The following is a 72089-nucleotide window of genomic DNA, read 5'->3' as shown; positions in this document are numbered from 1 at the left end:
AACCAAGGCTATTACGGTTACAGAAGTCATCAAAAGAGAGCACATGGGGAATAGGAGTGGAGCTAGGCACTGCAGGGCCTGGATTCACCTCTACATCACCAGAGGAACAGGGGAGGAGTAGGATAAGGGTACGGCTAAAAGCTATGAGAATTGGTCGTTTATGACGTCCCGAATAGAGAGTTAAAGGAGCAGGTTTCTGGGGGGCGATAAAATAGCTTCAAGGTATAATGTACAGACAAAGGTATGGTAGGATGTGAATACAGTGGAGGTAAACCTAGGCATTAAGTGATGATGAGAGAGATATTGACTCTAGAAACATCATTGAAACCAGAAGATGTCATAGCATGTGTGGGTGGTGGAACTGAAAGGTTGGATAAGGTATAATGAGCAGGGCTAGAGGCTCTACAGTGAAATAAGCCAATAAACACTAACCAGAAGAGCAATGGACAAGGCATATTGACATTAAGGAGAGGCATGCTTAGCCGAGTGATCATAAATGTCCAAGTGAGATTCAGACAGCTAGCCGGGCCATAGGTAGTAAGCTTGCAGAAGATGGAGGGATGTCTGTTTTTAGCTACCTCGTGCGTTTCCGTCTGTAGATTAGTGGGGTTCCGTGTGGTAGGGGGGACCAGTCCAATAGGCAAAATAGTTATAGTTATAGTGGCCCAAGAAAATTGTCCGATAGACCTATTAAGATAGCAGCCGAAAAGACAGCTAACGATTAGCGGGCCGCAGATGGGCGTTCAGGTTACGTCGCGATGGAGGGGCTAGTTGGATAACTCCCTCGGGCAGATAACATTGGTAGTCCAGTTATGAAGGCCCGATGGGGCTCCGCATCGGCAGTAAAATGGGTCCGGATAGGTGATTGTAGCCCAGGAGTGGCTGATGGAACTCTTCAGCTGGCTAGCTCTGGAATAATTGGTGTTAGCTCCGGGACCGATGTTAGCCAATAGTCACTCGGATAGCAGCTAGCTAGCTGTAAGATCCAGGTGTAAATGTCCAGAGCCTGCCGTAGAAATCCGGGGATATGGAGAGAAAAAAATAGGTCCGGTATGCTCTGGTCTGAGTCGCGCTGTACAAAACTGGCGATAGCTTTTCTAGCTAAGGGATAGCTGATGACCGCCAACCGTGGCTAGCTGAACTCCAACGTTAGCCAGTGAACTGGCCAGCCTCTGGCTAACCTCTGGCTAGCTTCTGTTGTGGATTTCAGATTTGAGGTAAATAATCCTTTTTTTTTTTATTGGTGAAGCGGGTTGCAGGAGAGTGTCTTGAGGTTGAGTTTTTAGAAAAAAAAAAAAAGATATGCGAAGAAAATATGTAAATATATATATACACGGGACACGACAAGAGGAGGACAACGGACGTCTGACTGCTATGCCATCTTGGGAAGAAAAAGTATATATAAACGTGTTAGTGTGGGTTTTCAATTAATTTATGTAAATCACAAAGCTCTCCTGCATTTCCTGCGGTGCAAGAATATTCTCATCAACAAAGGAGTGATTCAATTGAGATCCTACATCTGTAGTTATTATTTTTGACTCAACTCTTTTTATTGTTATTATTGATATTGAATAACGTACTGCATTGTTGAGGGAGCTAGCACACAAGCATTTCGCTGCACTTTTTATACCTGCTGTAAACTGTGACGAATAAAATTTGATTTGACCATGACCTCATTGAATCCCCTAACCATAAACAACAGGAAGATTGACCAGAGACAGCCAGCCACTCCCAAAATGTGTAAAGTTGTTCATCTCTTACTCAGAGGACTGAGTGAGATCAGTTGGATGAGCTCACCTGGGAATGTGCTGTTGTCTGTTTTCCTGGACTGCAGCAATCAGTCTCTCTCCCTCCCTCCCTCCCACTCACTCACGCAGGCACGCACGCACGCACGCACGCACACACACACACACACACACAGTACACACACACAGCTCAGTTCAGCTCAGTTCAGCTCAGTTCTCGGAATCCTCCAGTGGGGACAAGGGCCATAAGCCTCCATCAAAGAGCCCTAGATGAAAGCCCAAATCAAAGCACCTGGGTTGTGATTTGTGATTAGCACTTGGGTCAATTTTTGGATTTGATCAAAGCTAGATGCTGTTAGTGTGGAGGTCTCTGCTGGAGTAACTGTTTGGATTTGATCAAAGCTAGATGCTGTTAGTGTGGAGGTCTCTGCGGCCTGCTGGAGTAACTCTGTTTATTTTCTGTCTTACTGAATGGATTTTGGGGCCGTGGCAACTAACTCTGCCTAGCTGACTTTATCTAACTTATTCATGTTGTTTCCTTTTCATTACAAAGTCAAATTAATTTGCCTGTGGTTTGTTCATGTCTGGTCTAGGTACACAACTTTAATCATACATACCCCCTGTTATCAGAACAATACTCACATTGTCATAAAGCATTTGCACGGAAATTTAAAATATCCATCATACTGTATATCTTGTCATCAGTGCCCATAAATGTGCTGTTTTATGTTGATTTCCACTCTGTAAACATTTTCAGTTTTTCTACTCAATGTATAAAACTGTTCTCTTGATGTGATTTTAACCTTGTGCTCTCGGCTTATTCTCGTAGCCTGCACACACACTTCGGCAGAAAATATGAGGCTTTTTGATATTTATTTATTTATTCATTTATTTTTTCTGCAATATATTATTAGTATTATTGCTGCAATTCTGGAGCCTTTCCAATATTCGCTCCCCATATCCCCATTACAGGGTGCTATGTTCACATCTCATATATCGTTTTAATCTTAACACATGCTGATTATTACATGTCACAGGAGCAGGATGCAAATAAATTAAACAGTCTCTTTTTTTTATTACATGTCATAACACAATCTATCCATTCTATTAATGCTTCAGTAACATGCCTTTTTCAAAGTCCATAGGAGGGGAAAAAATACTTTTTTGGAACTTACAATTTCCATTAGAGAACAAAAGCTTAACAAAGAGCACATTAATATGATATATTCTTAAAGCTGGCAATCTATGATTAATCTCCAGCACCACCCAAATCCCAGCACCCAACCTGACGCACGCCATGCCCCCGCCCACCCATGCCTCATAGGGGAATAAGCTGGCTTTATGCAATTATTATTACATTCAATTATTTACAGTAACTTGGAAATATGGCACCAAATTCAATAGTAAAGCAAAAACTTGTGGGTTAAACGTTAAAATGTTCTGCGAGTAAATACTTCTGTTTCCTGTGTAATGGAGAAATAACGGCTGGTTGGAATCCCATTCATTCCTTTAGTGCTTCATATTGTAGTCAGTCTTATAAAAGAATGCATAATACAGCGACGGGGGGCAGGGGAGACGGGGGGATGGGGGGGATGGGGGGACGAGGGGCAGGGGGGACGGGGGGATGGGGGACGGGGGGGCAGGGGGGACGGGGTGGATGGGGGGGACGGGGGACGGGGGGATGGGGGACGGGGGGCAGGGGGGGACGGGGGACGGGGGGCAGGGGGGACGGGGACGGGGGGACGGGGGGGACGGGGGTGACGGGGGGTCAGGGGGGACGGGGGGAGCTATGGGAGGAATGCTAGTGCAGGGAGTGGGGACGGGACGTGGACAGGGGTTCCAGTTTGTGCTGAGGTATAGTTTTGGTGTTGATTTTTTTTTACATTTTAAAGCCTTCTTTTCTGGGTTTATAAGGGGATGATAAAAGATGCATCTCCTCTGCTTGGCTCCTCATAGTGGAGCTGCCGGGAGGGAAGGAAAATAACGGAAAGAAGGAATGTTTTCATTCCCTCAGCAACTCAACTTCACCCATCGTCTCTGCTCTGACTGCAGAACAAAGGACATACACACTGCCTTATCTCTTGCGCACACACACACATGCGCATGCATGCTCACACATACGTTCTTGCATATGCACACATACTTAAATAAATGAAGGGACAACGTTTGACCTCTCACAAAGGCAAAGATAATATATTTATGTGAGACTTATTTCTTAATTTGAATTATCCTTAATTCATATTCTTACAGTAATTAGTCCCATCTCCTCTTTATCCAGTGTGTTCTCTTGGAAGGCACAACTCCCCCAACAGTTTAAATCTAACTTTAGTTAGTACCTCAACTGCCATTTAGGTACTTTCTCTCTCTTGTAGAGTCCAAAAAGCTCTTCTCTCCAATAATCCTTCAGTATGGCCATGTGAAGTCCCTCTGCACCCCTGAATAATGTTGCAGTGTAAAGTTAGTGCCCCTCAGGGTGGGGGGAGCTGGGTTGAGTGTTCGTCCTCCCCAGAGAAATCTGTGCTCGGTCCAGAGGTCCAGGTCCCCCCATGTGGAGGAACCTCTGTCAGACATAGGCTGACTCACTGGACTGGGTCCTGCCCAGGTTGGGGGCCTGGGACACATGCGACACGTCCTTCTTACGCACCTCACAGATGGACTTCCTGCGGGCCTGAACACCCCTAACGGCCGTCTTGATCTTCCTCCAGCCCAGGTGGTTGAGCTCGGCCAGGTTGAGCAGCACACAGATGCCGCTCACCGCAAACATGAAGATCAGGAACACCGTCTTCTCTGTGGGGCGTGATACGTAGCACTCCACCTCCTTCACACAGGGGTAACGGTCACACTCAAACATCCCTGGCACATTGAAGCCATACAGGAAGTACTGGCCTGCCAGGAAGCCGATCTCCAGTACGTTACGAAACACCACCTGGATGACGTAGAAGCGGGAGATGCCCTCCTGCCGCCGCACCTTGGCGCTCTTGGCCTGTGTGAGCCCCCGGGCTACATTTGGGATCTCCTTGACCTCCAGGTCCTGCTCCTCCTTGCCGCTGTCGGGGTTCTGCACCAGGATACCGTTGATGTTGCGTAGCTTGCGGGCGTGGTGGTCGCCTCCACGACTGTGGTGACTTGCATGACCATGGTCTATGTAGGGGTGCAGCATGGAGTAACTGCGGTCACGCTGCTTGGCGGACTGGTGCACAGAGTAGGTGATGAAGCACAGGCTGGGCGTACACACCAAGATGATCTGGAAGACCCAGAAGCGGATGTGGGATATGGGGAAGGCCTTGTCATAGCAGGCCTGGTTGCAGCCCGGCTGCATAGTGTTGCAGATGAACATTATCTGCTCGTCCTCATAGACCTTTTCACCCACTATACCTACTATCAAAATACGGAAGATCACTACTACTGTCAGCAGGATCCTGGAGAGAGGGAGAGAGAGAGGGGTGGGGAAGACACAATGTCAGTTATGTGTTAAGAGGAGTGTTAAATGTAGCTTGGGTTGCACAATTCTGGGATCTTTCAATAAATGTTCTGGTTTTACAGTCATCCTGGTTGGAGGATTTCGGATTTCGTACTTATTTCCTCCTGATTCTGGGAATCCTTCAACCAGGGAATTTATTGAAAGTTTTGCAACCCTAGTCAGATGTGACACAGAGTATAACAAATAATCATTGTAAGTACTGTGATATTGACATGATTAATTAGACATGTTACCAGTCTGTTACCATTCATTGAAAGCCAAAGCTAACGTGTTTGCAGGTTGGCTTTGGCTTTTGTCATGTGTGAGAGTGACATCATTTGTCTTAAGCCAATAAAGGCTGTGTTTTATATGTACCTCTGCTCAACCACAGCAAATCAATGGAGACAAAAGCAGCTCTCACACCAAGGACAAGTTTAATCAGATGTGTGTAGTGGTCACTCTCGTGTGTGTGTGTGTGTGTGTGTGTGTGTGAATGTGTGTGTGCTTGCGTGTGTGCCCGTGAGTGCATGTGTATGCACGAATCCCTCAGCTGCTGCAGTGTGAAACGAAGAAAGGTAGGAGAGGAGAGATAGTCTCAGTCATTTCTGTGGATAATGAACATGTGGAACCCTGCATGAATATCCATCATGTTGCTGGCTGAGCGTAACCCTCCTGTCTCCTATCCAGCCAGCATCTCCATTCATTTTTCAACAGCAGACAGATAAGAGATGAGCTGTCTCTCTCCCTCTCAGCTCTGCCTGTGGAGACGTGCTGAGAGCTTAATCCCACTCCTCCTCAATCTACCCAGTACTACTACATCCACACACACACAGACGGTCTAAACCCCATTAAATAGGCTCCTATATTTTATCAATGCTTCCTCACCTAAACATGGTTTATGTACTGCAATATGCACCACTGGCATCAGTGAAAATGTCAACCAAATGACATCAGCGATGTTTAAAATTCACTGCTAGTGCTGTCCTAAAGCAATGCCCCGCCCCTCATGCTCTCTCCTTCCCTTCCTGTGTATTGATTATTTAGCCCATATTATTGGTTTGACTGATGGTGAAGTGTTCAATGGGACATTGATTGAGTGTGTGCACTTCATTTGGAGCAGCAGGCTGTAGAGTTCCTCAGAAGATACAGACCCTCATTTTACTGTTACTAAGCAGCTTAGATAGCCTCCATTTATGTGGAAGAGGCAGCTACCAGTGGCTGTTCAATTAACGTCTTTAGCACTGCTGAATACATATGCTGCCATTTTTAATCTCTCTCTCTCACTCCCTCTCTTTACGTCCCTCTCCTCCTCGCTCTCTTTACGTCTCTCTCTCTCTCTCTCTCTTTACGTCTCTCTCTCTCTCTCTCTCTCTCTCTCTCTCTCTCTCTCTCTCTCTCTCTCTCTCTCTCTCTCTCTCTCTCTCTCTCTCTCTCTCTCTCTCTCTCTCTCTCTCTCTCTCTCTCTCTCTCTCTCTCTCTCTCTCTCTCTCTCTCTCTCTCTCTCTCTCTCTCTCTCTCTCTCTCTCTCTCTCTCTCTCTCTCTCTCTCTCTCTCTCTCTCCCTCCCACCCTCCCACCCTCCCACTACATCTCTTTTGTTCTCTCCCTCTCTCTCTCTCCAAGTTTTTTCGTAGTGCAGTGTCAAAGGAGACCCTGGTGTGTCTTTAAAATTAGCCCCACCTCCCCCCACACCCACTCTCCATGGCCGGTTACCACAGCAACCCCCTACTGATCCAGTCAGAGCGGAGGCTCAGGGAGGGAGAGGAGAAGAGAGCAAGGGAAGGAGGGATGAAGGAGTGAGAGAAACAAGAACTGTGTGTGAGGCGTGAGAAGATACAGAAACCTTATGAATGTAGACAGATAGACAGGCAGATGTAAAGTGAGACAAACATGCTAAATCAGGGGGAAAGACAGGCAGATGTGATGGAACAGATTCCTAGCCGGGCAGCAGAGCAGGCAGAACATGTGGTACTATGGTACAGACTTTAAATAGAGTTGCATGCTGCTGCAGGACTGTTCTCACACCACCTGGGCCTCGCATGGGCATGTGTATGTGTTTGCATATGAGCATGCGTGTTTATTTTTATGTGTGTATGTGTATGCGAGTGTGCATGTACTGTGTGTGTGTGTGTGTGTGTGTGTGTGTGTGTGTGTGTGTGTGTGTGTGTGTGTGTGTGTGTGTGTGTGTGTATCCCTTGCTTGTGCGAGGTGGCATGTGTGTCTGGTCGTCTGTGTTTGGAGCAGCTGTGTGTACACTACACTGCCTCTCAGTGTGTTTGAAAATAAAACAGAAGAGATCTCTACACCATTGGTGTTTCAGAGGTTCAATGCCGTGTACATGAACATTTGCACACACTTCCACTCTTATAGAACACACATGTATGCAGGGAATCACACAAGCAAATACACAATTACACGCGCAGACACATAGCCATACAGACACACAGACACACACACAGCCATACAGACACACAGCCATACAGACACACAGCCATACAGCCACACACACAGCCATACAGCCACACACACAGCCATACAGCCACACAGACACACACACAGCCATACAGACACACAGCCACACAGACACACAGCCACACAGACACACACACAGCCATACAGCCACACACACAGCCATACAGCCACACAGACACACACAGCCATACAGCCACACACACACAGCCATACAGCCACACAGCCACAAGAGAAACACAGCCACAGAGCCATACATGCACCACACACACACACACACACACACACACACACACACACACACACACACACACACACACACACACACACACACACACACACACACACACACACACACACACACACACACACACACACACACACACACACACACACGTACAGTGCAAAGTATTCAGACCCCTTCACTTTTCCACATTTTGTTACGTTACAGCCTTATTCTTAAATTGATTAAATAGTTATTTTCCTAGTCAATGTACACACAATACCCTATAATGACAAAGCAAAAACAGGTTTTTAGAAATATTTGCAAATGTATAAAAACTCCCAAACTGAAATATCACATTTATGTAAGTATTCAGACCCTTTTCTCAGTACTTTGTACTCAGTACCTTTGGCAGCGATTACAGCCTCTAGTTTTCTTGGGTATGACGCTATAAGCTTGGCACACCTGTATTTAGGGACTTTCTCCCATTCTTCTCTGTAGATTCTCTCAATCTCTGTCAGGTTGGATGGGGAGCATCGCTGCACAGCTATTTTCAGGTCTCTCTAGAAATGTTCGATTGGGTTCATGTCTGGGCTCTGGCTGAGCCACTCAAGGACATATAGAGACTTGTTACGAAGCCACTCCTGCGTTGTCTTGGCTGTGTCCTTTGGGTGGTTGTCCCGTTGGAAGGTGAACTGTCGCCCCAGTCTGTGTCACGCCTGCTCCCGCTCTTCCTCCCTCTGGCGCTCGAGGGCGCCAGACTCCAACATTACGCACTCAAGCCACTTCCAGTACGCACACCTGCCTTTCCCCGTCATGCGCATCAGCGCTCATTGGACTCACGTGGACTCAATTACTTGTGTAATTTCCTTCCCTATATCTGTCTGTTTCCTAGCTCTGTTCCCTGCTTCGGGATTGTTCGTCATATGTCCTTGTTTACCCGTGTGCTGACGCTGTTCCTGTCGTGTTCCATGTTTGTCCCTGAATAAATGTTTGACTCCCCGTACTTGCTTCTCATCTCAGGTCCTTGCGTCAGGTCCTTGCAGTCTGAGGTCCTGAGCACTCTGGAGCAGGTTTTCCAAGGATCTCTCTGTTCCATTCATCTTTCCCTCAATCCTGACTAGTCTCCCAGTCCCTGCCACTGAAAAACATCCCCACAGCATGATGCTGCCACCAACATAATTCACCGTAGAGATGGTGCCAGGTTTCCTCCAGACGTGACGCTTGGCATTCAGACCAAAGAGTTCAATCTTGGTTTCATCAGACCAGAGAATCTTGTTTCTCATGGTCTGAGAGTCCTTTAGGTGCCCTTTGGCAAACTCCAAGCGGGCTGCCATGTACTGAGGAATGGCTTCCGTCTGGCCACTCTACCATAAAGGCCTGATTGGTGGAGTGCTGCAGAGATGGTTGTCCTTCTGAGAAGGTTCTCCCATCTCCACAGAGGACCTCTGGAGTTTTGTCAGAGTGACCATCGGGTTCTTGGTCACCTCCCTGACTAAGGCCCTTCTCCTCGGATTGCTCAGTTTGGCCTGAGCGGCCAGCTCTAGGTTGAGTCTTGGTGCTTCCAAACTTCTTTCATTTAAGAATGATGGAGGACACTGTGTTCTTGGTGACCTTCAATGCTGCAGAAAAAAATGGTACCCTTCCCCAAATCTGTGCCTCGACACAATCCTGTCTCGAAGCTCTACGGACAATTCCTTCAACCTCATGGCTTGGTTTTTTCTCTGACATGCACTGTCAACTTTGGGACCTATATAGACAGGTGTGTGCCTTTCAAAATCATGTCCAATCAATTGAATTTTGGACTCCAATCAAGTTGTAGAAACATCTCAAGGATGATCAATAGAAACAGGATGCACCTGAGCTCAATTTCGAGTCCCATAGCAAAGTGTCTGAATACTTATGTAAATAAGGTATTTCTGTTTTAAGAATTCACAAAATTGCTAACATTTCTAAGAACCTGTTTTCACTTTGTCATTATGGGGTACTGTGTGTAGATTGAGGAGGGAAAATAATAATTAAATCAGGGGTCTGAATACTTTCCGAATGCACTGTAAGTGTTTGTCTCCTTGATGGTTTGACAGAAAGTGAGGGTATTGATGTTTCTCAGCAAGGCATTTGACAGACACTGCTAGATGAAAAGCATATTATGTCCTGTTCCATAAAGCTAATGGCAAAGAACCTTATGATCCCTACTGTATCTCTGGGTTTTGAAATGTGAGAATGTACACAGCTGCAGCAGCTGATTACCCTGTCGATGTACTGAATGGATAATAGAACAAGATAAGCTTCTGTATGTATCTCAACAATGAAAGAGTCTGAGTGTGACAGAGCCTCTGTCAAGTCGTCACAGAGATGCTCTGAGTGAGTTTGTGTTGCAGCAGTTCCCTTGGTGCAGCCTGGTCCAGGTCCTGCTGTCACAACGAGTGACTGTCATCATCATTCAAACACCTGCTGTGTGCTGCATCAGAGGGGCGGGCCCTACACTGCACCTATGCTGCACTACACAAGCTGTCTGTTCACACGTCCACGGCATAGGACCGTATGGTTTCTAACTCCGTATGGTTTCTTACTAATCAACATTACAGATGTGTTCATTATGCCTCATGTTTTATGTATTCTTGTACTGAATAGTTGCAAATATTTTCATGTTCTGTATTTCCCGGGAAAGGCACAGGTCATTACGTTTCCCTCTCATCTATTAGGCTCTGCAGAATTCACAGGGTTGCTTTGCCTGCAATGTTTGACAGGGGTACGTGATGGTGTTGCACAGTGTGAGTTTTACTGCGGTCCTGAGCTGTTGGTTTATTCAGGTGTTGGACTGTTTGGGTGTAGGTATTACATGGTTTGGGATTGCCGTGTGTGTGTGTGTGTGTGTGTGTGTGTGTGTGTGTGTGTGTGTGTGTGTGTGTGTGTGTGTGTGTGTGTGTGTGTGTGTGTGTGTGTGTGTGTGCGCGTGTGCGTGCGTGGTATTCTGCTGTAGAACAGGATAATCAGCATGAAGTAGATTGCTGCATTAGCAGAAAGCAGTGGGAAAAGGTCATCTAGAAACATCAGTAAAACCCTGCCGAGAGAGGGCCCATACATTAGAGCAAATGAAGGCAGGAAGGCCCTTAGGCCCTCACCATCTGAATATCCCACATCAGATGATCAAAAAGATGTTCAACTACCATTAGAAGTTCGCCTTCTTGTTTTGGAAGCTCTTCAATCAAGCCAACGGCCACTGCTTGAACTGGTTGAACTGGTTGAACTGGTCCAGAAGATCCAGGATGGGGATCCAGGCACCACCTCTACACAGCTCTGTACAACACCATCAACGTTCCAGCCTCAGATCCTATACAGCAAGACTGGCTGGAACGTGTCTTACATCATGTCTTACATCAGTCAATCTCACACTGAGTGCCCTACACGGTGTCCTAGAAAACCAGACGATTCGCCCCACTGTGACCAAACCATACTTTCAAGGTCTATAAAATGCTATAGATTTTCTCATACCGAATGTGTTAAAATTCACCAATAATCATGGTGATGAATCATCCCTTAATGAAGATATTGCATCAAATGTGCACATATACACAGTTGTGAGTTACTATAGAAACAGCCTGTCCAGATGAATGTACCAGTGAGGAAGGCGTTCTTGGCTGGTATGGAATGTGATGTAAACCACCACAGCCAGGTCTCTGATTGGAGACCCAATCATCCAGCTAAAGAGCATGTCTGATTGCAACCCAAGTGGATAATTGAATCTCTAGCTATCTTTGGTCTAGGATGATGTCACAGTCATGAATCAGAGCAGGCTCTTAGAACTCCTACAGTAATGCTGAAAGGTATAGAAACAGCAAGTACACTGAGTGTAGAGCCAGTGTCTATTGAATGGTGGTTTATACAAGCAATGGTGTGTTGGTAATGCTGAATGGCCAGGAAGTCTTTACAGTATAGGCAATTCATTTTATGTGTAGCCTCTAAACGCTCTGCAGCTCTGCTGCATTGCTTCTACGGTATACTATAGATTAGCTGATGTGTAGGCTGTGTAATCTGATTTAGCAGCTCCAGTGTTAGGTCTATGGCAGCCTCGTCGTGAACCAGGCCGTGACAACGACGTGGTTTTGGAGGTCTGGCATGGTAGACTATGGTAGCTCCTGTAGTAGTTGGTGTGTTGGCTGGACATCCAGGCCCTGGCTCTTCTGAAGGCTCTCACACATTCATCCACACAGCAGCTGCTGCTGCCAGCCTCCAGAGGCTGCACCGGCCCAGAGCACTGACCCCAGATGCACAGGGAAAACACCCACACACCAGCTCATACACACAAACGTACACACACTGACACATATGCATACACATATACACACACACGCTGATGATGCTCACAGACTCATGTATACACTAGGTCATGATCTCACATGCTATGCATACATACTGTGTACCTCTCAAACACATACTAGCTCACCCCACGAGTACTCACACATAGGTCTGCATACAGCCAGAACTAGCAGAAACGCAAATACATTATTGACAGTGGACAAACACCAAGGGCACAAAAACAGAGAGCAGTCACATAATATTCAGCCACACATACTGGACACACAGAGTGAAAATGTTATTTCATCTCATACGGAGCATGTCTCCATAATAAGACAGTGCTAATTGCTTATGGCAGCACATAATGAAGACCTGACCAAGCACAGAGATTAGAGAGCTGCATTACAACACACTGGCTATCACACTGAAGAAGCATCCCTCCCTCCCTCCCTCCCTCCCTCCCTCCCTCCCTCCCTCCCTCCCTCCCTCCCTCCCTCCGTGAATATGGGACTATGTGTAAGAAGCAAATACTAACTATAAGTAACAGCTGTCTTATTTTGTATACACCCACTACTGTAAGTTGCTCTGGATAAGAGTGTCTGCTAAAAGATAAAAATGTAGCCCGATGCTGTGGATGTATCCAGTATGGCTGTCTCCTCTGCAGTAGGGTCAGTTAGCATCTCCAGTGTATTGAGTAATGACACAGATTCTCCATGCCACTGATTGTGATAACAACCTGTGCTGCCAACTCAGATACTCTGCAGATGGAAACTTACCCTCTTTTTCCTCTTCCCTCCTCTTTGTATTCATGTTTCAAACCCCTCTCTTTCCTCAGCCTCTGCAGTTCTATCCCTTCCTTCCCATCCCTCCATCCCCTCATTTCCATTGTTTAATCTCTCCCTGATCCCCTAGTCCTCCATTCTCTCTCTCTCTTTTCTCGCTCCATTCGTCTCTGGCACTGACCCCACTACAGCATTGCAGTGGAGAAAATGATGCATCAACACACTTCCTTTCCCTTTTACCTGCAAGGTGTTTAACCTGATTTAATACAGGAACCCCCCGGCTTATTTCTCTCCTGGAAGAGCACATTAACGCTTTGTAAGAGAGATCACAGGCGCGTGTGTGTGTGTGTGTGTGTGTGTGTGTGTGTGTGTGTGTGTGTGTGTGTGTGTGTGTGTGTGTGTGTGTGTGTGTGTGTGTGTGTGTGTGTGTGTGTGTGTGTGTGTGTGTGTGTGTGCGTGCGTGCGTGTGTGTCAGAATGAAGCAGAGAAAAGGGGGGAGTGTGTGAGAGATAGCCTATAGAGGACAGTTAGGACAAACAGACAGTATAAGGCACAGTGACTGCAGGAGGGGGACAGAGACTTGATTTGGAGTCAGAAGAGAATCTAGTCAGCAGGATTATAACAGAACTGTCACATATACATGAACATGCATTCTAACCAGACCGCTGCTACATTTACATACACTACTGAATGTGCAAAATGGCTGACCTGACCCTGATGTATAATGATTCTTCTAGAATCACATCTCTGAAACAGCAGTCTGACCACATGAAACAAGTTCACAGCCAGGCCTCCACCGACACGTTACAGTAGCTTAAAGATTCACCCTGTATACATGCACCATGTATGTATCTAAACACTCAGTCCCATATCTGCAGTTGCTATGAAGTATCTAAATTCACACAGACAGACAGGCATAATGGAGTGATAGAGGGCCACCACAGAGATATCAGTTTACCGCTAACATCTAGAGGCCACACAGACAGGACTAACAGATTGAACATGGCCCAAACACTAAGGTATCAGTTACAACACACCCTCATGTCCTCACCAGCGGCAGGAGAAACCAGAGGAATGTAGGCTACTGAGCGTCAGAATGTACAAATAACAAGAGACTGTTATCTGTGGTGCACTATAGGGTCACCATTCACATGACCACTTTAGTCATCTGACCATGTTTGGTATAGAATGTGGAAACACCTCAATGCCTTTAACTCCACATATGAATACTCCAGAAGGAGACAATGATGAAAAGGATGGACACACATTTAGCTTGAGGAGAATTAGTCATCAAATATGTTTGCTATGGGGGGGAGCCTTTCTTGTCGGGCCTGTAAAGCGCATGATCAACAGCAGCGCTCAGATTAAGAATAAGACATGAACAGAAGTCCATGTCAGCATTAATAATGCTCTCTTTCAGACGCCGCAGACACATTGAGAGAGTTGTCTCTGCTTCTGAATGATTGTAGGCGTTTTTTCATTCATTGATTCATTCTCTGATTATTGTGTTCCTCTTTTGCACCTGACAGACTATCATTGATTCTAGCTGCCAGACAGGGGCTTGATCTAAACTCAAAGGAGATGTGAGGAAAATGCAGATCCCTTATCCTGTTCATAATCGTATGGCATTTAGAGACATGGGGAGATACAGTATGTACACACTCACATATTTGGTTTGGTGGTTTGTGTGGTCTACTTTATCAGTATTTTTTAGAACTTTGATCTACTTTAACATGACCCCAAATCATATCCACCATTGGGACACCCTGATGAAGGGGTTCGCTGATACGCATTGGTGGATTTTAATCATGACTTCACCCACACATTAAAGGCTTTTCAACTTGTAGACCCACACGAGTGCCTGAACTTGGATTTGTTATCCCACTTAGTTCCTATTTGTGGTTATAATTATTCCTTTTGCTTTTCATATCCACCATGTTGAATAATATGAAATAATAATACCGTAGTGATACTACACTACAACCTACATTTAACACCATCAACATTGTTGTGACATCTCATAGTGCAAAAGCGCTGTGCAAAGTACAAACATTACCATAAACATCATTATAATCTAGCAGCGCTATTTCATTTGAAACCTTTCTTGAACAATGTACTATGAAGAGGTGACTTTATGTACTGCTCAGTTTACTAAACTCAAGTTAAATAATCCCCTCCGATTTGATTATTTAGTCAATTATTTAACTTGAGTTTAGTAAACTGAGCAATACATAAATAGTTGCTTCTTCATAACGCACATTGTTGAAGAAAAGTTTAAAATGAAATAGCGCTGCTAGATTATAATGAGGTTTATGGTAATGTTTGTACTTTGCACAGTGCTTTTGCACTAGGAAAATGTCGCCCTCAGTCTCTATTTAGCCTGCTGTATATAGCCTTCTAGCCACATACTCTGATAAACATGTACGTGCACAGACATACACAGACAAACACAGACATACACAGACAAACACAGACATACACAGACAAACACAGACAACACAGACAAACACATACATACACAGACAAACACATACATACACAGACAAACACACACACAGACAAACACACACACACACACACACACACACACACACACACACACACACACACACACACACACACACACACACACACACACACACACACACACACACACACACACACACACAAAAGACAAAAGAACAAAAACAGACACAAACACAGACACACAGTGATTGTACTGTGCTTGTCTGAGAGAGAAGGTCAGGCTTTGCCCTTGCTGGGGACTACCTGGGGTTGAGGTTAATGAGCACAGCAGTGCAGCTGGCCTCCATGTTAACACAGGTAGCCAAGCTCTGTAGACTTCCTCTCTACTGCACTGTACTGCAATCCTGAAATCCTATAGCTGTATGCTTCACTGGGTAAGCAAGCATATGGAAATGGAAATATCGTGTGTGATTTTTCCATACAAGGGACGAGTGCAGTTTACCAATGTGAGTAACTCACATTGTGGTTAATGGGTGGAAAATCACACTTTGAATTTGACTAATCAGGCAGGCGAGAGACGATGATGCATATTTTTCACATGCCAGAGAAAAAAATCTGCCATTACAGTATGTTTGTCCTCAGTACATGTCTTCACTGCTAATAAGACTCCAATCTGCTCATGCATAACCTTCTGTCACTACACTCCAGTAACTACAGAACACACAAAACCACAAGAAGCAATCTCTCCTCTGCCAAGTTCAGAATCATTTCCTCCATCTCATCCTGCTCCTCTCTCATCCACACCTTCATTTATGTCCTCTTTTCTCGGTATGTCTCGCTCTCCTCCCTCCTCCTGTCCCTTGCTACTTGAGACTCCCATTGCCCCTCCATCAATACCAGGACCAATAGGTGAAATCAACACAGGAGCTTGGCTGAATTAGCCCTAATGCCCAGTAATACCAGCTATTGATTATGTGCAATTAGCTTATCCCTTAACTAATGATGGGCACAGAAGGGGGGGAATGTCCGGGGAGGGGAGGGGCGGGGCGGGGGCTACTGCTGGGACAGTCCTCAGGGATACCACCAACCCAGTTAACACTCAAACACATCATACATTTACATGTACGTTTTTGTCATTTAGCAGATGCTCTTATCCAGAGCGACTTACAGGACCAATTAAGGTTAAGAGCCTTGCTCAAGGGCACGGACAGATTTGTCATCTAGTCGGCTCGGGGATTCGAACCAGTGACCTTTCGGTTACTGGCCCAATGCTCTAAACTGCTAGGCTACCTGCCAAAACACCAACACACTCTTTCAATTAAAAAAAACACACAAGCATTTCCCATCACAAAAACACACACACAAAACAATTTTTACACACACAGACACTGGTGATGAGTGGCAGGAGGACAGTCTTACCTCCCAATCATGGTAGAATGTTGCTGGACAGCAGCCTCGAGCAGCCGCTCCAGAATGGTCCACTCCCCCATGGTCATTGAAAGACAGGTTCAGCCTAAGGAGGAACCGGGTCTCCGGGGCTCTCCCCCTCTTCCTCCCGCTCCTCCTCCCCCTCCTCCTGGGCTCAGCGCTCCTGACGGTCCCCAGCCAGAGGGGGCGCATCCGCCCCCGTCCCACACCAGCTTCTTCTGACCTCTACTCGTTGACCTGGCCGATGGTTCTCTATGGGAGTGACTGTGTGGGGGTGAAGGTGTGTGCCCTCCCTTGGTCCGGTCCCGTTGTGCTCTTCTCTTCCTGGCAGAGGAGTGGTGCCGTCTGCCTCTCCTCCTCTCTCCTCCTCTCTCCCTCCCCCTCCCTGTGTAGTGAAGCTTGTCTTCCCCCTGCTGCACCACTCAGATCTATGCTATAGCTCACTGTATGTGACAGCCATGATCTCGCTCTCTCTCCTTCTCTCCCTCCTCCCCCTCTTTCTCCCCCTCACGCCCGCTCTTCCCTGCCCTCTCTCGCTCTGTCCTCCACCCTACCCCCAGGGCTGTCCTGGTACCTCAGATGCACTCCCTCCCATGGTTGTGAAGCTCTTGTCCTTGCATTGTGTTCAGTACCTTCCCTGTACCCTGCCTCCTCTAACCCAGCACACTACACACTGCACCCAGCTGACCCCTCCTCTGCTCACCTCCATGCACAGCCCCACCACACACACACACACACACACACACACACACACACACACACACACACGCTCAAACTCAAGGACCGACTGTCACTGCCTGAATCTTCCCTATATTTACTACAATATGATGTAAATACACATTTGCACATAAAGCTCCTGCCATGCACTGTATTGCTTACTGAAATTCATTGTCATGAGAAACGTTGGCTCCTCCACCCCCGATCACTACAAGAAACAGTAAAACAAAAGACAAAATAAACGCCGGCACACACACTCAATCAGCTGCCTTGCTGCATACACTTAGACAGTGGTGCTGCAGACCTGCTGTCCTCTATCGTCCCTCTGGCTAATTCCAGCAGAGTCCTCCGCCTGGAGTCATGTCTGCCGCAGAGAGCAGGGATGAGTGGCTATCCTCCTGGAAAACCATCATCTCTCTCTTCTCTCCCTCTCTTTGCTCTTTCTCTCTCCTTGCTCCCTCCTTTCCCCTCTCCTTATGTTTGTGTTCTGAGCTCAGTCTCTCTGTGATTACCTATTTCTCTCTAGGTCTCGCTCCTTGTTCCTCCCTCTCCTTTCAGCACTCTCTCACTCTCTCTGGTTCACTCTCTCACTCGATCTCTGTCAAACTACGTAAGCATGCCACATGCCCCCCTTCAGACCTCTCTCTTTCTCTCTCCCCCCTCCCTATTTCCTTATCTGGTAAATGTGCTTGGATTGCTAGCCTGATCGCTGGTTCACTTGTGCTTGCAAGAATGCCTCCCTTGTGCCGTCTCGGTTCTCTCCTCCTGTTCTATTGGAATGAGGGATTCTACCGCCACCCCTTCCTTCCTTCCTTTTTTCTGCAATCCTCTGTCTCAATGTGGAGTCTCTTTCTCTCTCACTGTCACTCTGTCTCTCATCACCCTCTCGTACACATGGTCTCGCTCTCCCTTCTCTCGTTCTCTCTGTTACACATCACAAGCCTCATGCCTCTGTCGAGAGGATTACAGGAGAGAATCATAGTTCTGCTCCTCCTCCCCATTCCCCCTCTGCCCCTTCCTGTTACTGTATTCAGCATGACCGCACACTTATTTGTCTCTGCCCCCACCTTCTCACTCCCTCCTCTCCCCCATACTGTATTTTCCTCCCCACTCTTCCTCATCCCCCTTCCCACATTCTGTCCATTTCCCCTTCTCCATTCCACCCCCTTTTTTTCTCTGGAAAGATGAGCACAGTACAGTATTCTGCTGTGACATAGAAAGCTGAATTCATTAGATTAATATAATGGCGGTGTGATACTGTACATTGGCTACCCCCACCTGCCCCCCCACACACACACACTTGCTCTGCCACATTGGTACAGTAGCCACTGTGAGTCACACACCAACAGTAACAGCATCAAGGGGAAGAATATCCAATGTTTCTTGTCTGAACAAGGACACGGATAATACACATCTAGCTGGTTTTTCTATGCATCGGCAGGACAGAACGACAGTGTAAGGTAAGCTCAGGGGGGTGGTTTGTGTCACTTTGTTAACAACAGCTGGAGTACAATCTCTAATATTAAGGAAGTCTCGAGGTTCTGCTCACCTGAGTTAGAATACCTCATGATAAGCTGTAGACCATACTATTTACCATACTATAGCTGTCTATTTACCAACACAAACTGATGCTGGCACTAAGACCACACTCAACAAACTGTATGAGGCCATAAGTAAACAAGAAAATGCTCATCCAGAGGCTGCGCTCCTACTGGCCGGTGATTTTAATGCAGGACAACTGAAATCCCTCTTACCTAATTTCTACCAGCATTTCACCTGTACAACTAGATGTCCTTTACTCCTCACACAGAGATGCAGAGATCAAAAGAAACACCTACGTCAGAATGCTGTTCTATGTCTACAGCTCAGCGTTCAACACCAGTGCCCTCCAAGCTCATCACTAAGCTAAGGACCCAGGGACTGAACACCTCCCTCTGCAACTGGATCACACCCCCAGGATGGTTAGTGTAGGCAACAACACATCCGCCACTCTGACTCTCAACACGGGGGCCCCTCAGGGGTGCGTGCTCAGCCCCCTCCTGTACTCCCTGTTCACCCACAACTGCATGGCAGCGCACAACTCCAACACCATCATTAAGTTTGCCCGACGACACGATGGTGGTTGGCATGATCACCAAGACGATGACACAGCCTATAGGGAGGAGGTCCGAGACCTGGCAGTGTGGTGCCAGGACAACAACCTGTCCCCCAACGTCAGCAAGACAAAGGAGCTGATAGTGTACTACAGGAAACAGAGGACCGAACATGCCTCCATTAACATCGACGGGGCTGTAGAGGAGCGGGTTGAGAGCTTCAGGTTCCTCGGTGTCCACATCACTAAGGATCTACCATGGTCCACACACACCAACACAGTCGAGAAGAGGGCATGACAACGTCTCTTCCCCCTCAGGAGGTTGATAAGACTTGGTATGGGCCCTCAGATCCTCAAAAAGTTATATAGCTGCAACATTGAAAGCATCTTGACTGGCTGCATCACCACTTGGTATTGTAACTGCTTGGCATCTGATCTCAAGGCACTACAGAAGTTAGTGCGTATGGCCCAGTACATCACTGGGGCCGAGCTCCCTGCCATCCAGGACCTCTATACCAGGCGGTGTCAGAGGAAGGCGCAAAAAATATTCAGTCTCCAGCCACCCAAGTCATAGACTGTTCTCTCTACTACCGCTTGGCAAACGGTACCAAGTCACCAAGTCTGGAACCAACAGGAACCTGAACAGCTTCTACCCCCAAGCCATAAGACTGCTAAATAGTTAGTTAAATAGTTTACGAAGCATGTGATCAATAAAATGTTATTTGAAGAAAGGACAGACCGAGAGATATGGAGTTTTAGGGCATTAGAAGAAATAGAGGTAAGCGGCAGAGAGAGTGGGGGTTGGGCTTCAGGTTGCATGCAGGCTTGTGAGAGGTGAATAGGAAACGTGCCCCTGTGATGCCATGGTAACAGTGCATGCAGTGATATTGCATACCCTCATACAAAACCAGCCACAGCAGGTAATCAGGCTAGAGGGAGCAAGTTCACAACCACAAACCTTACACAGCAACCACTGCAGTGAATCAATGTATCTAGCTCTGTGTGTGTGAGAGAGATAGAGAGAGCAGATAGGGATGGAGAGGGAACATTGTGTGTGTTCAGCATCTTGGGCGAGGGGGCTTAGGGTCTCATCCTCGTCAAGGACACATGGTGTATCAGTCCTGAGGCAGTGGAATGTGTTTGGGCCTGGGTTAGTGACATAGAGAGGCTGTGGAGAGCTGTCGTCAGCTGGCTGGGGCTGAATGAATTCAGACCTCTATGGAACAAGAGAGTGAGACACAGGTGTGTCATCAGTGACCTAGAAGAGCCAGCTCAGACACACACACACGCTTTTTTTAACACTACAATGAAATAAAAACACACGTGCACACACACACCAAAAATATTATTCTTACATCAATGACCTTGGATGGAGGGAAACACCAAATTGCATTAATGAATTAACAGGAAATATTCATCTTAGATTAATTGATATTACAAAAATATCAATTTGACGATTTTCTTGTCACAAAGATGCTGATCATTAATAACAGATGTTGCTATTCCCTTGTCATAATCCTGTATTGATACTCCATATTTAGGGCTTGATGCTTGAAGCTTCAGTATGAATCAAATGGGGTGAAAAGACATCTGACATATTGTAATCCAAACAAATAGTGTAAAGTCAGGGGAAATGATCCAGCTAGCGCTGTAGTAGACTGGAGAACACTGTTCACTACCTCGTAGTAAGCTGTTTAGAATCTGTCATGAATAGTATAGGGGTCACTTAACCAAAAGAGGAATGATATAGTATGATAGAGGACACAACAACTATGTAGATAAGGTAGTGGGTGATAGATAAGCATCATCTAACGTACTACGTAGGTCAACGTGTCTATGAAGGGAGGGGGGAAGCAGGGATTGGTGTACGTGTGTGTAGAGCTCAGGTGTGAGTGTTGGTAACGTTCATCAGGGAACCAACATAGATCCTCTGAACAGTTACTCATGTGGCATTTTCTCTGCTCATGGTCCCCTGGCCAGTCGTTGGAGAGGCTGCCACCCAGTGGCTGTACCAGCTCTCAGCAGGCCAGTAAAGGGATGGGCTCCAGTCAGAGGCATAGTTGATTTATGCATCAGATCAGTACCAACTGTTACTTTAGGTGACCTAAACCAAACCCACTGAAAAAATGTCAAGTAACACACTGTGGCAGCTGGGAGGAGGCTATAATCACGAACTGATATGTTCGCTGACAAATGGTCTTGTAGCTTACTGGTAATCTGTTTCGGAGAGGTTGTCAGAAAGTGGATGCAGTGTTGCTGGTGAGTGCAGACAGGCATGAATAAAGAGTATACATTCTTTGACCTTTCCCAAGACCTTCCCCTTGAAACAGGATGGAGCCTGCCTGACATCAGGCCAAAACATTGTCCTTCACCTTGTCTTCACTTTCAGTACAATACCAGAAAACACTGTCTGAGGATCATAGCTGGTTTTGGCCATGTATCATAGACAGCCAAAACGTTGCCCACTATGACCCAATTATGTTGTGGGGAAATGATTTAGACTTGAAATATTGAATTCAAATATTGTCAACACTGATATCACCAAGTTGACAGGAAATAAGACTAGTCACGCTTTGCAGCTTTCCTTGTCTAGCATTTATCTATTTATTCAACCATGAAAAAAGGACATTTCAGTTACTAAACGCAGACCTTTCTTGGGGATGACGATAAGACACTGATGAATTCTAGCAGTGCAAATGATGAGCTTGTGGCAGCACAGACAGCCTCCAACCTCCAGTTAAAACCATTCTAAAGATAAAAGGTTACGGACCAAGACGCTACTGGACTTTCCTCCAGAAATAGTGCAATGGTTGTTTTTTTTTCTTCAGTTTGATCAAATCAGCATTTTGGGGTGGAGTAGAGGGGTAGTGACATCATCACCAGAAGAGCTGGAGGACATGTTTGAAAATCAGGTGGTTGACAAAATACTCTAGTCATTTAGGGATTATTCCAACAATGATAGTATTAACAGTAATAAACATGATCCAATAGAAATAAATATTACAAGTCATTGTAGATTGAATGAACATGTAAGATAATTTTCATTAACAAAAGATTTAAAAAAAACTAGTGTCGATATAACATTAAACCAAACAAAGCTAGGAAATCCCAAAACCATGGAAGCCCTCTACAATTAACACTTAAAAAGGCATGTCTGCATATCTAACGAAGTTGGGTTTGCGTTGAATATACTTCTCAATATACAAAAAACATTTCGCAAAAACTACCGTTTTCCAAAGCAATATCGTTTCATCTATGATAATTGTACTTTTAGAAAAAAAGTGAAGACCTAACCAAGAGATATAATAGAAAATGGCAGCCAAGGTGAAGATACCTTTTATTCATTTCACAAGGTGAAAAATTAAGGACGGTCGTGTTGTGGTAGTGAAACTGCCCTTGTGTTTTGTTGTTACTTTGCGTCACGTTGTGGTGGGATTGTGTCAGCATGCTGTGTGTGACTTCTTGTGGTTTCCCTACATTGTGTTGTCGTCATACCATGCTTCTGTGGAGTGACACTGTGTAGCTGCTATGTGGGGGGGACCGGCGTAAAAAGGTTGGTGTGCTCAACGTTCACCGAGTGAGTGATATTCTTGGGGGCTGCTAAGCCCACTTATGGCAGAAAAATTCCACTCGGTATCCATTACTCTGAAGTCTCAATTTCTCACATGCTGCAATCATTTTTGACTACTGTGCAACCAACCATTTCCAGAGTATATGCAAGTGACGCAGCAAGTAGGCTTGTCGTTTGAACTTTTCTAGGCTTTTTAAATAGTCTTCAATCATCAAAAATGTCATACAAGGCATCTGGCAGAAGTAGTTCCATCCACAAAGCGTAATATATAACTGTGTTTCAATTAATTTGATGATATCTGTAAGCCCATGTAAAATGAACACAGAAGTAGGACGTAAGAACGAGTCACTTGCATGGCGTATTACAGAAAAACAGAATGCAGTGTTTGAAAAATTTAACAATAAATCATTTCCTTTTTCATTGCCAAAGTAGAGTTAAAAGTTCAACTGAAATAAAATAGCATTCACATCCACATTTTGCTTGTTAAGCTTAAGGTAATCTCAGCGAGAGAGCGGGTTTCCACGACGACAAGGATGACGGACAGGTAGTGTTCTTCTCTTTCAGGCTGTGGTGAAGGAGTCAGGAATCAAGGGGTTCAGAGAGGGAGCAGTGAAGCAGAGAGGATAGGTACAGTATAGAGGCCGATAAGCCAGGGTGAGAAAGATCAAGAACAAAGCGTAGGAGAGAGAAACCGTGATAGAGAGTGATAAACGGAGGCTGGAGTTAGCAGGAGCAGCCTCCTTCGCTGACGGGCTGTTCTGGGGTCTTCTCCAGCTTTATGTCAATCACTGGGGAAAGAGGGGTTAAGGACCAACTTGGAGAGGTCAGACAGGAAAACATGAAGTCCTTTCAAGCACTTCCCATCTTCTCAATAGGTTAACAAGCTAGCCAATAGGTGTCTAAATGTTTGAGTACAATCTGTAAGCATTTATATCTACTATTGCCACTGAAAAACATGTGTAGTCATACACACAAATGGGTCTGTGTAGAGTAAGGATACTGTCTTCTCTGCTCTTGTCCTGTGTACTCTCCATGCCAGGGAGGGCAGCGGCCACGCGACGGAACAGCTGCAGGAAAGAGAGAGAACAGACCTCATCTGTCAGAGTCAGACCACTCCAGCCATCCTGCCCTGACATCCAGAGGCGCCAGGGCAGCTCTTTGGGCTTCCGGTCTTCATAAAACATCGTCATTGGAAGCATTAAAACAGGCAAACTGTAAGGTTCACCTGTCCAGAGGCTGACACCATAAGAAATGAGAGCATAGAATCTTTGCGCCTTGAATTTGAGTGCGTTTGATAGGTCAATCTAGGATTCTAATCAGCAAATCAGAGCTCATTCTTTTATCTTACACTTGGTTTGAACAGGGGAAACTGCTTGCTTTATTCATGTTTACTTGCCTGAGGGTTTGAATAAAGGCCTCTCATAAATTATCTGTACAGCGTGCCTTCCACACAAACCTAGTGTAGAGCTCACAAAGCCCACAATACAATCCAGACTGATTCAAGCTTTGTTCATTCATTGATTTAAGGTAGACAGCGGTAATCATATACAGTTCCTCCTAAAAGGAGGTAAAATACCATCCAATAAATTAACCTGCTCGATAGATCATGGGGATAATGCATTAAATAGAATCATTTGATAGTGGTCAGAGAAATCACCTCAAATAAAACCTTGTGTGGATCACAAGTCTAAACTCTGTCCCACCCACCAGACCAACTGAGGCCACACCTCTACAGGGCAGTGGATGTCTGTCCCAGGGTGCAAAGAATCCTCTGGTCTTTGGTTATTATGACTGACATGAGATTGGTGGGCAAATGATCTGAGACAAATCCAAGGACCCCATTTAGTGTAAATACAAGCCAGCGTTCAACACAGTGATATGCACACGCACACATGTGAGAGAAGCTGTCAGAAGAAAGCGTGAGCACTGCACACGTCACACACACGCTGCGCTCTACCTGTTTGACATTGTAGCCTGTCTTTGCACTTGTTTCAATAAAAAGAACATTCAGCTCTTTGGCTCTCTGTTCCCCTTCCTCTGTGGTTATCTGTCTGTGATGACACACGACAACGGACAAACACACCACACGTACACAAACACATGAACGAGAAAACGAAAAAGAGAATGAACATCATGAAGTGAAGGATGAACATGCCGTGTCTCCTCCTGCTCCTCCTCCTGCAACCTCTGCTCTGTCGAGTGCCCACACAGCTCCTACATCATCTCAACACCTCAGAGTACCACCTCAGCTCCTGGTTCAATACACCATGTTCAAATGAAAAGCACTTCAATCTAAAATGGTCAATCAAGGGTATTATAGAACGGTGTGCCTGTGCAAGTCACGTCAGAAATTCTAAATGACCTTACATATAAGGATTGGGCTAAACTAAAACTACCCATGCAGCATTACTGTAGCATTTGACCCTTAACCCCTGAACATGGGTGACCTTTCGAGGATGAGCCGAGGCAGCAGCAGCAGAAGCATGGACGGAGAGCACGACTCAGTCACAAACTCACCTGCTTGACGTTGTAACCTGCTTTAGCACTAGTCTCAATAAACATTACATTTAGTTCTTTGGCCTTCCTCTCCCCCTCTTCAATAGCAACTTGCCTGTGGTAGGTAGATAAGAGGGTTAAACATGAACAGCATACAGTCAGCTCATATAGAATCTAAAACCAATAACACAACTCAGCAGGACAGCAGTCAATACAGTAAACATGGGGATAAAAATTCAAAGCAGTTGTTTTAAGGTGAAAAGCATTAGGGGTTATAGTGGCAAACCACGTGTTAAAATAAAAAGGAGCGGTTTGGCCATCACAATTGTTTGAATAAGATAAGACTTGCTATGATCGGTTGAATCTGAATAATTCTAATATATCTAGGTCATGCTAAACTGGAAAGAGTCTGTGTGGTCTATTCAACTCCAGACAGATCCGTCTCTAGACGGCCTGTATCAAGGGAAGAGCTTTGACCCCTTCTTGTGGCCAACAAGTCCCTGGTCAGCTGTACATAGAGGACAGTGTTTCCCACTCAACACAGCAGGGCCTAAAGGTCTGTCTTAAAAATACAAAAACGCTCTACAGTTAGTCAGTGGATTCAGTAGTATGCTCTAATGTAGAGAGCCCTCCAGGACCTGGGGCCTCGTCTAGAAAATGTTGCATATGTACAAAATATGCCCTAAAATACACAGGCACCAGATCTCACGCAAAAGATGGCATTTATAAAAACTTAAAGTGAGAATGTGCTTATCCGACTGCAAACTTAACACCATGAGTACAGTTTCTACTGGTTGAAATAATGCATTGCAAGGAGCAGGAATATATGATATATAATGACACATTAATAACAAAACAGGTAGCTGAATATACTGTAATAAAGAGAGCCAATCATCAGTTAGTGAGAAGACCCTAAATCCATTTATTTTAGCTTCGCATTCGAAAATAATTATAGGTCCACAACTTGCAATTGCTTTCGTCTTTCAGAAACGGTCAGACTATAGCAAATGTCACGACAAAATAAAACATTCCATCAACACCTCCAAAACACTTGAACAAGTTGCCATTGCTATTTGCTTTAGAGGCCATCTTGGCCTAATTCCAACACTTCCACAGTATACAGCAAATAAGGGCGTTATCGTCACCATAGGTGAATGAAGGGCGTTTTTCAGGCGTGCCGTTTTACGACAGGTCTGATTTCTAAAGGGAAACATGTGTATGCATGTACAGCACACGTCTAGTTTAGAAATCTCTATATTTTTGTGCGCACGCAGTCTTCTCAGAAATGGCACACAAAGATATTTAGTGTAAAATTGACTCAACTGTTATGAGGCCCCTGGTCTGAAGAGCTCTACAGGCTTACTGACACGACACTGACTTTAGTCTTCAGTTATTATGAAACTCACACCTTTTGTCTGCAAGGTCCGTCTTGTTTCCCACCAGCATGATGATGACATCACTTCCTCTCTCCGTTCTGACATCATCAATCCATTTTGTGGTTTGCTGGAAAGAGTTGACATCTGATACAGGAGGGAGAGAGGGAGGAGAGAATAAATGTTAATCTCCATTCAGGTTGTGACAAGTACAGACTTGTGGTGATGAGCAGAATGACAGAGACAGTAACAAATATACAGAGAATGTGACAAGTAAGCTCATTAAATGAAGTAAATCCAGCTTCCATTTCCTATCCATATGTAGGAGCCAAATAGGTTAAATTGTACATCTTTGTTTCAAATTCATAATGAATCTGTTGTGTGTTTGCTATTAATCCCCTGTCAAGTGTGTGTAGCCCCCTCTACAAGCTGATGGAGAATACCGTTAAAAGCTAGACTCCAAGGCCTACTGGTAGAGACTGGAATGGCAGCTCAGTGTTTTGACAATACCAGACCATCCTTACCGTGCCGTTTTTTTGTTTGTTTGTTTGAATTATTGTTTTGTTAGTTCTTTATATTTTGTAACCAGAAGAATGACAAATAAATTGATTACTTTTCAACTTGAATCAAACTCTGGACATTGGATTTGCATGAGTCAAGACTAACATTTCACCACTCAATTGTGGCGAAAGGGTTAGGATGATAATTGTTTTGGGACAATTAAATTGGATAATTTAGCCACTACACCCTCCATCCATCTAGGCTACTATGTTATCTATCCATATCCTTGTATTCTGCCTGTGTTTTTATCCCGTAGACCAGGGGTACTCAACTCATTCCCTACGGAGGTCCGGATGCTGCTGTTTTTCTGTTCTACCTGATCATTAACTGCACCCACCTGGTGTCCCAGGGATAAAGCAGTCCCTGATTAGAGGGGAACAATTACAACAAACAGTGGAACTGGCTTCAAGGTCCAGAGTTGAGTTTGAAGGCCATAGACTGTATATATGTATTTAACAGTCTATCCTCTATCCAGCTGGAAGTGGTGTCTGTTTTTCTGTAGTGACAGTCAGACTTCGTCCCCGGAGAGCCAGTTAAATAGATGTCTATTGATTTTCCTCTAGCCCTGCTGCAGCTCCATGTCTGCTTTTATCTCCCCCTAATGGCCAATCATCTAACAGACACACATTGTAGGAGACGTTAAAATTGAGTGAAAACTGAACATTGTTATTTCATGTCGGGCAAAATAGGCCCCTGAAGCAACATCAAAGCTGCCGATACCAATTATTTGTAACGAAACGAATAAGACACTTCATTGTTTTGTATATGGGTGACAAACCTAAGTCATGGTTGCCATGGCCAAAAAAGAACAGTCCAGAAAAATAAAGATAGGGAAGGATTGAAAAGAAGAAGAAATGGGATTTCTCTGTTGGAAAAAAAACAAGATAAATCATCAAGGAAACTACTAAACTATTGACAAATTTCACTGCTTTTTACTATAAACCAATTTCACCAACTGATTTTTACTATTGAAAGCTATTTTGTCTGTAGCCTAATATTGTAAATGGGTTGTATGTATGCTACCGAATGCTTTGTCAATTCTGGTATCAATGAACAAACTAATACTTGTCTATTTAATACTGAAACATTCACAGACTACAATCACGCTAAAAGCAGACAAATAAAGAAGAAGTGGACACATACAAAAAAAGAGGGAGGAAAACATCAAACATGAAGGGGACAAAAGGCATCAGGTACAGGGAAAAAAGGAGAATGGAAAAACAGAAAAGGGACTTGAGCCAGTGGCAAAAAATGGTCATCTTTTTTTGTTTTGATTGGTATCCTTCCATCACTTTTCCATCAGTAGGGACCGCACTCACTTGTGATGTCATAGACTACCACGGCCACGGTGGAGTCTCGTATGTAGCTAGGGATCAGACTCCGGAAGCGCTCCTGGCCGGCTGTGTCCCAAAGCTGCAGCCTCACCTGAGCAGCACGTTAGCACCAGCACACAGGGAGAGAAGGAGAAGGAGAGGGGGGCAAGAGGAAGAGGTGGTGGTAAGAGAGGGGAGAACTGGATGAGGGTTGAGGGGGGCAGGGAGGGGCACGCACGCACGTCGAGTGGGCGGGGCGCAGAGGGGAGTACCTACTTGTGATGTCGTATACTACGACAGCAGCGGCGGAGTCTCGGATATAACTGGGGATGAGGCTACGGAAACGCTCCTGCCCAGCCGTATCCCACAGCTGCAACCTGATCTGTGGCGGATGGGAGGAGAAATAAAATAAAATGGAAAAGGAAAGGATGAAAAGTAGATGAGAGAAAAGGAAAACATGAGGTAAGAAACCAAAAATAAAGAAATAAAACAAATCAACTTCTGAAGGAGAGAAAAGGAGAGAAAAAGAGAGCGAGAGAGAGAAAGAGGGCTGCATGCATGGAGTATGTGACCATAGGAGGAGTGGTGAGGGCCAGGGGAATCATGGATACTAGGCCTCATTTCTGAAAGGTTGTTCTCTCGTTCACGCTAGATATTGAATTTCAGCACGAGAATTAACCGAATATGAGCAGATGGTTAAAAGGGAAGAAAAGAATGACCGAGTTTGTCTGGAGGAGAGAAAGCTAGCAGGAAGGAAGAGACAGGATCCAATCCCAGCCCAGGACAGGGCGGCTCTCCGGCTTCTTTAAGGAGCTAGTGTGTGTGTGTGTGTGTGTGTGAGAACCTGGGCCAGGACAAAACACAGTTAGAGCAGACAGTCAGGTCACAGGATACCCAGCATCCCCAAAGTCCCAGAAACCACTATTGGCAAAAATGCAGTAAAGACCTGTGTGATTGAGTGGGGGTGCGTATGTACCAGTGAATGGGTAAATCTTTACATTTCAAAGAGAGACATTTTCTAAGTCACTATAATGCAAATTTACATTACTCAGTAAAAGTAACACCACAGTCATAACACACTCACTTAAATATTCTCTCATAATCAGCATAACATCCCAATCAGCACATTACCACTTTATGGACTATGACAATTTCAAGAGAGATTGATTTAAAAAGGAGAAAGTAAAACTTACTGTTCGGTCTTCGAGGTACATGGTTTTTGACAGGAAATCTATCCCTATTGTGGCCTGGAAACGAGAAAGAATAAAAAGAATGAGAACGTTTCTGACAATGATGGTAGATTGATAAGGCTTCAGTACTGTAGTTAGACTAAACTGAAGGAACAAACAGATTGCCTAGTCGAGCCCAGCACTAACAGATCTAATTCAATTGGCTAATCATAAAGACAGACTAGCTGAATCAAGTGTTGGTCTGGAGCAAAAGTCTGCCCACCCTATTGTAGGACCAGGATGAGGGTTAGGCATCGAGATCAACGGTGTAGTAAACCCTGACTACCATATCCAGACTCAATGGTGTCTGTGTGGTCTAGCCTCACCTGGTAGGTGTTGTCGAAGCTGTCGTACATGAACCTGGTAATCAATGAAGTCTTCCCCACTGAAAAACACAAGACACGTGTTAGGACCAACATGGCTACATAAGGACACAGAAGTCCGGATCGCTGTCATTTTCCCCAATTTGATGTATTTTTAGGAACTCAGTCGGGGTCTCAACTTACTGTTGAGTTAGAATACACAAGGTACAATTTTGAAAATTGGTTGTGCATCTGCAGTTTTCCTCTTGATATAAGTCACTTAATGACTAAAATAACATGTGCACGGTATTTGGGATAGTAGCTGATCTCCCACTTCATGTCTTATTCGGGATAAGCCGTTTACATGCACCTTTGATATCCCGCCTCATGAATATCCCTGACCATGAATTAACAGAATATTCCTCCTTTAAGTATATTGGTTAAAGGAATAGTAACTGAAACAAACACTGATGGTAGGCCTATAACCAGTCACATGTAGAGTAATACAATATGAACTCAGAATTATGCATTTCTTGCAGTGAAATTATACAACAAATGTTAGCGGAGAACAAACAGGAGAAATATAATTTCTTTCTTTCAGCATCTCTTGAGAAAACACGAATGCGTGTGTAATGTGTTATCTGTGACACTTATTTACATTTTAGTCATTTAGCAGACGCTCTTATCCAGAGCGACTTACAGTAGTGAATACATGCATTTATAAAAAATAAAAAAAAATGTATGAAATGTACTGGCCCACCGTGGGAATCGAACCCACAACCCTGGCGTTGCGCACACCATGCTGGCATTGCAAACACCATGCTCGACCAACTGAGCCACAGACTGTATTTTAACCACAAAATATGCACCCAAGACTAAGTGAAGTCTTAACAGAAATAGGTTGTCATTTTCTCAGCTTTTCATTTCCTTAAAACCGGTGAAACTGATGGCATTTGGACATTTTGCACAGGACCAATCTTTCCAATGTTTTAGAGTTATTGCGTTTTTTCCCCAGTCCCTAAATGAAACAGACAACTTTACCGGTGTTAACAAGATTAATAATGCATTCATTCTATTTATGTAAAACATTCTGCTGATCACTACTGTATTTAGTCTTCTGGGCAACAAGTTATGACAGAAGAGAAACTACATGCATCAAACTATAGTTGACAAACAAATGGCCTACCAAATGTCAGAAATTATAATATGGCATACCAAATCTTGGAAATTATAAGCAGAAACTTGAGTAAATTAGGGGTGAAAGTAGCCAGTAGTAAATTACAGTAGTCTAAATTAAGGAATTATTATGGTGGAGCGAAATGGGCAGGTAGCCTCCTTTATGAAGTGACTTGTTCGACAAATCAGATGAAAAACAACACCCATGAAATGCTTCACTGAGCCTGCGCAGACCGCAACAGTAAAGGGGATAAGATGTTAACATGCCACAGTATCCCGTCTTAGATCAGCCTATCCCAGGCATCTTATCCAGGTTTCTCATAACCGGAATACAAGCTTCTTCAGGTTATTGTAAACGGGATATGATGTTTATGTGCATCAACTCAAAAACAGAGTACTTAAGTATCCCAAATAATAACAGGATATTGGTGTGCATGTAAATGTGGTCACTGACAGTCACTCAATCAGTCTAGCCAGCCATAGTAACTTTAAGTATTCATGGCCGAATAAACGACCCAGGCACTCGAACAGGGGCCCTGACCTCCAGTGGGCCTCAATGATTTTGTTAATCACTTTTCTCAGATATCATATGTAATGGCAAAATGTGGAGAATTGCAGGAAATTAGCTGTACCACTGCACCAAAAAAAATGCTCTGTAAAGCAAACTTATTTGTTTACCTTTTGTTTATAAAATACTTTTTCTGCTAACAGATCTCTGTAAGTATGAAATGATAGTGCTGAGTTAATGCGAGTTAACGTGTAGCAGCTAATTGTTTCGCTAATAGGCTATGGGTCTGTAGACAGACTGTGGTGAATTAAGCCAAGATAAGGGCTGGGGCCATTTTTGCTTGTTTCTGCTGTAAAATTGTATAGAAACGCAGTAAATGACCCACTCAGGACAAAACTAAAACTCAGTCCCTGGCTATGGCCCTGATTAGTCTTGAAGAGTAAGTAACACCAGTAGTGCTGGCAGAACAGACACACAGTACTACAGACCTCACCAGTAGTGCTGGCAGAACAGACACACAGTACTACAGACCTCACCAGTAGTGCTGGCAGAACAGACACACAGTACTACAGACCTCACCAGTAGTGCTGGCAGAACAGACACACAGTACTACAGACCTCACCAGTAGTGCTGGCAGAACAGACACACAGTACTAGACCTCACCAGACCAGCGTGGAGTGACTCATTTCACATAGCTAACATAAGACATGTTCTAGCCTGATTTGGTCCTGCAATTCTCCAAACTCAGCAACTCCTCAGACAATTTGCTGAGGTGCACCATCTGTTTTCTGGCCAAAGCCCACAGCTCACCACTACCTTATGACTTGACTCCACCAACCAAGAGGCCTGGAGTAAGAGTCCATGAGGAGCCGTCTGCCGAGTCTGCACTTTAAGGGAGAGATCAGTAAAGAAAATGCCATACAAAATCCAGAAGGGTTTTTGAATTGACTTGGGGAATGCTGGGAGAATCTGTGCCGACCCAGACATAACATCCTAGCATTTAAACCATATTTGATTTTCAAAATGTTGCATACTATTAAACATTCTATTTTTGCACACTGAGAATGTATTGTGTGAACGCATTGTTTCCCGCCATTCATTATTTTGGTAGCGCATCCCCATATCTAACTGATCAGCTGTTGTCAAAGCCGAAATGAGTATGACATCCGGGCATTTCAAAGTATAAAGAATATTTTTGCATACTCAAAAACGGCCAACCACAGTAAGTGTACAAAAAAAAAGGATGAACACCTGCTCTTTCCATGACAGTTTTCACCTGGTCAGTCTATTGATGTCAATAAACCTGGATCTCTGCCACCAACACTCCCTCTCTCTGTTTCTCCCTCGCCCTGCACTGGCATGTGACAACACCCCAAGGGAAATTAGGGCAGGATTAAAACAGGGAGAAAAAAAATCCCAAAATAAATAGTAATTTTGTTTCATTGCTCCAGTCTACCACATCGTGGAATGCACAAGTATTAATTTCCAATACGTACAGGGAGGGGGAGGTTGTCTCACCCAACCCCTCTATCATACTACCACTGTTGCTGGTCAGGCCTCAACTCAGTGTTCAGAATCACAGTGCACACAGGTCTCTAAGCAATCTGTACCATCGATCGAGAGATAGCTACACACACACACGAATGTGTGCCAGATTTGGGGTCAGAGGGAGCGATCTAGAGGCCTTATGCCATCTTCTCTCACTCCATTCATCTCAATGTAATTGGCATGACATTGTCTTACATTACTTCTCTTTGTGACGAGCCAAATACCAAACTCTTTTCAATAAATCGATTCCTCAGTCAATATGCCTAATCTCGTTCTGCCTGATTCTCTTCCTGATAGCAAACAGCCAATCAAAATGGGCATCAATGGAAGTTAAATACAGAGAGTTGAAGAGGTGACCTTTAAAATATGACAATGAGTTGTCCCATGGCTGCTTTTTTCTGTGGGCAGAGCAATGAAACTGAAAACTTCTCCTTGAATGCAAGAGAATGGAGCGGCTCTCACGCCATTGAGTGTACATAGATGAAAAGCAGGACATGTGACACCAATCCCCAGCATGGGCTAAGTATGGAAGGGAAGATAAGAGTGACATTCTTGTGACAGGAATGCCAGATGGCAAAGGTTCCCAATTACAGTTAAATCATTCTGTGGAGCCACTGTAACGCTGACCAGTGCATGAAAATGCCATGATTTGACAGAATACCTTGTAGCTGCCAAAGGGAGAAATGGAGGGAGAGAGGCAGAGAAAACAAAATGGATGGATTCCCAATCAAGCGGTACAGCTTTCCCCATAGCCCATACTAAAACAAATCAAATTGATCGCATACACATATTTAGATGTTTTCACAGGTGTAGCGAAATGTTTGTTCCTAGCTGCACTAACAGTGCAGTAATACACGTCAATAAAAACATGCAAATCCCCCCCTCAAGGAAGGAATTAATAAATATTAGAACGAACAATGTCAGAGTCCAGGATATAAATATATATGTATATGATGGTGTGTATAAACATTATGGGCAGTATATGAATAGTAAAGGTGTGTACAGCAGTAGTTCTATAGAATAGGCCTTGACTAGAATACAGTAGATACACTGAGTACAAAACATTAAGAACACCTGCTCTTTCCATGACCGACTGAGGTGAAAGCTATGATCCCTTATTGGTGTCATTTGTTAAATTCACTTCAAAATCAGGGTAGAAGGATTTTTAAGCCTTGAGACATAGATTGTGTGTGTGCCATTCAGAGGGTGAATGGGCAAGACAAAATATTTAAGTGCCTTTGATCGGGGTATGGTGGTATGTGCCAGGCGCACCAGTTTCTGTCAAGAACTGCAACACTGCTGAGTTTCACACTCAACAGTTTCCTTTTTGTATCAAGAATGGTCCACCACCCAAAGGACATCCAGCCAACTTGACAACTGCGGGAAGCATTAGAGTCCACGTTGGCCAGCATCCCTGTGGAACGCTATTGACACCTTGTAGAGTCCATGTCCTGATGAATTGAGGCTGTTCTGAGGGCAAAAGCAACTCAATATTGGGAAGGTGATTCTTAATGTTTGGTACATAGTGTACGACGCACGTATGGGCATTCGGGCCAAGGCGGTTGACTAAAGTTCAGGGTAGGGAACTGGCCAGAGGCCGGCTAGCAGTGACTAACAGTCTGATGGCCTGGAGTTGCTGTACCAGGCGATGATACAGCGCAACGGGATGCTCTCAATGGTGCATTTTTAGAAGTCCATGAGGGTCTTAGGGACCAAGCCGAATTTCTTCAGCCTCCTTGTGCCTTCCTCACCACACCATCTGTGGTACTCCCTAAAATTAGAAGGTAGGACTTGACCCATTCCATGCCCCATCTCTACCATTCCTGAGAGGAAAACCATAACCTAGTTTGAGTTCAGGACTGCCTCCTTCCCCATTTTTCTGGGCGGAGGGGTCAGTGCTGCTTGGGAGGAGGGTATGCACTACGCAGGGCACACCAGCTGGTATTGAGAGAGACCCCACCCAAAGACTGAGGGGACTAGACAGCTGACAGAAGCAGGAACACATGTCTACTTTAGGAGTCAATATGAAGACGACCCACATGTTAGAAGATACTTCTGCAGACAATGACACAGTGAGGACATCCACTGTACGCATGTGTATGCCCTGACTGCCCTGGGGACTTGTTCTACTCAAGCTCAAAGTGTGGTCAGACAAAGGGTGCTTTGGCCAATGTGTATTGTAGCCATGCGAGTCAGTAATGTACATATTTATGTCAATTGAAATTTTGCCCTGATATCTCCACTTCAGGTCTCTTCAATGAGAATAGGCTAAGGCGGTCTGCAGTTGGGAAAGTTAAAAAGAATGTTTCATTTAGAGACCCACCACTTCCTAAAAAATAAAATAATTGTATTTGGTGTTTCCTTTAATAAATAGAAACATGCTTACATGTCTGCTAGCAAGAGAGCTGTTTGTTTTTAGCATTCCTTTTACTTAACAGGTAAGTTGTCTAAGAGGTGAGAACACTATCAACAACCTAGGAAAGAGTTTCCGGGGAGATGAGTAGTTCAACAAGCCAATTGGATGCTGGGGATGATTAGATAGCCAGGGTAATACGATGGCCAGGTTGGAAATTGGGAACCAGTCAATAATCTCATAATTATAGGGAAGGTTAGGCCTAACTTGGGAGGGTCTGGGTTTAGGAACAGGCCATCTTTTCAAACATGCAAGAAGTAATTACACTGATAAAGATCTAAATGACGAAAACACCTGAGAAGTAGTCACTTAAATCTAGACCCATTTTCATACGAGTCTGTGGACAGAGTAGTACATGTCAGTCAAAAACATGTGTGAACTCTGTCGTTTGTGTTTCCCAGCAGTGAGGGACTTATACTGACTAGACCTAATGTGTGCACACTCTGATCCAGTGTTCACCTCTCACACCAGTGCAGAAATCCCTGCTTACATAAATAGCTGCGAGGGGTCAGAGGTCAGGCTTCATTCCTCTGGGGCAGAACGCAAAACAAATCACAGCAGTATATTATCCACATTACTCCTCCCTTCCCCCAGTCTCAACAGAAACACATCACACACACGTTTGTCAGCAGCACAAACAAACACAAACCTCATTGAAATGTAGCATGGGTTCTGGTTAGAGGGGGATGTTTGTTGCTGACAGTGGTATATAGGATATACTATTTTATAGCCTTGACTACAATGAAAGGAACTGATTGACTTCCAGCCCACCCCCATACCATCCCACCCCCTCAGCAGTGCTAAGATCAGGCCGGTCAGCTAGGCATCATTCCAGTCCTTGGCTGTTTCTCAATGCAGTAATGTTATATGACATATCCATCATACCACTGTATTTGCATCCTAAACCCCACTCTTTCCAGTTCAATTGGATCTTTCTCTTTGTGTCTCAACAAAGAACTGTGATTGAAACAGGGATCCCATCCAATAACTAGAGGTCAGAGAAATCAACTAAAGTTGGACAGAGAAAGAAAAACCACAGGCCTCAAATCAGGGTGGTTCTGTCTACAATCTACGTTGTAGGAAAGTTGGGTTACAGGTATCGTTGATCCATCCAGCACAATAGCTCAACTGGTTGTCAGAATCAGAGAGACAGATGGTTTTATAAGAATTGTTGTTTTTAAAAAAGAGAAACAGAATTGCATGAACATAAATCTGTTGAAATGTACAATATGAAGTCCCCACTCCCCACGAGAGAAGACAGTGCTGGCTGGCACGCATGAGTTTATAACGTTAGCAAAAAGACATTAATAAACATTGGCAAAGCTTCCACGCATTGATACTGACGCTATGGTTTGACGTACAATGCGACATATTTCTCGACACAGAGGCTGTCTTTGGCCAGAGTAAAGACAGATGGCTAACATTAGCACTGAAAACTTGACAACTGCTCTGAACTACACCAAAGACAAATCTGAAATCTCTGATTGTTCAATCAACACCGACCCTAGTTGATTGTGAATCAGATACATCAAACCATAGTATGCCATAGCTATACCAACCTACCATAACGGGTTATATTCCCAGTATATACATACATACATCTTTTTTATAAACCTTAACTTCAAAATACTCTCCTGCAACCCGCCTCACCCAATGTGGTGTGGATCTGCTTTTTTTCAAAAGTATTTTTCTTTACTTCTGAACCGGAATCCCCCAACAGAAGCTAACTAGCTAGTAGTCAGCTAACCACTGCTAGCGGTCATCAGCTAACCTATAGCACGGAAAACTAGACAGTTTGCAGAACGCGATTCAAACCAGAGCATACCGGACCTATTCTCTCTCCATATCCTCGGATTCCTATTGCAAGCTCTGAACCTTTTCACCTGGATCATCGCAGCAAGCTAGCTGCAGTCCAAGTGGCTACTCCTGGCTAACTTCTCTGTCCCGAAGCAAGCACCAGTTAGCCTGGAGCTAGCCCAAGCTAGGCCCATCTCCCAACTAGCTGAAGAGGTCCATTAGCCACTCCGGGGCTACAATACCTATTTTGCCAATTGGCCCGGACCCCTTTTACTGCCGGTACGGAGCTCCATCACGACTGGACTACCGACGTAATCTGCCCGAGGGGGTTATTCAACTGGCTCCTACATCGCGACATCCCCTGAATACCCATCTGCTAGCCTGCTAGCTGTCTAGAGCTAGCAGGCTATTGGACTGTTAGCTGAAGAGATCCATCGGCCAATTTCTTGGGCCACTATACCCATTTTGCCAATTGGACTGGACCCCTTTGATACACGGAACCCTACTAATCCATCACGACTGGTCTATCGACGTAACCGCACGAGGAGGCTATAACAGACTTCCTCCGTTGCGACGTCCCTCTTAAGGCCCTTCTGCTAGCTTGCTAGCCCCGGCCTGCATCGCCGTGTCTCCAGCCAGCCTAACTACTCACTGGACCCCTATGATCAATCGGCTACGCATGCCTCTCCCTAATGTCAATATGCCTTGTCCATTGCGGTTCTGGTTAGTGATTACTGTCTTATTTCACTGTAGAGCCTCTAGCCCTGCTCAATATGCCTTACCAACCCTTTAGTTCCACCTGCCACCCATGCGGTGACATCAGCTGGTTTAAATGTTTCTAGAGACAATATCTCTCTCATCATCACTCACTGCCTAGGTTTACCTCCAATGTATTCACATCCTACCATACCTTTGTCTGTACATTATGCCTTGAATCTATTCTATCGCGGCCAGAAACCTGCTCCTTTTACTCTCTGTTCCGAATGTACTAGACGACCAGTTCTTATAGCCTTTAGCTGTACCCTTATCCTACCCCTCCTCTGTTCCTCTGGTGATGTAGAAGTTAATCCAGGCCCTGCAGTGCCTAGCTCCACTCCTACTCCCCAGATGCTCTCATTTGTTGACTTCTATAACCGTAAAAGCCTTGGTTTCATGCATGTTAACATTAAAAGCCTCCTCCCTAAGTTTATTTTATTCACTGCTTTAGCACACTCTGCCAACCCGGATGTCCTAGCCGTGGCTGAATCCTGGCTTAGGAAGACCACCAAAAACCTTGACATTTACATCCCTAACTATAACATTTTCTGACAAGAAAGAACCGCCAAAGGGGGCAGAGTTGCAATCTACTGCAGAGATAGCCTGCAGAGTTCTGTCTTACTATCCAGGTCTGTACCCAAACAATTTGAGCTTCCACTTTTAAAAATGCACCTTTCCAGAAACAAGCCTCTCACCATTTCAGATAGCTATAGCCAACACTCTACCCCCAGCTGTGCCAAGATAGCCATATGTGAATTGATCGCCCCCCATCTATCTTCAGAGCTCGTGCTGCTAGGTGACCTGAACTGGGACATGCTTAACACCCCAGCAATCTAAGCTTGATGCCCTCAATCTCACACAAATTATCAATGAACCTACCAGGTACAACCACAAATCCGTAAACACGGGCACCCTCATAGATATCATCCTAACCAACTTGCCCTCTAAATACACCTCTGCTGTTTTCAAGCAAGATCTCAGCGATCACTGCCTCATTGCCTGCATCCTTAATGGATCTGCGGTCAAACGAACACCCCTCATCACTGTCAAACGCTCCCTAAAACACTTCAGCGAGCAGGCCTTTCTAGTCGACCTGGCCCGGGTATCCTGGAAGGATATTGACCTCATCCCATCAGTAGAGGATGCCTGGCTATTCTTTAAAAAGTTCTTTCCTCGCCATCTTAAATAAGCATGCCCCATTCAAGAAATGTAGAACCAGGAACAGATATAGCCCTTGGTTCACTCCAGACCTGACTGCCCTTGACCAACACAAACATCCTGTGGCGTACTGCATTAACATCGAATAGCCCCCGTGATATGCAACTTTCAGGGAAGTTAAGAACCAACATACACAGGCAGTTCGGAAAGCTAAGGCTAGCTTTTCAAACAGAAATTTGCATCCTGTAGCACAAACTGCAAAAAGTTCTGGGACACTAAAGTCCATGGAGAATAAGAGCACTTCCTCCCAGCTGCCCACTGCACTGAGGCTACGAAACACTGTCACCACCGATAAATCCACTATAATTGAGAATTTCAATAAGCATTTCTCTACGGCTGGCCATGCTTTCCAGCTGGCTACCCCTACCCTGGTCAACTGCCCTGCACCCCCCACAGCAACTCACCCAAGCCTCCCCCATTTCTCCTTCACCCAAATCCAGATAGCTGATGTTCTGAAAGCGCTGCAAAATCTGAACCCCTACAAATCAGCCGAGCTAGACAATCTGGACCCTCTCTTTCTAAAATTAACTCCCGAAATTGTTGCAACCCCTATTACTAGCCTGTTCAACCACTCTTTCATATCGTCTGAGATTCACAAAGATCGGAAAGCTGCCGCGATCATCCCCCTCTTCAAAGGGGGAGACACTCTAGAACAAAACTGCTACAGACCTATATCTATTCTACCCTGCCTTTCTAAGGTCTTCAAAAGCCAAGTTAAACAGATTACCGACTATTTCAAATCCCACCGTATTTTCTCCGCTATGTAATCTGGTTTCAGAGCTGGTCATGGGTGCACCTCAGCCACACTCAAGGTCCTAAACGATATCATAACTGCCATCAATAAGAGACATTACTGTGCAGCCGTATTCGTCGACCTGGCCAAGGCTTTCGACTCTGTCAATCACCAAATTCTTATCGGCAGACTCAACAGCCTTGGTTTCTCAAATGACTGCCTCGCCTGGTTCACCAACTACTTCTCTGATAGAGTTCAGTGTGTGTCAGATCGGAGGGCCTGTTGTCCGGACCTCTGGCAGTCTCTGGGGGTGCCACAGGGGGGTGCCGACTCTTCTGCATAAATCAATTATGTTGCTTTTGCTGCTGGTGATTCTCTGACCCACCTCTAAGCAGACGACACCATTCTGTATACTTCTGGCTCTTCTTTGGACACTGTTAACTAACCTCCAGATGAGCTTCAATGCCATACAACTCACCTTCCGTGGCCTCCAACTGCTCTTAAATGCAAGTAAAACTAAATGCATGCTTTTCAACCGATCGCTGGCCGCATCTGCCCGCCCGTCCAGCCTACTCTGGGCGGTTCTGACTTAGAATATGTGGACAACTACAAATACCTAGGTGTCTGGCTAGACTGTAAACTCACCTTCCAGACTCACATTAAGCATCTCCAATCCAAAATTAAATCTAGAATCGGCTTCCTATTTCACTCATGCTGCCAAATACACCCTCGTAAAACTGACCATCCGACCAATCCTCGACTTCGGCGTTGTTATCTACAAAATAGCCTCCAACACTCTACTCAACAAATTGGATGCAGTCTATCACAGTGCCATCTGTTTTGTCACCAAACCCCATATACTACCCACCACTGCGACCTGTACGCACTCGTTGGCTGGCCCTCGCTTCATATTCGGCGCCAAACCCACTGGCTCCAGGTTATCTACAAGTCTCTGCTAGGTAAAGCCCCGCCTTATCTCTCAGCTCACTGGTCACCATAGCAGCACCCACCCGTAGCACGCGCTCCAGCAGGTATAGCTCACTGGTCACCCTCAAAGCCAATTCTTCCTTTGGCCGCCTTTCCTTCCAGTTCTCTGCTGCCAATGACTGGAACGAACTGCAAAAATCTCTGAAGCTGGAGACTCATATCTCCCTCACTAGCTTTAAGCACCAGTTGTCAGAGCAGCTCACAGATCACTGCACATAGCCCATCTGTAAACAGCCCATCCAACTACCTCATCCCCATACTGTATTTATTTATCTTGCTCATTTGCACCCCAGTGTCTCTACTTGCACATTAATCTTCTGCACATCTATCACTCCAGTGTTTAATTGGTATATTGTAATTACTTCGCCTCCATGGCCTATTTATTGCCTTAACTTACCTAATTTGCACACACTGTATATAGACTTCTTCTACAGTACTATTGCCCTATGTTTGTTTATTACATGTGTAACTCTGTGTTGTTGTATGTGTGGAACTGCTTTGCTTTATCTTGGTCAGGTCGCAGTTGTAAATGAGAACTTGTTCTCAACTAGCCTAACGTTACCTGGTTAAATAATGGTGAAATAAAAAAATATATACAGTAGTATGTAGCAGCTGGCTAACTAGTTAACGTTAATGATTTTAGTTAACGTCGTTACAACCCGACTACTGACCTGACTGATTGGGTGAACTAAAAACAACGCGTCTCCCAACAGCTTGCTAGCTTAGTTAACTAACTAGCTCGTCTAGTAAGTTTATAGGTCTTTAAAAAAATAAAAAAATGTAAAAGATAGTTAGCCAGGTAAAGCTGCTAACCATTAACTAACGTTTGCCAGCTAACGTCAGCTAGCAACAAAGTAGCTTTAGATAATTTAAATCGCCATGGTCTCAATATTGTGGCAGTCGGTGGATATCGATTAAATTAAGGGACTCGCCCATGATGAATGATGGCATTAGCTAACTAACAAGTTAATCGCTAAATTAGCAAGCTGATGACCACATAACACGCGTTAGTCGTTACCCCCACACAGTTCAGCGTTCACTTACCGCTTTGTTCGCCAAGAAAGACCAATTTAAATTTCCTTAGAGGGTTTCCGAAGTCTCCTGCCGCGGACATGACTGCAATATTGTTAGGCAGGCAAATGCAAGTTGTAGACTGTGGCCCACAGTGTGGGGGGGGGAAACACACTACCCCTTACTTTAGTGAGCTAGCTAAATCCCTACTAGCTAGCCAGCCCAGTTGACAAGTTGAGGGGGGTTGTGCCGTAAGAACTAACTAGCTAACATTAGCAGCAATGCTTCTAAACTGCAATTTCTTGGCTTGACTGGCAGTCGGTGAGTTTAGTAGCTAAATAACTAGGTAGTAGATACTGGCTTCTTGAACACTCAGCTGACTAACTACCTCAGCACTCCCACTCCATCGCTGCTAGCTAGTTGTTTCAGAGGATGTTTGTCACGACCTAATATGTTCGACGACTGGCACAAGGCTCAACCAATCCAAAGCGATTGTGGCATTCCGATGCAGTGGCGTAAATTACGGGTGTGTTCGCAAATTCACTCTCGCACAGACTGCGCTCTTGGCGTTCGTAAATTCAATGCATTGTCAGATTGTGTAGTTCATAAATTCAGAGCGTTTTGCTCTCGGGGCCATCACGCGCTCTGGCAGAGGAGTAGGGTTAATCCGAGTGTTTTGACCTACCAACGACAGTCAAGCACCCAAACTATTGGCTAAAGTTGGCTAGCTACTTCCAGACACAAATGAGAGAACACCTCACTCTGACCATTTTACTCGCCCTACTAGCAGAGCTGGTTAGGCTGTTGTCATGTGTTTTAGAGCGTTGTTGACTGTAACTGTGCTGCTGCCAACAATTTAATTACGTTTACTGACACCGGTCATATTCAACGGGTGTTATGCGTTCGTAAATTCCTCAGTTATTCTGCGCTCTGGCACACTCAGACGACAGTGCTCTGAAATTGGAGTAGATAGCCAGAGTGAATTTACGAACGCACCCATTTCGTGACCCGGCCACATTAACTTTCCAATATATATCCGTCAATAATATAGTAGCTATTTCATAATGGGGATCAGTGTCTTAAATGTTTTGATTTTGTTCTCACGTCCTGAAGTGAACGATTGGTGGAATTTGCATTTTTCATGAAATTCCATGTAAATTGTTATGGGAACGACGTTTTGCATGGTAATGTATATGTCAGATGAAAGGGGAGTTGATGCAGGTTGCTTGACGAGGATGCCACGTTTCCAGGGCCAGCATCGGACTTTGAACGCAATGCCGTCTTTCTTTGTAATTCTATGACATTGTGCTGTGAGCAATAATTACATATTATACACTTGTTTGGCTGTATCCAATACCCTGATACTCGGCTAGGTTTCTCTTTGATGCATATATTAAATACAATTTAAGAAAACATAGAAGAAGCAACTGCAAGCGAAAAGCAAACACATTTGAAAGCGGAAATAAAATATTGTCCTTGTTCCATACCACATTTTAGTCAGATGGACCAACCGGAAGCATTTTTCTCAGAACCTCTTGTGTACATGTGCAACAACTAGCTTCAGCAAAATTGTGAATCTAATATAATTTCGAGATTTGTTGTGACGTGATTACTTAATCTTAAATTTGAAGCAATGAATCCTGTCATTCGCAAGGTAGTGTCTTCTACTCATAAATGGTGTTTGTCACATTTTTATTGTTGATGTAGCAAACTGGCTAGCAAGAAGGAAGGTCAATCATGTCAGCATATCAAAACACTTGTATATGATAGATTGTTTGTTTGTCTTCTATCCCGTTACAGGCTTCCTTCGCATTTCATTTACGTGTGTTGGACCAAGCAGGATTGTTATTCCGGTAAATTAGTTAAAAGCATATAGGCAGCCAATTGCTGGTTGTTACAGGACACAATAATTACCACATCAGGTTTCATTCGATGGGGTGTTAGCTAGCGACATTTCAAGGTCTCTAATGTTTCTGATGTTTATTTTAAGGGCATCAGTATCAGTGCAGCATCTGATTCAGGGTAAGTCCTCCCACCAATAACAATAGTTACTGTTGTGTATCAATTTAGACTTTCTAGGAAAGTCTTAGGAAGTGACTATATCCTGAAAGTTATATTGCCACTTATATAATTTCCTAAGTGTATGTAAGCCATCTGTTTGGCTGGATAACTGTTTTCTACAGGGAGTCTGGTATTTTCCAATGAGCGACAATATAGGACCATGCCTACTCATGGGATTGGCAAATATAAGCACCTGTTACCCAAAGAAGCGGTAAGACTATCCTTAGTAGATCACTTAATTATACTTTCTAATACTGAAGCCACCAGCTTACACTGTTAGCATATCTACTTGCTTATAGAACATTTATTGTGCCTTCAGCCAAAGAAAAAGAAAGAGAGACAGCAGATGAAGCAGATCAAAACTGCGACAGATGCAGAGTACGGGACTCTGAACGTGAAAGTGTCTGGGTATGACATGATCCTAGTGGAGCACTACTCCCAGTACATCCACAATCTCTGCAACCGCCTAGGTGTCAAAGTGGCTGAGAGGTGAGAGGTAGACTTTAAGACAGCGTGTTACTGGCCTCACTCAAAGATTTGATGGCCCAAATATCCATGTCTCTGTTGCAAAGTTCATAATGCTTCAATAGGAGGCACACATTTGGCTGTCTTTCGTAGCATGGGATTACATCATCCAATTGGTTAACTAACTAACCTTAAAGGGATGAACTAACACTATTCTCCTCTCAGCTATGCATTGCCCACTAAGAGCACGGAAGTCATGGTCATGCCAGAGCAAGGGACCAAGATGTATGTAGATGCCATCCTCAAGACCCATGAGCGAATTGTTCAGGTAATAGAGCGTTTTTAGTGATAATAATTTGTTCTCTGAACTTTTGGCAGTTGCACTTTCAAACAGCTTTTCACTCTAGAGGGAGCATTGATAAGTGTTTGTTTACAGCTCAGCCAACTAAACGCCACATTATGCCCCACCTTTATGGAGGTCCTGTTAAAGAATCAGCCAGAGGGGATTCAACTCTCTGTAAAGCCGGTGAGCATATGACATCTATGTTCTTGACCTCTGCATGACTTTTCTTTTGCACAAGGATCATATATCTACAGTATGTACACTTTTTTTGTCATTTGTTAGTAATTGTTCAGTGCTTGTCTGTTTCCCCAGCACACAGAGGCAGATTACCAAGCCCGTTTCAAGGCACGTCCAGAGCTAGAGGGACTGATGGCACAGATGACCTAGTGAGAGGAAAAACACTGTCCACCCCACCCTTTAACCTCAACTGTCATCAACTTTTTTTGACCTCTACTTTGTCACATTTGAAGCAGTGGATGCCTATGTGTATTTTTTTCCTTACAATAGTGTTGTTTTTTGTAATCATGACGTGTACATATTGTAAATGAATTGTGGGTGAATGTAGGACATTGTACAAAAGCTGAAGAGCATACGCACATCCAGGTGCTTTTTGCAGATGCTGGAGTTGTAGGTTAATTCATGAAAAATAAAAACACCGCACACTGCTGCTCATGCTACCAGGTGATTTTATTATAACAACGTGTCGACCCTTAGGTCTTCATCAGGCATCCATGATTCTGTCTCTTCGCAGCAAAATCTGCAGAGCTGGGAAGGTTGTATCCCCCACATAAATAACATTCTATTGGTTGCAAGAATTTTGTATAATAATTTAAATTGAAAATTCTAAGTTTTGAATCCAGCCTCATTTTGCGTATCAGTTCATAAACCATGTGCCATGGAATCGGTACGTCTTCCCAACTATTTTACAATCTATATGGCACAGCTGTCAATGTTTTGGTCCTTAAATGGAACTGGTATACATTTTTATGGTATACAATTTTCTTTAACCAATTGTGATCTTTAATGCAGGGCTGACAGACACGTTCCTTGCGGTAATGCTATACTTAGTTGGTTGTAATTTTGGATAGAGCAGACATTTCCATATGTTTTTGTTAGCTGCATGTGTGACATAACTCCACCAATCCTATTTATGATATAATTTACCAAGATTATACCTTTTTTTTTATATGAAATATTTGTTTTATTTGTTCTCTCTTTTCTGGTCGATTAAATTGAAATCGCAACCAACTTTATGGCTTGTTTTAAAAAATAGCGATATTTGGGAGATGATTTCCTTTTCAAATAACTGAAAGTGAGAGGTTGTAATCTGAATAAAGGGAAAAAGGCCATTCTTGAACACATGGTGAGACATTTTTACTTATTTGCTAGAGAACCAGTTTGGATTTAAGCCTTTAATATTTAATCATTTCTGCCCTCTGAATTCATATTCATTATATAAATAGGCCTGTTTAATTATGTCTGGCTTGCCATTCCAAATAAAATGGAATATTTTTTTCTCATGTAATTAAAAAAACTGTTCGCTAGGTGTAGGCAAGACCATAAGCAAATAAGTAAACTGGGATATGACTAAAGAGTTAGTCAGGGTGATTTTGTCACAAATATACAGGTATTTATTTACCTTTCCATGGTAGCAAGATCTTATCTACTTTTGCTAACTTTATATAAAAATGTATTGGAGTGAGATAATTTAGTTATTTCAGGATATGTATACTGAGTATATCCACATCACCTTCAGACCATTTTATTGGTAAACCACACAGTAATGTAAAAGTTGTATTTTTTTGTGATCCAATACATAATATAGTACACTTATCATAATTTGGTTGTAATCCAGAGAGGTTAGAGAAATTATCGAGATCCTTTATGAGGCTGTGGAGGGATCCAAGTTGTGGATTTAAAAGAAAACATGAATCATCCGCATACAATGACACCTTTGTTTTTAAGCCCTGTATTTCTAACCCCTTGATATTATTGTTAGATCTGATTTTAATAGCTAACCTTTTGATGGCCATAATAAATAGACATGACGATAGTGGACAAGCTTGTTTTACTCCTCTTGACAGTTTAAAACATTTTGAGAAATAGACATTATTTACACCAAGGTTTACAGTACTATACATGATTTTAACCCATTTTATAATAGATTCTCCAAAAATTGAAATGTTCCAGGCATTTATACAGTTGAAGTCGAAAGTTTACATACACCTTAGCCAAATACATTTAAACTCAGTTTTTCACAATTCCTGACATTTAATCCTAGTAAAAATTCCCTGTCTTAGGTCAGTTACAATCACCAATTTATTTTAAGAATGTGAAATGTCAGAATAATCATAGAATGATTTATTTCAGCTTTTTTTTCTTTCATCACATTCCCAGTGGGTCAGAAGTTTACATACACTCAATTAGTATTTGGTAGCATTGCCTTTAAATTGTTTAACTTGGGTCAAACGTTTCAGGTAGCCTTCCACAAGCTTCCCACAATAAATTGGGTGAATTTTGGCCCATTCCTCCTGACAGAGCTGGTGTAACTGAGTCAGGTTTGTAAGCCTCCTTGCTCGCACACACTTTTTCAGTTCTGCCCACTAATGTTCTATAGGGTGGAGGTCGGTTCTTTGTGATGGCCACTCCAATACCTTGACTTTGTTGTCCTTAAGCCATTTTGCCACAACTTTGGAAGTATGCTTGGGGTTATTGTCCATTTGGAAGACCCATTTGCGACTTCCTGACTGATGTCTTGAGATCTTGCTTCAACAACATAATTTTCTTTCCTCGTGATGCCATCTATTTTGTGAAGTGCACCAGTCCCTCCTGCAGCAAAGCACCCCACAACATGATGCTGCCACCACCGTGCTTCACGGTTGGGATGGTGTTCTTCGGCTTGCAAGCCTCCCCCTTTTTCCTCCAAGCATAATGATGGTCATTATGGCCAAACAGTTCTATTTTTGTTTCATCAGAGCAGAGGGTATTTCTCCAAAAAGTACAATCTTTGTCCCCATGTGCAGTTGTGAAGCGTAGTCTGGCTTTTTTATGGCGGTTTTGGAGCAGTGGCTTCTTCCTTGCTGAGCGGCCTTTCAGGTTATGTCGATATAGGACTCGTTTTACTGTGGATATAGATACTTTTGTATCTGTTTCCTCCAGCATCTTTACAAGGTCCTTTGCTGTTGTTCTGGGATTGATTTGCATTTTTCGCACCAAATTACGTTAATCTCTAGGAGACAGAATGCCTCTCCTTCCTGAGCGGTATGACGGCTGCGTGGTCCCATGGTGTTTATACTTGCATACTATTGTTTGTACAGATGAACGTGGTACCTCCAAGCGTTTGGAAATTGCTCCCAAGGATGAACCAGACTTGTGGAGGTCTACAATAATTTTTCTGAGGTCTTGGCTGATTTATTTTGATTTTCCTATGATGTCAAGCAAAGAGGCACTGAGTTTGAAGGTAGGCCTTGAAATACATCCACAGGTACACTTCCAATTGACTCAAATGATGTCAATTAGCCTAATAGAAGCTTCTAAAGCCATGACATCATTTTCTGGAATTTTTCAAGCTGATTAAAGGCACAGTCAACTTAGTGTATGTAAACTTCTGACTCACTGGAATTGTGATACAGTGAATTACAAGTGAAATAATCTGTCTGTAAACTATTTTTGGAAAAATGACTTGTGTCATGTACAAAGTAGATGTCCTAACCGAATTGCCAAAACTATAGTTTGTTCACAAGAAATGTGTGGAGTGGTTGATAAACAAGTTTTAATGACTCCAACCTAAGTGTATGTAAACTTCCGATTTCAACTGTATATAAACTCCAGTCATACTTTATCATAAGCCTTTTCAAAGACGGCTATGAATAGCAGGCTTGTTTCCCCAGATTTTTAATTGTGTTCTATTGTTTCCAGTACTTACCTTATATTATCTCCAATGTATCGTCCATGTAAAAAACATGTCTGATTAGAATGAATAATGTCTGACAACACCTTTTTTAATTCTATGCACTATACATTTTGCTAGAATGTTTTTTGAATAACTACACTAAAGTTTAAGGGGCCTCCAATTTTTTTATGGACTGGATCTTCATATTTCTCACTTGTATCCTGTTTCAGTAATAATTAAATCAGACCTTCTTGTTGAGTGTCTGATAATCTACCGTTTACATAGGAGTGGTTAAAACAAGCTAATAACGGTCCTATTAGTATATCAAAAAAGTTTTGGTTTACCTCAACTAGTCATCCAGCCCGGGAGTTTTCCCAGACTTAAAGGCTTTAATTGCATAAAGAAGTTCCTCCTCTGTAATTTCGCCTTCACACGAGTCTTTCTGTACGGCTGTTCATTTTATATTATTAATAGAAAGAAAATCCATACAATTAGCTTCGGTTAGAGGAGATGGAGGAAACTGAAACGAAAACGTATGATAAAAGTACTTTGCTTCCTCTTTCAAAATATAATTTGGTGAATCATCTTTTAGGTAGCATTTCTATGTCGAAGATTTAAAAAATAATTTTATGCATTTTCCCCCATGTTCCATCCAGTTTGCTTATCTTTTATAATATATTACACTCTTTCTTGAATAAGTTCCTCCAGTTATTTTTGTTTTTCCTCTAACTTATTCTGAGTCTCTATGGTACAGTTGTTATTGCTTTCCATCTGTTCTGTTAGACCTTTTATTTCCTTTGTTAGTATGGACTCTTTTGACCTAAATGGCTTTTGTTTTAGAGGTGAGTATTGAATTGCTTGGCCTCTAAAGGCACATTTAAAAGTGTCCCATACAGTGTCCCATAAAGGGATTTGCTGTAACTATGTTTTGTCGGAAACATTCAGTTATAAATTCCTTGGTCCTAGTTAAAACAAGTTATCATCCAATAGGCTTTGATTAAATTTCCAATATCCTGCCCACGTGAAAATTCAGTGAGAGTAATGTATATGCCAATTATCTGATGGTCTGACCGCATTCTATCCCGTCAACACTTTTTAAACTTTTGGTGCCAACAAGAATTACATAAGAAATAAGTCAAGACGACTAGCTTGATTGAGCCTCTGCCATGTACATCTCACTAGGCCTATTTTACATTCAGCAATTAACAAGAGCAAACCTGCTTCTCTCCAGGAAAAGCCTAGTATAAAGGCCTAGTATAAAAAATACATCTCCATTAGATTTTGTAGCCTTTAGCTTTTCCTGGGATTTCACGAGAAGAGGAATAGCAAAGAGCCTTGCGTCATATAACCTATTGCACACGGGAATAGATGGAAGAGAGAGAAAAGAGTTGTGTAGCCGAAGTAGCTAAATATTAGCAAGATATTCGGCCACTCATTAGCTAAATATTAGGGTTATAAATATTTACCTGTCAAAGCTCCACTATTGATTAGGCCTATGTTTTTAGTCAAAAACATTCTACCTAGGCTACAACAACACATTGCAATGAGGAAAGTATTATTGTTATCAAGTGAGTACACAATTATTGTCCAGGGCTGTAAACTTTAGTGATGTCAGCCAATTAGAATTTTTGTATTTTTATTTGTTGTATTTTATTAGGATCGCCATTAGCTGTGGCGATTGCAGCAGCTACTCTTCCAGGGGTCCCCACAAAACATAAAACATGACATAATACAGAACAGTAATAGACAAGAACAGCTCAAGGACAGAACTGCATACATTTAAAACGTCACACATAGCTGGTGGGGTAAGTGTGTGTGTGTCAATGCTGTATGTTAATTCCATCAATCAAATGTATTTATAAAGCCCTTTTACATCAGCAGATGTCACAAAGTGCTCATACAGAAACCCAGCCTAAAACCCCAAACAGCAAGCAATGCAGATGTAGAAGCACTGTGGCTAGGAAAAACTCCATAGAAAGGCAGGAACCTAGTAAGAAACCTAGAGAGGAACCAGGCTCTGAGGGGTGGCCATTCCTCTTCTGGCTGTGCCTGGTGGAGATTATAACAGTACATGGCTATTGAGTCCAGATCATTCTTCAAGATGTTCAAACTTTCATATATGACCAGCAGGGTCAAATAATGATCACAGTGGTTGTAGAGGGTGCAACAGGTCAGCACCTCAGGAGTAAATGTCATTTGGCTTTACATAGCCGAGCATTCAGAGGTCGAGACAGCAGGTGATGAGAGAGAGAGAGACCAGATACAGCAGGTCCGGGACAAGATAGCACATCCGGTGAACAGGTCAGGGTTCCATAGCTGTAGACAGAACAGTTGAAACTGGAGTAGCAGCACAACCAGGTGGACTGTGGACAGCCAGTAGTCATCAGGCCAGGTAGTCCTAGGGCTCAGGTCCTCCAGGAGAGATGATACTTAGGTTCACACAGGACACCAGAAAAGACAGGAGAATTTCACCAGATAGGACAGACTGACCCTAGCCCCCCCCAACACACATTTGCAGCATACTGGAGGCTGAGACGAGGGGGGACACTGTCCGACGATACCCCCGGACAGGGCCAACCAGGCAGGATATAACCCCACCCACTTTGCATAAGCACAGCCCCCTCACCACTAGAGGGATATCAACAGACCACCAACTTACTACCCTGAGACAAGGCTGAGTATAGCCCACAAACATCTCCTCCACTGCACGAGCCCGAGGGGCCGCAAGACCGGACAGGAAGATCACGTCAGTGACTCAACCCACTAAAGTCGAGTATAGCACAAAAAAGCTTGGCACAACCTGACGCAACCCTCATAGGGACGGCATGGAAGAGCACTAGTAAGCCAGCCCCCGTAATTGGGTCAGAGGCAGAGAATCCCATTGGAGTGAGGGGAGCCGGCCAGGCAGAGACAGCAAGGGCGGTTTGTCATTCCAGTGCCTTGCCATTCACCTTCGCACCCTTCGCACCCCAGCTGTAAGGTTTAAAAGGTTGGAAGTACCCACTGAATTATTTTAAGAGTAAATCTAGACTAGCCTACTAAGGGGTCTATTCAATCCACATCGCGCAAATACAGCTTTACAGCGTGATTGAAATTTAAAAGCAATGATCCTGCTTAGTAAAGACTGCATTCACGGTGAACGCTGCATGGTGTCAGCTTAATCGGAAGTTACCTTTATACAGCATAAATCAAGCACTGTTTATTTTTTTATTGTTTATTTAACCTGGCCAAAGCCGGACGACGCTGGGCTAATTGTGCATCCCCTATGGGCCTCCCAATCACAGCCGGTTGGGATACAGCCTGGAATCAAAAAGTCTGTAGTGACGCCTCTAACACTGAGGTGCAGTGCCTTAGACCGCTGCGCCACTCGGGAGCCCAAAATAAAATCAATTTTGAGTTCATCACAGATTTCACCATTAGATTTCGCCTGGTGTGTGGGGGGGTTTGCCTTTCTGACTTAGTTGCTCAACAATAAGTACGTCTCACACACACAGAAAAAAGTAGTAACAACCTGATATTATTCTACCTCAACGTCTTATGGAGCTGGTTATTGCCCAGATAATTGATAATAGTGACATACCACTACCACGATGCATATCAATATTGAACCTTTGCATGCAGTCATTGTTTAAAATCTTATTTTATCCTGCAGAATTCTCTCTTACTAGTAATAGGTTTTCATGCAGAGAATGTATAACACGTAACTACCACTAAATGACCACAGGGTGCCACTCTCTGAACACAAAAATAGTGGTTAGAAGCAACGCTCATCAGGAGCAGGAGGAATCTGTACAAGAAGTGCACACTGAATTAGGAACAGGGTTGGGTAGTACATGTAATCCGTTACATGTAAGGGATTACAAAAAAACTGTAACTGGAATCTGTTACATTACCAGCTAAAATATTATAATCAGATTACAGATACTTTTGAAAAACTAGATGATTTCTTCCAGGATAACTTTTAAATTCAGAAAGTATGTGTGCGAAAAAATCTTTGACACTTCTCTCTTTTATCAATGACATTCAAATCAGCATTGAAAAAAGGCGAGTCTGACCACAAATCAGAGACCACTATGATGACACATCAAATGTGTTTGATGGATCGCGGGAAAAGAGCAGGAATAGTTTTTTTGTAGGCTACAGTCCAAGCTGTCTTACAATGGTGCGACTGCTGTCGGCAGCCAAAGATTATCCAGTTTGAATAAAGGCTTGGAGGTAAGGATGACAGCAGTGGTGCAGTCTACGGCGATACGGATAGCACTTATTATTGATATCTACATAACGTTAGCGCATTGATGTGAATCACACTGCTGCTCTCTCATTTAGCTATTTGCGCCTTACGGATTGTGGTTGTTGTGGATGGCTTTTCACAAATCTAAATGTGTATTTGAACCCAATAATGGTTGAATTCAAGAAGTTTAAACTGCCTATCAATCATTGTTTTTTAAACCAGTGGACAGCCAGTGAAAAATGCTCCTCTTGCAACAGCTGCATAGTGCGGATCCAAGCCTATGGAATTAAAGTGGGGTTTTATTGCTCAATGTAATTCATGATGATAAAAATTTTTAAAAAATCCATAATGGACACATGCTCAAACTTGCCCACGTTTGATAGACTTAAAGGGGCAATCTGTAGTTGCTACATCCATTTTTGGATTTATACATTATATACTTATATATATCCATTGATTCTTGAAGAATATAATTTGTAAATGCTTAGTTCAACTCTCACACTCCATGAGAACCCAAAATATAAGGTTGATTTACTCCAATGTTTGTAGACATTGTAAATGTAAACAAACACTGTATAGCCTCATAACATGCTTGAAACAATATTTTTTGTATCATGGATGGTCAGTCCTTGCATCCATAACTCTGTCTATTAATCTGAGAGTGGTTACATTTCTCCAGGCCCATCCCTCAGCTTTTTACAAAAACAGAGGCTGGGCGATCGTTTTGTTATTGTTTCATCTGTGGATTTTCCCTTTAAACAGCTGCATATTATCAAGATATCAAAGTGTCACCAACAAAAATGTAAACAATAGGCCTATAGCAAATGTAGCATATGGCATTCATTTTTCACATGTAAATATCACTTTTCAGTAGTGCTCAAAGCATGCCATTCGATGAGCGCAGCATTTATTTTTCAACTCAAAGCAATGAGCCCAATCAGTCCTCTATGACAACAAAATCATAAACAACAGAGTAGGCGCGCTAATAAATCCTTAGTTTTGGGGTCATGCTCAGGTAAAACAATTTGGCTAATCTATATTTCCATGTTCTATTCTTGAAGATCAAGGGGTATAACATTTATTGGAATGACTGGAATTCTGATAGACTTTGGTTTTTAATGTAAAGATATAATTTAATCGTATTATTATATGTAGTAGAAAGCAATGGCTTAGAAGAAGCCTACATAACCAACCCATAAAGTAAAATTTAACATCCATATATGGCCAGCTATGTAAAGTTTAACATAGATTTTTCCTGCAATAGATGTCGTTCAATATGTAACATGCATTTTTGTCTTCTTTTATTTATTTATTTTATTTAACCTTTATTTAACCACGTAGGCAAGTTGAGAACAAGTTCTCATTTACAATTGCGACCTGACTCTTCTAATGTCTCTTCTAATGCCTCTTAAGGGGAAAGTAATTTAAAAGTAACAGAACGTAATAAGATTATATTATTGTCACAAGCGTCGTTGTAGGGAGCGGACCAAACTGCAGCAGATATAGTGAACATCTTTTTATTAGAAGGGAAAAACCAAAAATACACTTACACAAAACAAACGATGAAACCAGTCCTGTAAGCTGATCAGACTATACACGGAAACAACCACCCACAAACACAAGAAAAAAATAAACCCACTTAAATATGGCCTCCAATTAGAAGCAACAACAACCAGCTGCCTCTAATTGGAGGTCGTTCCCAAAACTAACATAGATATAGAAAAACTAGAAAACCCACATAGAAATAGAAAACATAGAACATAAACCAAAACCCCGAAACACACTAAACAAACACCTCCTGCCACGCCCTGACCACACTACAATAACAAACAACCCCTTTTACTGGTCAGGACGTGACAATTATTGAGTTTGGGTAATCCAAAAATTACTTTACTGATTAAAATTTTGGACAGGTAACTAGTAACTGTAACGGATTACATTTAGAAAGTAATCAACCCAGCCCTGATTAGGAGGTTCTGCAGTCAAATGCTGAGGGCCAGAAAAAAGATTGTAAAGTATTTTTTTTAAGCAACAGTAATAGTAGAAAGACCACTTTATGCAACTCACCCTGCACTATCAGCTCCAATGTAAATAACATGATTAAGTCTACCTCTGATAAGCTTCCCAGTAAAGCATTAAAAACAATCAAGCAACCCAGAAAAGTGCTAAAAATAGCCCATATTAACATATGTAGCCTAAGAAACAAGGTCCATGAAGTCAATAACTTACTTGCAACAGATTACATTCATATTCTGACTATCTCTGAAACTCACTTAGATAATACCTTTGATGATACAGTGGAAGCAATACATGGTTATAACATCTACCGAAAGACAGAAATGCCAACGGAGGCGGTGTTGCTGTCTATATTCAGAACCAAGCTTAGAGACGATCTAATGTTAAATACTGTTGAAGTAATATGGCTACAGGTTCATCTGCCTCACCTAAAGCCCATTCTTGTGGGAAGCTACTATAGACCACCAAGTGCTAACAATCAGTATCTGGATAATATGTGTGAAATGCTTGATAATGTATGTCAAATCAAAATCAAATTTATTTATATAGCCCTTCGTACATCAGCTGATATCTCAAAGTGCTGTACAGAAACCCAGCCTAAAACCCCAAACAGCAAGCAATGCATGTGAAAGAAGCACGGTGGCTAGGAAAAACTGCCTAGAAAGGCCAAAAACCTAGGAAGAAACCTAGAGAGGAACCAGGCTATGAGGGGTGGCCAGTCCTCTTCTGGCTGTGCAGGGTGGATATTACAACAGAACATGGTCAAGATGTTAAAATGTTCATAAATGACCAGCATGGTCAGATAATAATAATAATCATAGTAGTTGTCGAGGGTGCAACAAGCACGTCCGGTGAACAGGTCAGGGTTCCATAGCCGCAGGCAGAACAGTTGAAACTGGAGCAGCAGCATGGCCAGGTGGACTGGGGACAGCAAGGAGTCATCATGCCAGGTAGTCCTGAGGCATGGTCCTAGGGCTCAGGTCCTCCGAGAGAAAGACAGAAAGAGAGAATTAGAGAGAGCATATTTAAATTCACACAGGACACCGGATAAGACAAGAGAAATACTCCAGATGTAACAGACTGACCCTAGCCCCCCGACACATAAACTACTGCAGCATAAATACTGGAGGCTGAGACAGGAGGGATCAGAAGACACTGTGGCCCCATCCGATGATACCCCCGGACAGGGCCAAACAGGCAGGATATAACCGTACCCACTTTGCCAAAGCACAGCCCCCACACCACTAGAGGGATGTCTCCAACCACCAACTTACCGTCCTAAGACAAGGCCGAGTATAGCCCACAACGATCTCCGCCATGGCACAACCCAAGGGGGGGGCGCCAACCCAGACAGGAAGACCACGTCAGTGACTCAACCCATTCAAGTGACGCACCCCTCCCATGGATGGCATGGAAGAACACCAGTAAGCCAGTGACTCAGCCCCTGTAATGGGGTTGGAGGCAGAGAATCCCAGTGGAAAGAGGGGAACCGGCAAGGCAGAGACAGCAAGGGCGGTTCGTTGCTCCAGCCTTTCCGTTCACCTTCACACTCCTGGGCCAGACTATACTTAATCATAGGACTTACTGAAGAGATAAGTCTTCAGTAAAGACTTAAAGGTTGAGACTGAGTCTGCGTCTCTCACATTGGTAGGCAGACCATTCCATAAAAATGGAGCTCTATAGGAGAAAGCCCTACCTCCAGCCGTTTGCTTAGAAATTCTAGGGACAATTAGGAGGCCTGCGTCTTGTGACCGTAGCGTACGTGTAGGTATGTACGGCAGGACCAAATCGGAAAGATAGGTAGGAGCAAGCCCATGTAATGCTTTGTAGGTTAGCAGTAAAACCTTGAAATCAGCCCTTGCCTTAACAGGAAGCCAGTGTAGGGAGGCTAGCACTGGAGTAATATGATCACATTTTTTGGTTCTAGTCAGGATTCTAGCAGCCGTATTTAGCACTAACTGAAGTTTGTTTAGTGCTTTATCCGGGTAGCCGGAAAGTAGAGCATTGCAGTAGTCCAGCCTAGAAGTAACAAAAGCATGGATTAATTTTTCTGCGTCATTTTTGGACAGAAAGTTTCTGATTTTTGCAATGTTACGTAGATGGAAAAAAGCTGTCCTTGAAACAGTCTTGATATGTTCTTCAAAAGAGAGATCAGGGTCCAGAGTAACGCCGAGGTCCTTCACAGTTTTATTTGAGACGACTGTACAACCATCCAGATTAATTGTCAGATTCAACAGAAGATCTCTTTGTTTCTTGGGACCTAGAACAAGCATCTCTGTTTTGTCCGAGTTTAAAGTAGAAAGTTTGCAGCCATCCACTTCTTTATGTGATATCAACAAAGAAGTATATTTTCTGGGTGATTTAAATATTGACTGGCTATCATCAAGCTGCCCACCCAGGAAAAAACTTCAAACTGTAACCAGTGCCTGCAACCTAGATCAGGTTGTTAGTCAACCTACCAGGGTAGTTACAAACAGCACAGGAATTAAATCATCAACATGTATTGATCACATCTTTACTAATGTGGCTTCTTTCACATGCATTGCTTGCTGTTTGGGGTTTTAGGCTGGGTTTCTGTACAGCACTTTGAGATATCAGCTGATGTACGAAGGGCTATATAAATACATTTGATTTGATTTGATATTTGCTTTAAAGCAGTATCCAAATCCATAGGATGTAGTGATCACAATATAATAGCCATATCTAGGAAAACCAAAGTTCCAAAGGCTGGTCCTAATATAGTGTATAAGAGGTCATACAAGATGTTTTGTAGTGATTCATATGTTTATGACATAAAGAATATTTGCTGGTCTGTGGTGTGTAATGAGGAGCAACCAGACACTGCACTTGACACATTTATGAAACTACTTATTCCTGTTACTAATAAGCACGCACCCATTAGGAAAATGACTGTGAAAACTGTTATATCCCCTTGGATTGATGAGGAATTGAAAAATTGTATGGTTGAGAGGGATGAGGCAAAAGGTATGGCAATTAAGTCCGGCAGACCAGCTGATTGGCAAACATAGTGCAAATTAAGAAATAATGTGACTAAACTAAATAAAAATAAACTACACTATGAAACAAAGATAAAATATATAAAGAATGATAGTAAAAAGCTTTGGGGCACCTTAAATGACATTTTTGGGAAAAAAGCCAACTCGACTCCTTCATTCATTGAATCAGATGGCTCATTCATCACAAAGCCCACTGATATTGCAAACTACTTTAATGACTTTTTCATTGGCAAGCAAACTTAGGAATGACATGCCAGCAACAAATGCTGACACTACACATCAAAGTATATCGGACCAAATTATGAAAGACAAGAATTGTACTTTTGAGTTCCGTAGTCAGTGTGGAAGAGGTGAAAAAATTATTGTTGTCTATCAACAATGACAATCTGGAAGGAAAATTACTGAGGATAATAGCAGATGATATTGCCACTCCACATCTTCAATTTAAGCCTACTAGAGAGCATGTGCCCTCAGACCTGGAGGGAGGCTAAAGTCATTCCGCTACCCAAGAATAGTAAAGCCCCCTTTACTGGCTCAAATAGCCGACCAATCAGCCTGTTACCAACCATTAGTAAACTTCTGAAAAAAATTGTGTTTGACCAGATTCAATGCTATTTCACAGTAAACAAATTGACAACAGATTTTCAGCACACTTATAGGGAAGGACATTCAACAAGCACAGCACTTACACAAATGACTGATGATTGGCTGAGAGAAATTGATGATAAAATTATTGTGGGGACTGTTGTGTTAGACTTTATTGCAGCTTTTGATATTATCGATCATAGTCTGCTGCTGGAAAAACGTATGTGTTATGGATTTACACCCCCTGCTATAATGTGGATAAAGAGTTACTTGTCTAACAGAACACAGAGGGTGTTCTTTAATGGAAGCCCCTCAAATATAATCCAGTTAGAATCAGGAATTCCCCAGGGTAGCTGTTTAGGCCCCTTGCTTTTTAAATTGTTTTACTAACGACATGCCACTAACTTTTAGTAAAGCCAGAGTGTCTATGTATGCGAATGACTCAACACTATACACGTCAGCTACTACAGCGACTGAAATAACTGCAACACTCAACAAAGAGCTGTAGTTAGTTTCAAAGTGGGTGGCAAGGAATAAAGTTAGCCCTAAATATTTCTTAAACTAAAAGCAATGTATTTGGAACAAAACACTCACTAAACCCTAAACCTCAACTATAAATCTTTTAATAAATAATGTGAAAGTTAAGCAAGTTGAGATGAATGAACTGCTTGGAGTAACCCTAGATTGTAAACTGTTATGGTCAAAACATATTGATGCAATAGTTGCTAAGATGGGGAGAAGTCTGTCTATAGTAAAGCGATGCTCTGCCTTCTTAACAACACTATCATCAAGGCCCTAGTTTTGTCGCACCTTGACTACAGATCAGTCGTGTGGTCAGGTGCCACAAAAAATGACTTAGGAAAATTGCAATTGACTCGGAACAGGGCAGCACGGCTGGCCCTTGGATGTACACAGAGAGCTAATATTAATAATATGCATGTCAATCTCTCCTGGCTGAAAGTGGAGAGACCGTTAGTAAACTTATACTTAGACACATATACTTACTGTTGAGCAATTACAATGTCCGAAAGATGACATACACACAGACACAAAACCCACCACTGGTGTGTGTGGACAAAAAGTGACACATATACTTACTGGTGTGTGTGGACAAAAAGGGACACATATACTTACTGTTGAGCAATTACAATGTCCGAAAGATGACATACACACAGACACAAAACCCACCACTGGTGTGTGTGGACAAAAACTTATTTTGAAATCATCCAACAAATCTAAACCCCTGGAAATGGCTAAACTGCATAGGAACCTATCTGTCCAGCTGTTTGAATATGGCTCAATGGGAAAAAACGATTTTCCTCTTGGGGGTATCACGCAGCCTAGGAGACAGCACTTGTATGTGTGTGTGTGTGTGTGTGTGTGTGTGTGTGTGTGTGTGTGTGTGTGAGTGTGTGTGGTTTACACACCGGGGCCATACTTGCAAACATAAGCAGGCATTTAATTGTCAATGGCTCCACCATGTTTACCCACAAGGTTTCCAGAAAAAGTCCAGCCCTGTTCAAACATCACATTTAACTTTTTTTACATTTATAAAAGTAACATAAAGAGACAGCAACACGGTCACAATCTTCTAACAACATCAAGAAGAGCAGACAGTAGCCTAATTTTGAGGTCTTAGAAACTGTTCTCAGAAACAATGGGAAACTCAGCAACAAGCCCAAAGATGCATCAGCAGCAGTCACACAGAATTCCTGCGATTTGGGATTGACAATACTTTCCAGACATTCTTCAGCCCGAACGCCCTGGATAATCTGAACAAGCATATACTGAACAAAAACTGGAAGTAGGCAGCTACGCACCAATCTGGACTAAGGGCCTAGTGACAATCCTAGGGGGACTCATCCGTATACCAAAGGCAGCAGGCTTCGGGGCATTATTCATATCTATACTGATAGCAATAGTCACGGCTTCCATCAAGAACCTGATCCCAGAAGAGAACAGCATTGTTTGGAAGTTAAATGACGAGACAGAGTCATTGATGTGAGTAACCAGTCTTTGCACATTGCAATGCATCCTGGTATATCAAACACACCCTTAAAAACAATGCATCTGGGTATGTCAAGCACACCGGTAAAAACACTGGTGTTGCAGTAATTAACATTTACCAACAGATGGCATCAACGTGCCATCTTACACCCGTAACATCTTCCATTTTATAAAATAAGACAGGAACTGTCAATTCACTAACAAAACAAACCTACTAATAATATCCGACATGAACCGTTTAGTTTTTTTTTCAGGTATAAAATAAACAACACATTTTGATTCTCTTCACTTTTCCCATTTATAAATCTCTGTCTGTCAACAATCCATAATAGGAAACCTACAGATGAAGTATTTTAGGTGGCAGGGACAGCCGCCCGCAGCATGAAAAGACGGGGCTTTTCTGTGAGGACTGCGGGATCACGCACAGGCGTGTCACCTGACTGTCTGAGGGGAGTATTGATGGGCGATGGAGCAGCCGCCATGTGATCCCCTGGCTCTTCGCCCAGTACCTCAGGCCCCACGTGGCATGCTGGGGTTCTGTCATTTTGTTATGCGACCCCTATAACAATCAGGGTTCTGAATAGGTGCTGGCTCAGCAACTCAAAGGTCAACTCTGTTACGGCGGTACAGTGATCCATTAATTTTGACGAAGTAGGAGCGTGGTGCAACTTTCTGCTTTCAACTTTCCGTCCGGTCCCCTGGTAGTGGCTTCATCCGCACCACTTCACCCACTCTGAGCTCAGGTAAGTCCTTAATGTGTATAAGAAAAGGGATACTGTTGACTCTTCTTTGGAAGCTGTTTTTACCATACATGAGAAGCGTTCAGCCTTAATAGGCTGTAGATATACAGCCCCAGGTCATGATCTGTTGTGCCATGCAATGTCAAAGCATCTACCTGATGAGGGAATGTATGTTTTCCTGGGATTATTTAATAAGATTTGGAGTGAGGGGGTTATACCTTCTGGTTGGAAACGTGTAGTAATATTACCTTTTGTAATGCCTGGTAAGGACCCTTCATGTGCTGATAGTTATAAGACCAATAGCACTGACCTATAACTTGTGTAAACTGATGGAAAAGATGATCTTCAATGAAGCTGAAAAAACTTTGGTCATGAAAGAAGTAATGGCAACGCCTTTTTTTCCCTTCTTTTTTTACATTGAAAAGGCTTATGACACTATGTGGAGAGAAGGCCTACTGATTAAGATGGAAAGACTTGGTATTGGTGGGAGATTTTATAACTGGGGTTTGGCCTGTTAATCTGTCTTTTCGAGTTAAAATAGGATACATTTTATCTGATGCCCACAGAGTTGACAATGGTATTCCTCAAGGCAGTACCATCAGTCCTATTTTGTTCAACATTATGATTATCAAAGTGTTTTTGAATGTAGGTAGGGGTATTGGGGCTTCCCTATATGCTGATGGTGGAGCTATTTGGAAGAGGGGAAGGAATGTCTCTCATGGGATTAAATCTATTCAACAAGCTATAGTGGATGTTGAAAGATGGTCGACTGACTGGGGTTTTAAATTGTTAATGGTGAAGTCTTGTTGTATGTTCTTCTTGAAGAAGAAAGTTGCTGATAATATACAGTTGTTTCTGTATGGACAGCCTATGGGGAGATTTTATAAGTACAAATATGTGGGTCTATGGTACAATGAGCAAAATACAGTACTAGTCAGAATTTTGGACACACCTACTCATTCAAGGGGTTTTCTTTATTTTGCTTTACTATTTTCTACATTGTAGAATAATAGTGAAGACATCAAAACTATGAAATAGCACATATGGAATCATGTATTAACCAAAAAGGTTTAAACAAATCTAAATATATTTTATATTTTACATTCTTCAAAGTAACCACACTTTGCATTGATGACAGCTTCGCACAGTCTTGGCATTCTCTCAACCAGCTTCATAAGGTAGTCACCTGGAATGCATTTCAATTAACAGGTGTGCCTTGTTAAAAGTTAATTTGTGGAATTTCTTTCCTTTTTAATGTGTTTGAGCCAATCAGTTGTGTTGTGACAAGGTAGGGGTGGTATACAGAAGATAGCCCTATTTGGTAAAAGACCAAGTCCATATTAAGGCAAGAACAGCTCAAATAAGCAAAGAGAAACGACAGTCCATCATTACTTTAAGACATGAAGGTCAGTCAATCCAGGAAATTTCAAGAACTTTGAACGTTTCTTCAACAAAAACCATCAAGCGCTATGATGAAACTGGCTCTCATGAGGACAGCCACAAGAAATGAAGTCCCAGAGTTACCTCTACTGTAGAGGATAAGTTCATTAGAGTTACCAGCCTCAAAAACTGCAGCCCAAATAAATGCTTCACAGAGTTCAAGTAACAGACACATCTCAACACCAATTGTTCAGAGGAGACTGTGTGAATCAGGCCTTCATGGTCAAATTGCTGCAAAGAAAACACTAAAGGACACTAATAATAAGAAGAGACTTGCTTGGGCCAAGAAACATGAGCAATGGACATTCGACAGGTGGAAATCTGTCCTTTGGTCTAACGAGTCCAAATTTGAGATTTTTGGTTCCAAACGCCGTGTCTTTGTGACATGCAGAGTAGGTGAACGGATGATCTCCACATGTGTGGTTCCCACCGTGAAGCATGGAGGAGGAGGTGTGATAGTGTGGGGGTGCTTTGCTGGTGACACTGATTTATTTAAAATTCAAGGCACACAACCAGCATGGCTACCACCGCATTCTGCAGTGATACACCATCCCATCCGGTTTGTGCTTAGTGGGACTATCATTTGTTTTTCAACAGGACAATGACCCAAAATACACCTCCAGGCTGTGTAAGGGCTATTTGACCAAGAAGGAGAGTGATGGATTGCTGCATCAGATGACCTGGCCTCCACAATCACCCGGCCTCAACCCAATTGAGATGGTTTGGGATGAGTTGGACCGCAGAGTGAAGGAAAAGCAGCCAACAAGTGCTCAGCATGTGGGAACTCCTTCAAGACTGTTGTAAAAGCATTCCAGGTGAAGCTGGTTGAGAGAATGCCAAGAGTGTGCAAAGCTCTCATCAAGGCAAAGGGTGGTTACTTTGAAGAATCAAAATTATAAAATATATTTGGATTTGTTTAACACTTTTTTGGTTACAACAGGGTTCCGTATGAGTTCTCATAGTTTTTATGTCTTCACAATTATTCTACAATGTAAACAATGTATTCTACAATGAAACCCCCTTGAATGAGTAGGTGTGTCCAAACATTTGACTGGTACTGTACATGAAAAGATCATGTCATAAATGTTGAAACAAATGTGTAAGAAGGTGATGAATCTTATGCGCTCGGTCTCTGGTTATGAATGGGGTGCTGACAGAATATCATTGATGGATATGTATAGAGCTCTGATCAGGACGACAATTGATTAGGGGTGTATAGTTTATGGAACGGCGGGCAAGACTTGGCTTCAGAAGCTGGACTGAATCCTGTATATAACTTTAAGGATATGTATTGGGGCATTTAAATCAACATGAGATGTGAGATGCCTTTGGATATACAGCATAAGAAAATGGTCATTAGCTTATTGGGTTAGGTTGAAAGGCTGTGAGGTTGAGCATCCCACTGCTACTGTTCTAGATGACTGTCGGGAATATACTAGTAGGCAAGGCAGTGGTTTTGGTTGGACATTTGGAAAGCTTGCTGATGAGAGTGGTTTGAGGGAGTTGGAGGTTGGCCCTTCTGTGGTGATAGGGGATGTTCCTCCATGGTTACTCCCAGATCCTGTTGTTGATCTAACTGTCATAGAGAAAAGTAAAGATTGGTCAGAAGTCAGTGATATAGGGAAACTGGTTGACAATTACACTGGTAGAAGTTATGCTTTTTTTTTACCGCTTTTCAGAGATGGATCAAAGGGCCCAGGAGGAGCAGGTGTTTATGTTCCTGATTTTGATGTGCAGATACAGTTGAAGTCGGAAGTTTACATACACCTTAGCCAAATACATTTAAACTCCGTTTTTCACAATTCCTGACATTTAATCCTAGTAAAACTTCCCTGTCTTAGGTCAGTTAGGATCACCACTTTATTTTAAGAATGTGAAATGTCAGAATAATAGTAGAGAGAGTGATTTATTTCAGCTTTTTATTCCTTCATCACATTCCCAGTGGGTCAGAAGTCTACATACACTCAATTAGTATTTGGTAGCATTGCCTTTAAATTGTTTAACTTGGGTCAAACGTTTCTGGTAGCCTTCCACAAGCTTCCCACAATAAGTTGGGTGAATTTTGGCCCATTCCTCCTGACAGAGCTGGTGTAACTGAGTCAGGTTTGTAGGCCTCCTTGCTCGCACACACTTTTTCAGTTCTGCCCACAAATGTTCTATAGGATTGAGGTCAGGGCTTTGTGATGGCCACTCCAATACCTTGACTTTGTTGTCCTTAAGCCATTTTGCCACAACTTTGGAAGTATGCTTGGGGTCATTGTCCATTTGGAAGACCCATTTGCGACCAAGCTTTAACTTCCTGACTGATGTTGCTTCAATATATCCACACAATTTTCTTTCCTCATGATGCCATCTATATGGAAACATCAGAATACAACTACCATGGAAATCCAGAAAAGATATTCAGGTAGTTTTTGGGAGGTGACAACCCATTCGCAGGTAGGAAGAAGGACATTCAGTATTCACTTTATATTCAGTATTCCCTTTTTTGTTTGATTTATTGACAACTCTTTAGGTTCTTGTGATCACGCTCTCCGTAGTCAACATTAACAAGGCCGCAGGACCAGACGGATTAACAGGATGTGTACTCCAAGCACGCGCTGACCAACTGGCAAGTGTCTTCACTGACATTTTCAACCTCTGCCTGTCTCAGTCAAATCAAATCAAATGTATTTATATAGCCCTTCTTACATCAGCTGATATCTCAAAGTGCTGTACAGAAACCCAGCCTAAAACCCCAAATAGCAAGCAATGCAGGTGTAGAAGCACGGTGGCTAGGAAAAACTCCCTAGAAAGGCCAAAACCTAGGAAGAAACCTAGAGAGGAACCAGGCTATAAGGGGTGGCCAGTCCTCTTCTGGCTGTGCCGGGTGGAGATTATAACAGCACATGGCCAAGATGTCAAATGTTCATAAATGACCAGCATGGTCAAATAATAATAATCATAGTAGTTGTCGAGGGTGCAACAAGTCAGCAACTCAAGAGTAAGTGTCAGTTGGCTTTTTCATAGCCGATCTTTGAGAGTATCTCTACCGCTCCTGCTGTCTCTAGAGAGTTGAAAACAGCAGGTCTGGAACAGGGAGCACGTCCGGTGAACAGGTCAGGGTTCCAGCAGGTCTGGGACAGGTAGCACGTCCGGTGAACAGGTCAGGGTTCCATAGCCGCAGGCAGAACAGTTGAAACTGGAGCAGCAGCACGGCCAGGTGGACTGGGGACAGCAAGGAGTCATCATGCCAGGTAGTCCTGAGGCATGGTCCTAGGGCTCAGGTCCTCCGAGAGAGAGAAAGAAAGAGAGAGAATTAGAGAGAGCATATTTAAATTCACACAGGACACCGGATAAGACAAGAGAAATACTCCAGATGTAACAGACTGACCCTAGCCCCCCGACACAAACTACTGCAGCATAAATACTGGAGGCTGAGACAGGAGAGGTCAGGAGACACTGTGGCCCCATCCGATGAAACCCCCGGACAGGGCCAAACAGGCAGGATATAACCCCACCCACTTTGCCAAAGCACAGTCTGTAATACCAACATGTTTCAAGCAGACCACCATAGTCCCTGTGCCCAAGAACACTAAGGTAACCTGCCTAAATGACTACCGACCAGTAGCACTCATGTCTGTAGCCATGAAGTGCTTTGAAAGGCTGGTCATGGCTCACATCAACACCAGTATCCCAGAAACCCTGGACCCACTCCAATTTGCATACCGCCCCAACAGATCCACAGATGACGCAATCTCTATTGCACTCCACACTGCCCTTTCACACCTGGACAAAAGAAACACCTACGTGAGAATGCTATTCATTGACTACAGCTCAGCGTTCAACACCATAGTGCCCTCAAAACTCATCACTAAGGTAAGGACCCTGGGACTAAACACCTCCCTCTGCAACTGGATCCTGGACTTCCTGATGGGCCGCCCCCAGTTGGTAAGGGTAGGTAACACATCCGCCAGACTGATTCTCAACACAGGGACCTCTTAGGGGTGCGTGCTCAGTCCCCTCCTGTACTCCCTGTTCACTCATGACTGCATGGCCAGCCACGACTCCAACAGCATCATTACGTTTTCCGATGACACAAGTGGTAGGCCTGATCACCGACAACAAGACAGCCTATAGAGAGGAGGTCAGAGACCTGGCCGTGTGGTGCCAGGAAAACAACCTCTCCCTCATTGTGATCAAGACAAAGGAGATGATTGTGGACTACAGGAAAAGGAGGACCGAGCACGCCCCCATTCTCATCGATGGGGCTGTAGAGGAGCAGGTTGAGTTTCAAGTTCCTTGGTGTCCACATCACCAACAACTAACATGGTCCAAGCACACCAAGACAGTCGTGAAAAGGGCACGACAAAATCTATTCCCCCTCAGGAGACTGAAAAGATTTGGCATGAGTCCTCAGATCCTCAAATTTTACAGTTGCACCATGAAGAGCATCCTGACTGGTTGCATCACTGCCTAGTATGACAACTGCTCTGCCTCCTACCGCAAGGCACTAGAGGGTAGCGCGTACGGCCCAGTACATCACCGGGGCCAAGCTTCCCACCATCCAGGACCTCTACACCAGGCAGTATCAGAGGAAGGCCCTAAAAATTGTCAAAGACTCCAGCCACCCTTTGTCATAGACTGTGCTCGCTTTGATTTGATTCTGCTTCCCCCTTCAGACTTCAACATTAATTTTTATATCTATTTAACTAGTTAAGAACAAACTCTTACTTACAATGACAGCCTACCCAGGCCAAACACGGATGATGCTGGGCCAATTGTGCGCCACCCTATGGAACTCCCAATCACGGCCAAATGTGATCCAGCCTGGATTTGAACCAGGGACTGTAGTGATGCCTCTTGCACTGAGATGCAGTGCCTTAGACCATGGCGTCACTTGGGAGCCCTTTTATTGTATACATTTTGTCAAAAGTTAGAGCTTAAAAAGACAAAGACAAAGTTTCACTTCCCCATCCAACCCCACCCAGCTCAAAATACAACAAAGTGGTGTCTAGAAAAGCCATGCCTATCCCAGGATCCTTCCCAGAGGAGACAGCCAGTTTCCTGGAGAAGCCACTGACAAGAAACACCTGATCAACCAAGCTTTCTGAAGCAACAGCCATAATATTAAGCCCGATTTTAAACCCAATTGGAAATCTCCTTCCTTTAACCCCCACATTTAGAATTGTGTTCCTTGCCAGCAGGTATAGGTAAGACTCATATGAATAAGTTATTTGCAAAAAAGACAGAAGTCATAATTAAGTATACATTTTATTGTCAAAAGTTAGAGCTTAAAAAGACAATAGACAAGATCTTCAGTGTCAGGAATACACTTCAGTGAAAGGTGAGTGAAAAGTGGTTTAAAATGGAAACAACAAGGGCCACAAAAGATAGTTAAATGGAATAAGAGCAACACCGCATCACCATCCACTGCAGCCAATAGCCAGGTCTACAGAGTGCCAGTTTTAGCGGGCTGCCATCATGGCACGTTTCAGCTGCTCATATGTAACGAACATCACCACGTTCCACGAGCCCAGTCGTAGAAAAGAGGGCATGAACCTGTAGGGAGCAAATTGAGACAACTCAGATCAAGGCAAACGCTTCAATAAACCGGAGGGGGAAAGAAACTATACTGAACAAAAATAAACACAACATGCAACAATTAAGGATTTTACAGAGTTAAAGATCATATAAGGAAATAGGTCAATTAAAATACATTAAATAGGCCCTAATCTATGGATTTCACATGACTGGGCAGGGATGTAGCCATGGGTGGCCCTTGGAGGGCATAGGTCAACCCACTGGTGAGCACCCCCACCCTTCCCTCAGTTGAAGTAGCCAGATGGGCTGGCATGGTTACACATCGTCTGATTGTGAGGCTGGTGGCATTTCACTGTAATACTTGTAGTCGGTGCATGTGATAAATATAATTTTGACTTGATTATCTTGTCAAAGGAGAAATGCTCACTAACAGGGATGTCAGCAAATGTGTGCACAATTTGAGAGAAATTTGCCTTTTGTGCATATGGAACATTTCTGGGATTTTTTTGCAACACTTAACATGTTGTGTTTATATTTTGTTCAGTGTAATTACCAGGTTGTTAGACAATACCTTGAATAATACAAAGCAAGCAGCTATATTTAAAGTACTGATCAATAAGGTGTATGAGCCTTCTAAAACCATCCATCTGATACAACCCAGTCCAGGAGACTCCAGGCAACTAAAACATTTATTCGTATGACATGTGGCTTACCCTTTGTAGAAGGCAAGAGGTCCCTCCTTGGTCACCATGGCATGAGCACAGTTGAGGGCGCTGCTGTACTGGCCGAGGGCAGAGTTCATATATCTCGTCTTCACCACATCCACAGGAGAGGCAATCACAGTGGTGCAGAATCCTGCACCGAATGCAGATGTGAAGTGGCAGGGGAGGTCATCTGTAGGCCGAATGAAAAGGGTTAAGGAGAGGCAGCACAATACCAGACAGAAGTATGAGAGTTTAAATGTGTCATTTTGCACAATATGTGGCAAGGCAATGGCTCACCAGTCAGGGGTGTGTTTTTAAGAAGTGCGTCCTTGATGAGGTCATATGTAACCAGCTCAGTGCAGTTCACGATAGCATTGCGGGCAATGTTTGGGCCAGTACCTGCAAGGTGGGGATGGAAACGTTAGCAATACTGCTGACAGAAACATTGGACAAAAGGCACAAATGATCAGTGTGATCAAGCAAACACCCACCTCTCCACAGACCACGCATGCCCTCTTCCTTGGCGATGGTCTTGTAGGCCTGCATGGTACCATGGTAACGTCGGTTTGGGCCAGAGGAACTAGCCTGTGCCTGGAAGCGGACCTTCACCACATCTGTGGGCTGGGCTAATGCGACTGCCATGGCTCCAGTGGTACAGCCCGCCAGCAGGCGACTGCCAATCCCTACATCTGGAGAGAGAAAGACGGAGTTAGAACAGTGGGAGTTCCACTTTCAAGAGAATGAGTATCACTTGAAAAAGGTCAATGTTCGCATACAGTGTGCGAAGTGTAGCCTACTCACGGTCTGAGCCTTTGGTGTAGAATGACTTGACAGAGTCATAGAGGCCAATACGGATGGAGGCGAAGCTCATTTGCCTCTGGAGCCCTGCCACCAGCCCGCTGTAGAGGCTCCTGGCCCCCTCCGTACGCACCATGGTGGTGATGGTACCAAACACACCCCGATACCTCACTGCTGTGCCATGACTAGCTGCCGCACCTTTCTCCTCTCCCTGGATCTGTGTGGAAAATAAGGGACATGGACTAAACAGACACTGGGGAGGGAGCATAGGCATGACACTGGAGAATGGGGCAGGAGAGTCCAGGCAGTGTCCATGACGCTACATCCAGGGCCTGCAGATTCCAAGGGCTTTTACCATCACTTCCTGGGCCGCTTAGTTGTGGAAGGAAGTTGAGGGACAAAATTGAAGGAAATAGAAAGTGCAAATCAGTTTTAATGTTAAGAAAAAAAGTCAATACAATTAACCAAAAATGAAAGGGGCCATTTTTGGGTCAGTGACAAATTTGGTGTCATCTTGTAGACCAACCCAGTTTCAGAATTTAGACCCATGGCCAGTAAAAAGATTGATGCAACAGTAATGTCAAGTATCCCTTCTAGTATGACAGCGCAACACATTTGACCAGTCAAATGAGCCCTTTCACATGTGATTTCATATGAGAAACGATGACCAGTTCCAACCATCCCGGGTCCCCATCTGCTGAACAAAACCAGGTGGGAAATGCTTGGTTGATCCATTTCATGGCGCTACAATACAGGACCCCACCAGTTCATTTCAACAAAGAACACATGATCCATAGGCTTACCTGTAGCCGGACTTTGGCTGTGTCCAGGGGAAAGGTGAATAGGTCAGCAATGCAGGCCGCTGTTCCAGCACCGATAAACTTCACCGCAGCGGTTGGGGGCACGTCAGCAGGTCTGAATCCAACCATTTTATCCAGATAAATGGAATGTGAAAATTTAAGAAGACTGATGAGGTGAAGACAAAGGGAACTCTACCCAATTCTGAAAAGGGAGAGGGACAACACATGTGTATTAACAATTGTACAAATAAATGGCAATATTCATCATTTCACTGACATGCTTCCATGTCACAATTGATTGTTGGCACAACAACTCAGACTAGACTGGTAGCCAGGGCCAGCTCCAGCCTTTTGGGGACAATAACTGAGTTTTAAAGTTAATGTCCTGCAGTTCTACACATCTTCCCATGGGGCAGAGATATTTTTGTAGTTTTAAATGATATTTCCTGCAATTCTACACATTTGTCATTTCGCTGATGCCCCAAGTGACCGCTTACACCTGGAACCAGTCAAATTCGTGCAGGCATGGACGGTAGCCTACTGTCCCCAAAGGGTCCAAGCAAGTGGAAAATGGAGGGGCTTAGTTCAAACTGTAGGCAAGCAGTTGTTTCAACGGACATCACTTACTGGTCTACTCAATTTGCAGAACTGCCATGAGGCATCCCCATTGGCGGAGCTGCCTGTTGCCATGTCAGTAGCGCTCTACTAAGCAAATGACTCGAGACAAAGGAAGCGCTGTACCTCGTTTACGCGATACTGAATCAGACAGTGAGTATTCAGGAAACACTGCGTGTA

General features: G+C 43.5%; 4 protein-coding genes across 11 annotated transcripts in view; 1 reads left to right on the top strand and 3 right to left on the bottom strand.

Annotated features, from left to right (window-relative positions):
- Positions 1-3507: 3507 nt before the first annotated feature.
- LOC106603352 (gap junction delta-2 protein) lies at positions 3508-18606 on the bottom strand. Its single transcript, XM_014196920.2, has 3 exons — positions 17893-18606; positions 16863-17796; positions 3508-5164 (listed from the first exon to the last, which is right to left on the bottom strand). Exons 2-3 carry the CDS (start codon positions 16937-16939, stop codon positions 4309-4311), a joined length of 933 nt encoding a protein of 310 aa, XP_014052395.1. The 5' UTR covers positions 16940-17796; positions 17893-18606; the 3' UTR covers positions 3508-4308.
- Positions 18607-22260: 3654 nt separating this feature from the next.
- LOC106603351 (ras-related protein Rab-6A) lies at positions 22261-43221 on the bottom strand. Of its 6 annotated transcripts, none has more exons than XR_006769632.1 (9): positions 42706-43221; positions 30550-30608; positions 30188-30241; positions 29271-29376; positions 27156-27267; positions 25769-25862; positions 25209-25302; positions 24252-24318; positions 22261-24039 (listed from the first exon to the last, which is right to left on the bottom strand). XR_006769632.1 is itself a non-coding variant. In XM_014196918.2 (8 exons), exons 1-8 carry the CDS (start codon positions 42773-42775, stop codon positions 23975-23977), a joined length of 627 nt encoding a protein of 208 aa, XP_014052393.1. In that variant the 5' UTR covers positions 42776-43198; the 3' UTR covers positions 22261-23974. The 6 variants fall into 6 exon arrangements, 4 of the variants coding, with proteins under 4 accessions (XP_014052393.1, XP_014052392.1, XP_014052391.1 ...); XR_001328399.2 differs by lacking the exon at positions 29271-29376 and adding an exon at positions 29001-29106 and having other exon boundaries at positions 42706-43183; XM_014196918.2 differs by lacking the exon at positions 25769-25862 and having other exon boundaries at positions 42706-43198.
- Positions 43222-43747: 526 nt separating this feature from the next.
- LOC106603350 (39S ribosomal protein L48, mitochondrial) lies at positions 43748-46208 on the top strand. Of its 2 annotated transcripts, none has more exons than XM_014196913.2 (8): positions 43748-43856; positions 44473-44525; positions 44663-44694; positions 44856-44944; positions 45053-45222; positions 45424-45526; positions 45635-45724; positions 45854-46208. In XM_014196913.2, the coding sequence occupies exons 1-8, from the start codon at positions 43836-43838 to the stop codon at positions 45926-45928; spliced, it is 633 nt and encodes a 210-aa protein (XP_014052388.2). In that variant the 5' UTR covers positions 43748-43835; the 3' UTR covers positions 45929-46208. The 2 variants fall into 2 exon arrangements, with proteins under 2 accessions (XP_014052388.2, XP_014052387.2); XM_014196912.2 differs by lacking the exon at positions 43748-43856 and adding an exon at positions 44032-44326.
- Positions 46209-68709: 22501 nt separating this feature from the next.
- LOC106603348 (mitochondrial uncoupling protein 2) overlaps positions 68710-72089 on the bottom strand; it is a 4165-nt gene continuing 785 nt past the window's right edge. Inside the window, exons 3-8 of one of the 2 annotated variants that reach the window (XM_014196910.2) lie at positions 71298-71496; positions 70498-70711; positions 70188-70385; positions 69994-70095; positions 69706-69886; positions 68710-69010 (exon numbers count right to left, since the gene is read on the bottom strand). In XM_014196910.2, the coding sequence (XP_014052385.2) occupies positions 68917-69010; positions 69706-69886; positions 69994-70095; positions 70188-70385; positions 70498-70711; positions 71298-71423 (915 nt within the window). In that variant the 5' untranslated portion in view covers positions 71424-71496 and the 3' untranslated portion in view covers positions 68710-68916. Of the gene's footprint in view, positions 69011-69705; positions 69887-69993; positions 70096-70187; positions 70386-70497; positions 70867-71297; positions 71497-72089 lie in introns of those variants that run through there. The other variant, XM_014196911.2, reaches the window with a different exon arrangement.

This window comes from Salmo salar, chromosome ssa04 (assembly GCF_905237065.1).
Source record: "Salmo salar chromosome ssa04, Ssal_v3.1, whole genome shotgun sequence".
NCBI lineage: Eukaryota > Metazoa > Chordata > Actinopteri > Salmoniformes > Salmonidae > Salmo > Salmo salar.
Note: the sequence above shows the minus strand (reverse complement) of the source record. Positions and strands in the feature narration are given on the sequence as shown.

Coding starts and splice junctions, on each gene's coding strand:
- LOC106603352 (XM_014196920.2), bottom strand. CDS start 16,939: ATGACCATGGGGGAGTGGACCATTCTGGAGCGGCTGCTCGAGGCTGCT. Junction 5,165..16,862: donor CATTCTACCATGATTGGGAG/GTAAGACTGTCC, acceptor CCCTCTCTCCAG/GATCCTGCTGACAGTAGTAG.
- LOC106603351 (XM_014196918.2), bottom strand. CDS start 42,775: ATGTCCGCGGCAGGAGACTTCGGAAACCCTCTAAGGAAATTTAAATTG. Junction 27,268..29,270: donor CGTAGTATACGACATCACAA/GTAGGTACTCCC, acceptor CTCCTGTATCAG/ATGTCAACTCTTTCCAGCAA. Junction 24,319..25,208: donor CAGGCTACAATGTCAAACAG/GTAGAGCGCAGC, acceptor TCTTTCCTGCAG/CTGTTCCGTCGCGTGGCCGC.
- LOC106603350 (XM_014196913.2), top strand. CDS start 43,836: ATGGGAACGACGTTTTGCATG. Junction 43,857..44,472: donor TGGGAACGACGTTTTGCATG/GTAATGTATATG, acceptor ATCCCGTTACAG/GCTTCCTTCGCATTTCATTT. Junction 45,725..45,853: donor TTCAACTCTCTGTAAAGCCG/GTGAGCATATGA, acceptor CTGTTTCCCCAG/CACACAGAGGCAGATTACCA.